The sequence below is a fragment of the Carya illinoinensis genome, chromosome 3 (assembly GCF_018687715.1).
Source record: "Carya illinoinensis cultivar Pawnee chromosome 3, C.illinoinensisPawnee_v1, whole genome shotgun sequence".
NCBI lineage: Eukaryota > Viridiplantae > Streptophyta > Magnoliopsida > Fagales > Juglandaceae > Carya > Carya illinoinensis.
In genome coordinates this window covers 27,751,300-27,811,611 of record NC_056754.1, presented here as the reverse complement: position 1 = coordinate 27,811,611, position 60,312 = coordinate 27,751,300, and the positions used below count along the sequence as shown (strand labels likewise).

The 60,312-nt window shown below is 37.2% G+C and overlaps 2 protein-coding genes across 5 annotated transcripts; one reads left to right on the top strand and one right to left on the bottom strand.

Annotated features, from left to right (window-relative positions):
- Window positions 1-28,347: 28,347 nt before the first annotated feature.
- Window positions 28,348-39,848, top strand: LOC122304012 (RNA polymerase II subunit 5-mediating protein homolog). Of its 4 annotated transcripts, none has more exons than XM_043116028.1 (11): window positions 28,348-28,603; window positions 28,751-28,810; window positions 28,903-29,070; window positions 29,912-29,978; window positions 36,879-37,321; window positions 37,420-37,518; window positions 37,609-37,642; window positions 37,995-38,113; window positions 39,124-39,165; window positions 39,255-39,332; window positions 39,420-39,848. In XM_043116028.1, exons 1-11 carry the CDS (start codon window positions 28,397-28,399, stop codon window positions 39,474-39,476), a joined length of 1,374 nt encoding a protein of 457 aa, XP_042971962.1. In that variant the 5' UTR covers window positions 28,348-28,396; the 3' UTR covers window positions 39,477-39,848. The 4 variants fall into 4 exon arrangements, with proteins under 4 accessions (XP_042971962.1, XP_042971961.1, XP_042971959.1 ...); XM_043116027.1 differs by having other exon boundaries at window positions 28,349-28,603; window positions 37,992-38,113; XM_043116025.1 differs by having other exon boundaries at window positions 28,349-28,603; window positions 37,411-37,518.
- Window positions 39,849-40,966: 1,118 nt separating this feature from the next.
- On the bottom strand, window positions 40,967-52,428 carry LOC122304011 (switch 2). Its single transcript, XM_043116023.1, has 8 exons — window positions 51,930-52,428; window positions 51,258-51,364; window positions 47,700-48,624; window positions 46,552-46,799; window positions 43,502-43,628; window positions 43,151-43,426; window positions 42,787-43,060; window positions 40,967-41,595 (listed from the first exon to the last, which is right to left on the bottom strand). Exons 1-8 carry the CDS (start codon window positions 52,308-52,310, stop codon window positions 41,279-41,281), a joined length of 2,655 nt encoding a protein of 884 aa, XP_042971957.1. The 5' UTR covers window positions 52,311-52,428; the 3' UTR covers window positions 40,967-41,278.
- Window positions 52,429-60,312: the final 7,884 nt, after the last annotated feature.

Below are 60,312 nucleotides of genomic sequence, written 5' to 3'. Positions count from 1 at the left end.
TCTTCATTTCTAATATACAAAAGTCCAAATTTTAGTATATTTCATTTATTTATTTTTATTAATGGAACTATGTGTAAGTGAGTTGAGTTCAACGAGCTGTAGATGGTCAAAATCTTATTCCTTTAACTTTTATTCGAACACAAGCTTCCTTTGAGCTTTTTATTGAGTTGCATTTTATATTCGTGAGCAATTTGTTTAATATTCGAGTTACTTCAAACTTGTTCCGGAGCCACTTTATTTAAATAAAATAGCTTTTTATATTGTATTATATATATATATATTTGAATCATAAGACTTCATTTAAATCAAGATAAAGAAGAAGCGCAATTACAATCTGGTCTAATAACCAATTCAACCAAATCCTAGACTAGCTCTAAGGAATCCTTAGCTAGACAATGAGCAAATTGATTCCACTTCTCCCGATAAACAATACTTTCTATTGACTCAAACTAGAAAGCAACAACTTAGTAGCTGTCAAGATCCTATCCACCATATCCCATCTTTCAACATGATGGTTAATCCCATACACAATCTTTAGTGCATCCCCTTCTAGAATAATAGCACTTAACTCCAAATCCTTAACCATTATAGCCGCATGAAAGGCCCCTTTCGCTTCAGTCAAGAAACGCTCAATAAGACTTGAGATTGATAGTTTCTTAGTAGCCAAAACAGTACCTTCACAGTCTCGAGCCACTAAACCAATATCAACTCTAGCTTGAGATTCATCCAATGCAGCATCCTAATTGATTTTAATAGTTCTTGCTGGAGGAGGGATCCAAACAAAAACATTAGTAGTTGTCACTTGGTCATTCTTCATAGTATTACTTTAAGCAGCCTTGAAATTTGCAAGAGATTGAGATGCCTGCTGCAAAACTAGATTTAGGTGTAGAAAAGTCCTCTCAAATAATATCTTGTTTCTTTTTAACCAAATATTTCTAGCAATAACTGAAAATAGGTCCATTAAGTTCTGCTCACTCTGAGTGCTGGGACCCTCATAAAGCTCTTTAAAACCGACTTCCCTAAGAGAACTTTTCTGAAAAATTGTATACCCTTAACTTAAACATCCATGGCTGAGCTGCAGCTCCATAAAGCATGTGTGGTAGATTCCTCTTCCCTGCAATAAATAGGACAAAGATGAGAATCCACTATCTTTTTCTTGAACAAGTTGAGCATAGTAGGAAGTAATTCGAGACAAACTCTCCAAATAAAAATCTTGGTAGCAAGTGGTACCTGCAACTTCCAACACCCAATCCAATCTTTTTGCCTTTGCACCCCTCTAGATGATTGTCCCTTGGACATTTCCAGAATCTCTTTATGCATATGATATGCACTTTTTACAGTGAATGAACCATCTTTGGTACCCAGCCACATTAGTCTATCCTTTGCACCAAAGGTACTGATGGGAATTCTCTAAACCACAACAGCTACTTCAGGACCAAGCACATTAGTGACCAAATCTCTATCACATTGCTTAGTCTCATCATTTATAAAATTTGCAACTTTAGCATCTTCCTATAAAATGTGTACAGGAGATTGAACCTTATAGCTTGTAGGTTGAGGCAGCCACCTATCCTTCCATATTCTCGTATTTTGACAATTGCCAATACGCCATAAAGAGCCTTTCTCAAGTAGTCCTTTTGTAGCACAAATGCTCCTCTAGATGAAAGAAGGCCTAGCTCCCACCTTGGCTTGAAAAAAGTCAACCACAGGAAAATACTTCAGTTTAAGGACTTAAGCAGCTAGAAAATCAGGGTATTGAATAATCCTCCACCCTTGCTTGCCCAGCAATGCCAAGTTAAAACTTTATAGGTCTAAAATCTCAACCCTCTTGCCTCTTTAGATATCCCCATCTGCCCCCATGACACCCAATGCACATTTTTTTCATTTGGTAAGTGACCCCACCAATAATGATGCATTACTTCATTAATTTTACTCAACAATAATTTAGGTAGTTTAAAGACCTCCATGCAATAAGTAGAAAGAGCTTGTACCACAGCCTTAAGAAGTATTTCCTTCCCTACCTTGGAAAGAAACTTATCCTTCCAGTTGCTCACATTTCCTTTGATTATATGTAGGATACCTTTAAAAGCATCATTTTTTTATCTTTCAATTAGAGTAGGTAGTTCGAGATACTTTTCATAGCAAGAGAAAGATCTATATCTAACAAGACTCAAGATGCAATCCTTAGTTGCTTTCCTTGTATTAGCACTAAAGAAAATAGAAGTTTTGGTCTTGTTAAGCTTATGTCCAGAGGCTTCTTCACAGAGGTTTAGCAAACTATAGATAGATGACCACTCTCTTGCATTTGCTCTACAGAATAGCAAGTTATCATCTGCAAAAAAATAAGTGGTTAATGCTAAGCTTACCCCTGCAAATTGGAAAATCATGAATCAGTTTAACAGTTTCAACATGGTCCAATAAGTTGCTCAAAACCTCAGCCACGAAAATGAGCAAACACTAAGAGGAATTAAGATAGAATATTATTTTATAAACTAAAGTTTATAAAATAATATTTCTCCATCATTATTTAAAATGATAAAGTATCGTTAATTACTCAAAGAGAATAAAATCATTTAAATTAATTTATAATTTTCAACGTAAAGTTAAATATCTTAATATTTTAAAATGTAAAATATTTAATTTAATAATTATCCACAATTATAATATTTTTGGAACTCATCAAAATATTATAATTGTGTTACTTTAAAAACAAGTTTATCTAATAATACTGGAAATATTATATAATATTTCCAGAATATTTAAAATATCATTAAATTTTAAAATATCTATCTTACTTTAAAATTCACTGGATAACTTTTGAAACAAGCCATCGGGATTCAGCACGTAGAACGAGGCTTTGCACGTAAAATGAGACTCATACTTAAAGAATGAAGAAGGGACAGATTATCAAATGAACCACCAAGGACGCCACCACACCACCCTCTCCTCTCTCTATCTCTAATCCCGCATGGTCTCTTCCTCTCCCAGTTCTATTAGGTATTTCATCTTCCTCCCACAAGTAATCATCTCCTCATCTACTTTTCTCTCTCCCTCTCTTAAAATATGTGTGCAGATTAACTTGATCTTGTTCATTAATTTATTATTTGTTATATGGAGAGAAGTTTGGGACCAAGGAACTTAGGGCTTACCATCTGTGAAGATCTTTTTGAGGTTTATTGGGGGTTTCTAGGGTCTGATTTGGGGCTTACCATTCGCACGCACAGTTTTTTCAAAAAAAAAAAAATTAAAAATAGAGGCAACTAACTGTTGGATATTGAAGAAAATCCACACATTTTAGGGTAAACTTTCGTTTTAGTCCATCTATAGTAAAGAATTTTCTGCAGATTTTTGTGTTATTTAGTCCAAAAAAATACAAGTGAAGAATAAATGAAATTAATAAGGAACACCGTCCAAAAGTCTAACCCAATTGGAAATAGTAGGGGAGAGTCAGTAGATATTAGTTTAATGAGTATTACTTCTTTTTGGATAATATTCCTTTCCTAAGATAGAAACCTTCCACTATTTCTATTGACGTAAATAGAATATAGCGAAATATAGATGATGAACAAGCCATCTCAAATTTTCCCTCTTGAATAGAATATAGCATAAAAATTCCCTTTTTTTAATTTTTAAATTGTATTATGTTTTCATGAGGTTTTATGGCTTGGTAAATCTGATAATTAAAGCATCATTTGGGCTTCTATTTTCTGAAATATAATAGACTAGCCCTAGTTCATGCGACTGTTATATGCTCATTTATTATATGGTAGAAGTCATTGAATCTGTCTTCAATTGCATGCATTCCTATGAAAACAGAATTATGTATGTAATGATTGGTTGATATTTGTAGTCCAGATGAATAACATAAGAGGGGGGGTGAATTAAGTTGTATTAAAAAAATAACAATTATAAATCAAATATACAATATAAAATATAAACAAAATATAAAATAGTAATAAATATAAAGAGTAAGGGTAAAAGAGAAGCAAACTCAGTATATTAATGAGATTCGACCCCACTGCCTACGTCTTTGCCTCAAGCTACTCCTTAAAGAGTCCCAAATTCACTATTCAACTTCTTTCGGGTGGAGATAAAAACCTATTATACCTTTTAACAACATCGCTACAAAGGATCCGTGTAGAACCCTCTCTACACTTGCAATCACCTTACACGTGGTGATTCAACTATTCTCTATGTAAAACATTTTCTACACACACAAGAGTTATACACACCCTTTTACTGATACAAGAGCTGATAATAGGTAGGTTATCAGAAAACACTCCTCAATGAGTGAAATAAGAACAATACAACTCAAACTATATCTCTCTCAAAATGAACAAGGATTAAAGCTCAATACTTAGAGAAGAGAAAATGAAAGATTTGAATGAATGTTATATGCTCTGGATGTTGTAAATGTGAAACTCTCAAATGATCTATTTATAGGCATATGAGAGATCATATTCAAATTTAAAAAGATTCACATGTTAAAGACAACATCATTCATTTTTTCAAAAAATTCAAATAAAATGTTCTTCTTTTTCAATTGTCAAAGACAACATCATTCATTTTTCAAAATTTCAAACCTAATCTTTTACTTTTGGCATATGACAAAAAGAGCACACTTTACTTTTCAAAAAATTCAAACCTAATCTTTTTACTTTTTGCATATAACAAAAGGAGCATACTTTACTTTCAAATTTTTCAAATAAAAACATCTATATTTTGCATAAGTAAAAAAAAATATCAATCACTTTTGAAAATATTCAAATAAAACATGCACATGTGAAAGATGACAATCAATCATCTTTAATATTTTTAAAATTCAAATCTTTAATCATGTAATGCACATGTGAAAGATGAAAATTAATCATCTTTCAAAATTTTCAAATTTAATTTTTAAAATATTCATACACATGTGGAAAATTTATTTTAATGATTTATGATAAAATATTAATTTTGAACCTTAATCCTAATTTCAAATTTTTAAGAGATTTATAATATTACTCTATGACTTTAATGTGAACTTGTTTTCTTCTTGCTCATACTTGGTTCCTTGATGTGCTTGACTCTATTATATAGACAACTTAAATTTTAGACTTCTTTATTATTTGAATTCATTTGTTATCATCAAAATCCATGTGTAAATATATAATTACACGAATCTTGAAACTTTGGTTTCAACAATCTCCCCCTTTTTTATGATGACGAATACTTGATAGAATCTGAAACCTGTATTAATACTTAAACTCTCCCTGAGAATGTGCGTTAGTTTTTCAAGCAAAAGTATAAATATAAATCCAAGCATATATAATAAGTTTAGCAATTCAAGCAATATTAATGTTCTCGTCTAACACTTCTCCCCCTTTTGACATCATTAAAAAAGATCAGCAGCAAATAAATAGATTGAAGAAAATGATGTGTTAGTAGAAACTGTAGATAGTTGAAAAAATGGATCCGTCCGTTACCTGACAAGTGTACTGAAGATTTGAAAAAATCGCTTGATGTTGTTGACAAACGAGAGTAAGGGCTCCGAGTTTCTAAAAAAAATGTCTTTTTCATCAATCGGTAAAAAAAAATCACATTACTCTTTGACTTGGATGATAACTCGTCTTGTTTTTTATGCTATCTCTATAAAATCAGTCTTAAAGTTCATCCAATCTGCATCAAATTTTCTTCTCATCTGCATTCTTTCAACATTCTCGCTTTAAGCTTTCAATTCTTTTCTCAATGACTCATTCTTCTAACATTTCTCTAGATCCATCCATGAGGTAGTTTGCACCTCAACCTCATGTCCTTTCTGCAGCTGTCATTAGTGCCATGTTACAACAAAAAAATAATAATTTGGCTAACAAGTCAGATTCTGATGCTATCTACGACTTGGTAAGTCTTGGGACTCGCTACTCTTCCTCTATTGTTGCTTTTTTCCAGCGGCTACAAGTCAGAAACTATGAGATTGAAAAGTTTAAAGATTAAATTGTTATACTTTAACGAATTATTCAAGAGTCTCACACAAGGGAATGAATCATTCGACAGAAAAATAAACAGTTGAAATCTCTATTAGATTCTTCATTCCGCTTGCCAGTTCCCATGAATAAGAATGACATGATATTGTATGAAGATAATGAGCGTCCCAAACATGAGGCTAAGAATCTCAAATTTATGTAAAAGTATTTAAAAAATCTTTCTTTATTTTTATTGACTCTGGTCTATCTTTTAAGAGATATTCATAGCATGCATCATACCTATTTCTCTTCTAATTATACATAATCTATCTTCTGATAAAGGTTTTATGAAAATATCTACTAACTGATCGTATGTGTTCGTGAACGCTAGTACTATATCGCCTTTCTGCACATGATCTCGAAGAAAATGATATCTTATTTCAATATGCTTGGTTTTAGAATGTTGTATTGGATTCTTTGAAAGATTTATAACACTTGTATTATTACATTTGATTGGAATGTGATTATACATGAGTTCAAAATTTTCAAATTGTTGCTTCATGTAAAGAACTTGAGCACAACAACTACCAGCAGCAACATATTTTGCCTCAACAATATAGATAATGCAACAAAATTTTATTTTTTATTCAACCAGGAAACTAATGCATGACCTAAGAAATGACATGCTCCACTAGTACTTTTTCGATCTATTTTACAACTAATATAATCAGTATCTGTGTAGCTGATTAGATCGAAAGATGTGTGTTTAGGGTACCATAACTCTAGGTTAATTATACCACTAAGATATCTAAGAATGTGTTTAACGGTAATTAAATGAGATTCTTTTGGAGATGATTGAAAGCGTGCACATAAGCACACACTAAACATAATATCTCATATATTGGCTGTCAAATATAATAAGCTACCAATCATAGCTCGATATACCTTCAAGTCAACTGGCTTACCAGTTTCATCTTTATCAAATTTAGTTGATAGGCTCATTGGTGTTCCTCATTGGTGTTTCAATTTCCTTAACACTTTCCATCCTAAACTTTTTCAATAATTCCTTAATATATTTTGATTAATTGATGAATATCCCACTTTTTGCTTGCTTAATTTACAATCCAAGAAATAATGTAAGTTATCTCATCATGCTCATTTCAAATTCTTCCTGCATAGTCTTAGCAAAAACTTGACATATATTTTCATTAGTAGCACCTAATATTATATCATTAACATAAATTTGAATCAAAAGAATATCATCATTTTCATATTTAATGAAAAGAGTTGTGTCGATTTTTTTTCTTGAAAAACCTTTTTCAATCAAAAAACCACTGAGTCTTTCGTACCAAATTCTAGGAGCTTGTTTGAGTCCATATAGAGCTTTTGTGAGTTTGAAAATATGATTTGGGGAAATATGATTTTCAAAACCTGGAGGTTGCTCAACATATACATATTCATTTATAAAACCATTTAAGAAAACACTTTTAACATACATTTGAAAAAGTTTGAAATTTTTATAACAAACATATCCAAGTAGCATTCGAATAGTTTCTAATCTTGTGACTGGTGCATATGTCTTATCATAATCGATTCATTCTCCTTGATTGAAATCTTGGGCTACAAGTTGAGTCTTATTTATAGTAATAACTCTGGACTCATCTTTCTTGTTTCTAAAAATCTATTTTGTTCCAATAATAGTAAGATTTTTGGGTCTAGGAATAAGTGTCCAAACATCATTTCTTTCAAATTGATTTAACTCTTCTTACATAGCTAGAATCTAAGATTCATCAAGAAATGCTTCATCAATATTTTTGGGTTCAATCTGAGATAGAAAAGCAGTATGATTGCAAATATTTCTAAGAGATGATCAATTACTTACACCTCATGAAGGTTTTCCTAAAATTTGTTCCACTGGATGATCTTTCATAAATTTCCACTGTTTGATTGCATCTTGTATTAACTTTTGATGATCTTTCCTGATGTTTCCATGTTGAACTTCATCTATTATGTTCTTTTTGTTGAGATTGAGATTTTCTGTGTTATTTATACCTCATGTTTCTTCATCAATAGATTCCTTGAAAAGTAAAGAATTAGATTCATCAAATACTATATGCATAAATTCTTGTACAGTTAAAGTCTTTTTACTGAATACTTTAGAAGCTTTATTATTAGTAGAATACCCAAGAAATATAGCTTCATCAGATTTTACATCAAACTTGCATAAATTATCCATGTCATTCAAAATAAAATATTTGCATCAAAATACATAAAAATAATCAATGTTGGGCTTTTTCTCATTCCAAAACTCATATGCGGTTTTATCTAACTTAAATCTTAGTATAACTCTATTTATAACATAACATGCAGTACTTACCGCATCGGCCCAAAAATAACTAGGCAAATTGTTCTCATTAAGCATTGTTCTTGCCATCTCTTAAAGAGATCTATTTTTCCTCTCTACTACCCCATTTTATTGAGGAGTTCGAGAAGCAGAAAATTATGCACAAAACTATTTTTATCACAAAATATTTCAATATTTTTATTAACAAACTTTTTTCCCCTATCATTTTGGATACTTGAAATAGTATAACCATTTGAATTTTAAATTCTTTTGCATAATTTGGTAAAATCATTACGTGCCTCATTTTTATGAGTAAGAAAGATGATCTAAATATATCTAAAAAAATCATCAACAATAATAAATACATAATATTTTCCTCCTAAACTTGCAACTCTATTTGGTCCGAAAAGATTCATGTGTATTAGTTGCAATGGTCTAGTAGTAAAAATATGTTTCTTGGTTTTAAAAGAAGCAATTGGCACGCATCACAAGTTTTGTCTTTAAGAAAATTTATTTTTTGTAAACCTCTCATAAGATCATTTTTTGAAAGTTTGGAAATAACTTCCACGTTGGCATGACCTAGTCTTCAATGCCAAAAACAATTAGTTTCATTTTGAGCTGAAAAATAAATAGTATCTTGTGAGGTAATTTGTTCAAAATCAATTGTATAAACATTATTACTTTTAAAAGCAATAAAACAAATATTACAATCATGATCATTCAAAATAATGCACTTATCTATTTTGAAAATAACTATAAATTCTTTATCACATAATTGACTTATGCTCAAAAGATTATGTTTTAGACTTTCAATGAGTAGAACATATTCAATTATAAGAGAAGATTCACTACCAATTTTACCTATTCCCACGATCTTCCCTTTCAAGTTGTCTCCAAATGTCACATGTCCTTCTTCTTTAAATCTAAGATCAAAGAACTTAGTCTTGTCTCCCGTCATGTGTCTTGAACATCCATAATCTAAAAACCATTTATTTTTACTTGTGGATGACTTCATGCATACATATAAAAACAATTAAAATAATTTTTTTTGGTACTCAAGTTTTTTGGGTCATTTATTTATTAGTATTAGACGAAACAAGATGGTACCTATATGGTCATAATAGTCATTGTATGTTTTCTTCTAATAGAACAGGCATGATAATTATGACAATTTCTATTACAAAAATTACAAATAACATGTGGCATATACGAAGAACTTGAGTGATTATAATAATATCTTTTTGTAACAAAATTATTTTTATGAAAAGAATTTTGAATATTAGACTTTGATGTAAAAGGGTTATCAAAAAAGTTTTTATAAGGTTTGTATTTTTATTTTGGCATATATCCCAAGTCTTACTTGTCAAAAACACATCCTTAACTATCAAAAAGGTTTTCAAAATTTCTTTTTCCATTCGTAAAGTTTTCAAAAATATTTTCTAAATCAGTTTTTTTCTTTTTCAACTCAAGATTTTCATCTTTCAAAATGATGCTTTCTTTTCTTAAAATATCAATTTCGTTTGTTAAAGAAAAATTTTTCTTTTTCAAAGCAGTATACTTGATATCCAATTTTTTAAGTTCCTCATGTACTTCTTCTAAAATATTTTACAATTTTTCATATGAAAGATCTTCAATATTATAAAGATTTGTTACCTCAATGTCATTTTTAGCCATAAGACAAAAATTTGCTGATTTTCTATTGCTTACTTCACTATCTGACCTACTTGAATCATCATCCCATGTAACTTTCATTGGTTTCTTGCCCTTGTTTCGATCTTTCTTTAGTAGAGGACAATCTGACTTGATATGACTAGACTTATTGCATTTATAACAAATTAAAGTATCATTTTTATCTGAATCTTTCTTGAAAAATTTTTTGAAAGATTTCCTTGGAGGAGTTTTATTTTTATTTTTTTAAGAACTTCTGAATTCTTCTTGTTATCATCGCAACTTTTTCATCTTTGTCATCATTTTTTTTATATTCATCACTTTCACTTTCATGAGGAACAGCTTTAAGTGCTAAGCTCTTTTTTGACTTTTTTTCTTCTTCTCCTCTTTTCAATGTATACTCATGGGTGATAAGTGACCCAATGAGTTCATTTATTTATAACTTCTTGAGGTTTCTAGTTTCAAGAAATGCTGTCACTTTTGATTCCCAGCGTTTTGGTAGAGAGTTGAGAATTTTTCTTACTATTTCTATATTGGAATAAATTTTGGCAAGAGCTGTCAAGCTGTTTATGATGTTAGTAAAACGAGTGTGCATATTAGAAATAGATTCATTATCATTCATCTTAAACATTTCATATTCATGAGTAAGAATATAAATTTTTGATTCCTTGACTTGAGAAATTCCTTCATAAGTAACTTCCAAGTTATCCCAAATTTCTTTTGTCGTAGCGCAAGTCATTATTCTATTAAACGCATTTCCATTAAGAGCATTAAATAATAAATTCATAACAGTTAAATTCAAAATATACAGTCTATCATCTTCGCAATCAAATTCTTCTTCTTCTTCTTTTTTGACCTTTACTCCATCAACCACTTTTGTTGGAATATAAGGTCTATTTACAATACATTTCCAGATTTCTTGACTTTGAGCCTGAAGGAATATTCTCATTCTAACTTTTTAGAATGAGTAATTATCTCTACAAAAGCATGGAGGCCAACTGCTAGATTGACCTTACCAAATCAAGCTGCAATGTTAACCATAAGATCTTAACTCAAAAGATATTTAATCTTATAACAGACCCCTTGCTCTGATACTAATTATTGCCCAGATGACTACACAAAAGGGAGGTGAATTGAGTTGCATTAAAAAAAATAACAATTATTAATCAAATATACAATATAAAATATAAACAAAATACGAATCAACAATAAATATAAAGAGTAAGGATAAAAGAGAAGCAAACTTAGTATGTTAACGAGATTTGGCCCCACTGCCTACGTCCTCGCCTCAAGCTACCCCTTGAAGATCTCCAAATTCACTATTCAACTTCTTTTAGGTGGAGATAGAAACCTATTACACTTTTTAAAAATACCGTTACAGATGATCCGTTTAGAACACCCTCTACACTTGCAATCACCTTACATGTGGTAATTCAACTATTCTCTGTGTAGAACACTTTCTATATGCACAAGGGTTATACACACCCTTTTACTAATACAAGAGCTGATAGTGGGTAGGTTATCAGAAAATACTCCTCAATGAATGAAATAAGAACAATACAGCGCAAACTATATATCTCTCAAAATGAATAAGGATTAAGACTCAATATTTAGAGAAGAGAAAATGAAAGTTTTGAATGAATGTTGTATGCTCTGTATGTTGTAAATATGAAACTCTTAAATGATCTATTTATAGGCATATGAGAGTTCATATTCAAATTTAAAAAGATTCACATGTCAAAGACAACATTATTCATTTTTTCAAAAAATTCAAATAAAAGGTTATTCTTTTTCAATTGTCAAAGATAATATTATTTATTTTTTAAAAATTTCAAACCTAATCTTTTACTTTTGGCATATGACAAAAGGGGCACACTTTACTTTTTAAAATATTCAAATATAATCTTTTTACTTTTTGCATATGACAAAAGGAGCACACTTTACTTTTCAAAATTTTCAAACAAAAACATTTATCCTTTGCATAAGTAAAAATAAGTATCAATCACTTTTAAAAATATTCAAATAAAACATGCACATATAAAAGATGACAATCAATCATCTTTAATATTTTTAAAGTTCACATTTTTAATCATGTAATGCACATGTGAAAGATAACAATCAATCATCTTTTAAAATTTTTAAATTTAATTTTCAAAATATTCATGCACATATGGAAAATGTATTTTAATATTTTATGATAAAATATTAATTTTGAAACCTTAATCCTAATTTTAAATTTTTAAGAGATTTATAACATTACTCTATGATTTTAATGTGAACTTATTCCCTTCTTGCTCATGCTTGGTTCCTTGATGTGCTTGACTCCATTGTATAGACAACTTGAATTTGAAACTCTTTTATTATTTGAATTTATTTTTTATCATCAAAATCTATGTGTAAATATATAATTACACGAAATTTGAAATATTGGGTTCAACAATGTTAAAACATATCTTCGTGTACTCCTAATATGTTGTTTTCATATCTATAGTATTGAGATGAAATTGGATTGTGTGTGCATTGGCTATATGTGAGAATAAAAATAAGATATTATATTTGGAACTTAATATGGACAATTTGGTGCATTGTTTGGTTTGCATTTTTGAATTATTTTATTGGATTGAGTCAAATTCAATGCAGCAACACCAATTGCTAACCCTACTCAAAAAATCCCAACAAACAAACTTTTGAGATAGGCATGTGATAGCTTTAATTTTTTCTAATTAGAGGCAAAGAGAGTTTCTGTCCAACTTTCTCTCATATATAGAGCTATCCTCAATGACTGTGATGACCCGCTTTTACATGTATTTTCACTGAAAGAGTGTTTTTAATTTAATTAATATATATGTTCTTTATTTTAAATTATTTTTTATTTTATTTGATGTAGTGTTTAATTTATTTTAGTCGTTTTATGTTTTTAAAATCTTTTTCGGCGGATCAGTTTTTGGACTCCAGAGGTGAGGATTGGACCTCATTTCTTTTTCCTCATCATTTCTTTTTCCTTTTTTCTTTTTCCCTTTTTCTTTTTTTTTTCTTTTTCCTTTTCTTCTTTTCTTTTTCTTTTCTTCTTCTTTCCTCTCCCCTCCCGCGCGCTGCTTCTCTTCCCTCTCCCCGTTCGGCCGTTGACCCACCTTGACCCACTGCCATCCGGCCGCCGTGGTCGACACCACCCCCACCAAAAAATTTCCATCCGGCCGGTGATCACTTCCACCAAATATCACCACCATCTGAGCCGCCGATCACCACCTAGAGCACATTTAAGTCGCACGGCTTTTTGTCATTTTTGGTGCCGTTACTCCACCTCCGGCCACCACCTCTTCACAGTTTCTTCCCCTACCTCTTGCTGACCTAACCCAATACGTTGCCAGAGCAGCTCCCACGAGCTCAACTCCGTTTAGCCCCTTTTGGCACTTCCACCGCCACCCACGGCCAAAACTCACTTCCTTTAGTTTCATAAACATCTCAAGACCATTTCCTATCAATTTCGTGTCTTAGTTCGTCCCCGTTCGAAAGTGGGTAATTTACTACCCATGGCCACAGTGTAAAATACACTGTTACGTTGCTTTTTCTCTGCCGTATGCAATGCCACGAGCTTTCGAAAAATACCATCTAGCGTTATAAGTATTTTCTAAACTTCATTTTAGATTTAATTATATTTGACTGCTGGTTAATTGATTCCGGACTGAGTCCGAGGAGTTGAGGGTCAGATGAATTGAGGACGGAGTTACTCGGATTGTTGATTTGTGATTGGTTGGTTGTTTTGTGCCTTAAGGTTGCATTTACATGGTGCATGCACATGCATTTTATTTAATTGAGAAAAATCATGTTTTGTTGGTGTAAATGGATTTTCGGGTGCGTGTGTATCACGACCCCAAGCTAAAATGGGGTATTATCTCGGTGGAGCTCCTCTGGTCACTCGGGAGCTTAATATACTGAGTGACGTCCCCTGAGTTGTCGCTGGGCGACAACAGGAGCGGACGGGATGGTAACGCTTTAGTACCGATTCCGTGGCCCTTCGCTGGTAAGGGCTAGAAGATGCTTGGCTACGAACGCGCGGGGCGCAAAACTAGACATCGCTCGTTTAGGTGTCACACGCATGGTCGTTACCTGTGGTATGTCACAGGAGCCAGGGTGGTCATGGTGCATTCGGGTTAATTGGATATTGTTATGAGTTGGTTTTGGGCCAAATGAGACTTTTGGCTTGAGTTGGAAAGTAATATGTTTTTGGGGTCAAATGAGATTTTTGGCGTGCGTGGGAAAATGTGGTTTACGGGTCATGTGCATTTGCATTCTTTTATGCATGTTGTTTGAGTTTTAATATGCTTTTATCTAGTAGTGTTTAAATCTTACTTACCTGTGGCACCATTTTTGATACCGTAGATTTTGATGCAGAGATCGAGGAGGAGGAGGAAGCTGAGCCTGAGGATGCGGCTCTGCCGGAGTTCTGAGTTGAAGTTTATGCCATATTGTTAGATTTAAAACTATATCTGTGGTTTGTAATATTTTATTATGTATGTTTTGAACTGCTTTGTATTAAGCTAAGAAAAAATTTTGGTACTTAATTTATGACTTTTGCTATATGTTGCGTGTTTCTTTTTGCATATTCGTTACTTATACACACACTTGGCACTCGTCGATAGTGTGGTGACCCGTGTTGTCATAATCCGGATGTCTCGATTTTCTCGTGTTCGTATGTAGGGATTTGGGAGTATTACATGTGGTATCAGAGCGGTTTGGCTCTGGGTAAAACCACATGTCCGGTAGATGTAGTACCAGAAAGCTTTTAAAGTTGTGTTTTAAAATCTATTTTAATTAAAGTTGCAATTTGATTTGTTTTATTTGTTTTGAATTTGTTTGAACTTGTTTGCTTGTATTTATTTATTTAGTTATGTTATTGCATGCTGGTTTCTTTTTATTTCTTATTATGTGGTTTGGTTTTGATTTTTGGTTTTATGTTGTTGGTTTTATTTGTTTTCTTAAAAGGGTCAAAGGCTGTGTTGTGGCAGGAAAATGGTGAGACCAAGAAAGTCTATTCAAGAGCTTCGGGACGATACGCCGAGGGATGATGCTATAGTCCAAGTGATGAGGCAGATGACGGAGTTCATGCAGCAAAATTTTAAGCCACAACAGAGAGGGCCTTCGCCACAACAAGAAGGGTCTTGGCCACAATAAAGAGGGCTTTGACCACAACAAGGAGGGTCTTGACCACAACAAGGAGGGCCTTGGCTATACCCACAAGGGCCTAATGGCGTGGTGCAAGCTGGATGCACCTATGAGCACTTTCTGGTGCATAGAACTCCACCCTTCACGGGAGAAGATGATCCACTACGGGCTAGAAAGTGGGTCAGAGATTTGGAAAGAACTTTTGAAGTATGTGGTTGCACTGAAACGCAACAAGTACTCTATACCAACTATCTGTTGTAAGGCACCGCTTTTGAGTGGTGGGATACCAAGAGAATAATGCTGGAGTCAGAATTGGGGTCTTTTGTGTGACGCCCCCAAATTCCGTTTGGGATTGGACGGATATTTGAAGCGTCGAGACATACAACACAAGGTTACCTGCCCCCGTTCATGACATATAAGATGCAATGTTCCTAACATGCATATAACATTATGCAATATTCGCAGCGGATAAATTATTTCTTTAGCAATACTATGCACCAAATTGAAAATATCTCAAATGCTTAAAACATACTTGATATATAAAGACCCATTGAACAACTAAGATCATAACACTAGTCCAAAATGCTTATTATCCAAAAAGTACTAGAGATGCAACTCCATCATACAAGTAGTCATTTACGTTAACTACTATATTAACATTGACGTCGCATCGTCGCTCAGTCAACTGTGTCTAGTTGGTCAGCTCCTGATTCTCTTTCAGGTCCTGTAACAAGATCTACCATTCGGGGGGAATGGTAGTTGGGACTACCACAGTGAGATTTGATTACAAATCTTAGCAAGTTAACAAAAAACTTCCACACAGGCTAATGATGCATGGATGACAGTAAAAGCATAAATGTTTAATCAAATTCATAAGTAATTAAAGCATAACTTGGCGTACAACATAGCATAATTAACATAACTTAAATTGAAACATGAACTGAACTTGACTTGACATGAACTTGATCTGAAACTTGACTTATCATAAACTTGTTCTGAAACTTGACTTAACATAAAAAATACATACTCCACAGTTGTTGTGGCCCCATGTATTCTACGTGTAAATACATACTCCACAGTTGTTGTGGTCCTATGTATTCTACACAAACTTGACTTAACATGAAAAATACATACTCCACAGTTGTTGTGGCCCCATGTATTCTACTTGTAAATACATACTCCACAGTTGTTGTGGCCCCATATATTATACGGAAACTTATTCTTTAACTGCTTAAATACATACTCCATAGTTGTTGTGGCCCCATGGATTCTACGTATCACAATTGCTGTGTCTCACGTAGTGTATGCGTCATAATTGCTGTGACCCCATACATAAGTAATCAAGATGAAACGTGACTGGAATACGAAAGGACTGAAGCCCTGACGTAACATAACGTGACTTGAACATAGCTTGAAATACATGACCAACTTGAGATAGAAACATTTCGTAACATGGCATAACATATAATAGGCAACATATTTAACATGACATACTTGCAACAGTGAATATTACATTACTTGACATACATGTAATAAATGACATACTTAGCATGACGTACTTATAATGTACAGTAATACATAACAGAATATATTATATAACAGATAAAAATTTATGACAGAATAAATTCTGTATAATAGACAACTACATGATAACTTGGCATGGCATTCATATATGATAACACATATACATACACTGTAGTTCCTTTACTTAGCACACATACACAGTAGACTGCTAGTAAGTTAAAAGCTAACTTACCTCGATCTCCGCGTTTCTTATAAAATCTCAAGCGCGATCACGAGAAACTGTAATTAGTGATTTTAAAAGTTAGCACTAAATCACTAATAACTTGAAATATGAAAAATACTAACTTAAAGAGTAAAATTTCCATTTTACTCTCTACATGTAGGAAAATGACCGTTTTACCCATAACTTAAGGATTTTGCATACTAACTCCAAAAGTCGTCAAAATTTACATGCCTCATGTAAATTTTATCCTCAACTCAAATATCAATTTAGAGAAATTTAAAACTAATCACAACTATTAAAACTCCATATGGCCGAAATTCTCATATGCTATTTCCATTGATTTTTGTTTCTAACTTGTTTTGATTAACCTTTTGATCTATGGCTTATAAAGATGTGATCTTCAAACCAAACCATCACATGGTTTAAAAAGATGTCCTAAAACATATATAAGCTTCTAATTCAAGATCACATGGTTAAAAATTAACCAAAATATAAATTTAGCTAAGAACATCCACACTTTGGCTTATTTGAATATCTCTTTACATAAAATTTCATATCTTTGAAACTAACATCAAATATATTCAAAATAATAATATAACATGTATATAAGATGCTTAGGATCTTCCAATAAAATAAATAAAGTCATTGGAATAGGTTTAGACCACCAAAGAGTTAAACTTTCTCAAAACAGAAACTGTTTTTCCTCTTCCAGTTTCTAAGTTTCTAAATCTAAGAAAATCTTTCATCAAAACCTTTAATCATGCAAAAATCCTCAACCAATAGTCATATATACATGTTAACAATACTCCATAAAAATTTCGGACCAATATCTATTCATTAACTTGGTCAAAAACTCCAAACTATAATATATTCTCTAGTTTATCTTCCAGAATGACATTTCTATAGATTACATAATATTTGACTGACCAAATAATCTTCAAATGGGGTAAATAAGATATCCACGTAAACTAGACTAAAAAAGGAACAACTTATATGAAGGAGACTTTATGATAAAACACTTACAAAAGCTTCGAAATGGACGTGCAAAAGAACTCCTAAAAGCTGTCCGAGAGAGAGTGCTTGATATTCTTTTAATAGAAAGTGTAAATGAAGATATTTTCGTGGATGATGGCTGGAGATACTTATGGATGAGATATGGAAGTGATGAGGCTGAAGTGAGAGTTAAGTGTAGGACTCTCTTACCCGAAGTGAGAGTGGAGTGTAGGACTCTCTTACCTAAAATATCTACAAAAATCAACTCAAGATATTTTTACCCAATAATATCCACGAAATTAGTTTAAAATATTTTTATCCAATAATATCCACAAATTTATCTCAAGATATTTTTATCCAATAATATCCACAATTTTGAACAGACGTTTCATCCGAAAATATGAAAAATGTTATTGCGCCATAAGACCTTAAATAACCCTTCGAGTCTAATGGCACAAACTATAATACATTTAGACACTTCTAACTATCTCCAATAATTAAAAACACACTTCTGATACCATAATGAGTAATAATACTAACTATGTAGTTAGACTAAAACCTATATGATTAATGGATTTGTGAAAGCTTATAGAGTCTTCACAAGGTTCCTAAAGTCAATAGAAATTTCATAATTGAATTTCTAGCGGGCTGTTACATTTTGCCTCTGTGACTTGGCAGCGCTTCAAGAAAGAATTTAATGATCGATTCTTTCCCGCTTCTGTAAGGCGGCAAAAAGCAAGAGAGTTTTCAAGCTTGGTCCAAGGAAGCATGACCGTGGAACAGTACGCCCGAAGATTTATAGAGTTTAGGCGATTTGCTCCCCACCTTATCGCCTCGGAAGAGATGCAGGCCGAGCGTTTCTAGGAGGGTCTGCGTCCTGATATACGTAGAATAGTGGTCTACCACCGGATATCCACTTTTTAGGATTTAGTGGATTTAGCCACTCTAGCTGAGCGAGAGAATAATTTGAGTATGAGCTCCCCTCCAGGACATAAGAGGCAGAGTTTTTCTAGTGAAGGAAGTAGTTCCGGTTCGTCTCAGAAATTTGTTCAGCGGACCGGGACCCGACCACAAGCGGTCTCAGGTGTACGTATGGAGGACGGGTGCCAATTTGCGAAATTTGTAATAGAGCTCATGAAGGTGAGTGTCGACTAAGTGGTTGAACCCATTGTTACCAATGTGGCCAAGTGGGACATTTCGCTTGTGAGTGCCTCGTTAGAGTTCAAGGAAGCCGTGGAGGTAGACGTGGTGGAAGAACAACTCAGAGGCAAGCAGTGCAAGCCTGGGTTTATGCTGTTACACCCGTAGATGTTGATGATGAGGCACCAGCGACCCATGATGCTGGAGTAATTACAGGTATGGATCTAATTTAATTTAATTTTGGATTTGATTTTTGGTGTGCTTTGGTTTCTTTTTGTATTTGGATTTCATAGGTTAATGTGTTTGGTTCAGGGAAAGTCCGTTTATATGAATTTTATGCTTGCACTTTGTTTGATTCGGGTGCATCACAGTTGTTTGTATCTTCCACTTTCGCTCGGATGTGTAATTTGGTTACGGTACCTTTGTCAAAGTCATTGGTAGTGGGTCTACTAAATGGTGAAGTAGTATGGTATTCCAAAGTTACTTTGGGTTGCCCATTAAATTTTAATGGAAGGTTTTTGGATGCTAATTTGGTTGTGTTTAAGCTGTTGGGTTTTGATATCATCATTGGGATGGATTGGCTATATCGATATTCTACGAGTATTAATTGCAGAAGTCAGGTAATTAGCTTTCAGCTTCCAGATGGTGATTGTTTGGAATTTGTAGGGAGTAATCTAAAAGAAAAGACGGTAATTATATCGGCAATTCAAGCAAGAAGAGAGATCGCATGGGGAGCGGATGCCTTCTTAGTCCAGATGGTGTCTACGCCATCTGAGAAGAAGTCATTGGTAGATATTCCCGTTGTGGAAAAATTACCTGACATGTTTGTGGATGACTTGCTTGGGTTACCCCCTGTTTGTGAAATGGAGTTTGTTATAGACTTGGAACCTGGAGCGGCCCCAGTACATAAAACTCCTTATCACATGGCACCGGCTGAATTAAAAGAGTTGAAGACTCAGTTGCAAAAACTGATAGATAAGGGGTTTATTCAACCAAGTACTTCGCCGTGGGGTGCGCCAGTGCTATTTGTTAAAAAGAAAGATGGAACCCTCAGAATGTGCATTGATTATCGGAAATTAAATAAGGTGACCATCAAAAATAAATATCCTCTCCCACGGATTGATGATTTATTTGATCAGCTTCAAAGAGCAGCAGTGCTCTCGAAAATTGATTTGAGGTCAGGATACTACTAGTTCAGGATAAGAGACAAGGATGTATCCAAAACTGCTTTCAAGTCGAAATATGGGCATTATGAATTTAAGGTGATGCCGTTTGGGTTAGCCAATGCCCCTACTACTTTTATGGATTTAATGAATCGGGTATTTCGACCTCATTTGGATTCCTTTGTAGTAGTGTTCATTGATGATATTTTAATTTATTCCCGAGATGTTGAAAAGCATGTTTATCATCTTCGTCTAGTTTTTGAGAAATTAAGAGAATACCAGTTGTATGCCAAGCTCAGCAAGTGTGAATTTTGGTTGGAGGAAGTCAGATTTCTTGGGCACGTGATTTCCCGAGACGGAGTGGCTGCTGATCCTAGTAAGGTGGAAGCCATTTTGTCATGGCAGCGTCCGACGACCGTGCGTGAGATCTGGAGTTTCTTGGGACTTGCCGGATATTACTAAAGATTTGTGGAGGGATTTTCTCGCCTATCCAGATCTCTCACAGCTTTGACTAGAAAGAATGCAGAATTTATTTGGTTAGACAAGTGTGAGAGAAGCTTCCAAGAATTGAAGAACAGGTTGACAACTACACCAGTGTTGCGCGCTTCCAGAATCGCATAAGCCATTTGTAGTCTTCAGTGATGTGTCTAAATTTGGATTGGGTTGTGTCCTTATGCAGGAGGGACGGATTGTTGCTTATGCATTCCATCAGCTAAAGGATCATGAGAAAAATTATCCGACACAAGATTTGAAATTGGCTGCAATTGTATTTGCTTTTAAGATCTGGCGGCACTTTTTTTATGGGGAAGCTTGCGAAGTATACACCGATCACAAGAGCTTGAAGCACTTGTTTTCCCAGAAGAATTTGAACATGAGGCAGAGACGATGGCTAGAATTAATCAGTGACTACTAGTGTGAGATCAAGTATCATCCGGAGAAGGCAAATATAGTTGCGGATGCTTTGAGTCGAAAATCGCACTTGGAAGATGAAGCTGAGTCGTCAGAATTGATTTTTTGTTTTGCGGGATGAGAAGACTCTTTATTGAAAGTTCACAGCAAGTGGAGGTATTATCTTTAATTCTTAATATTCGAGTGGCTGATTTTGAAAAATTGAAGACTTTCAAAGGAAGGATCCGAAGCTGTTGGATATCAGAAAAAGAGTCAGAAAATCTCGAGGGCCGTTGCATTACAGTATGGATAAAGATGGAATCTTTCGGTTCCAAGATCGTAGGGTGGTCCCTAAAGATTCAGAATTCAAGGAGCGGATCATGGCAGAAGTTTATGCGGCCCCTTATTCAGTCCATCCTGGTAGTACGAAGATGTACCGGAACTTGAAGAAATATTATTAGTGGGATGGAATGAAGAAGGATATTGCCTTGTATATCGAGAGATGCCACACATGCCGTCAAGTCAAGGCCGAGCATCAAAGACTCGCTGGTATGCTCCAACCCCTTCCTATTCCTGAGTGGAAGTGGGATGACATCACGATGGATTTTATAGTGGGCTTGCCGAGGACTCCTAGTGGGAAGAACTCGGTTTGGATGATTGTTGATCGGTTAACGAAGAGTGCTCATTTTTTGCCTGTTGATAACACTGATTCCTTGGGTAGGTTGACTCGCTTGTATGTGAAAGAGATAGTGCGGTTGCACGGTATACCAAGAGTATTGTGTCGGATTAGGACCCAAAGGTTCACATCTCAGTTTTGAAAAAGTTTGTAGGCAGCATTGGGTACTAAGTTGAAGTTCAGTACTGCATATCACCCGCAGACGGACGGCCAATCAGAGCACACCATTCAGACCCTTGAAGATATATTGCGAGCATGTGTCATGGAATTTCAAGGGAGTTGGGGCTGCTCATAGAATTTGCGTATAATAATAGCTTCCATGCGACCATTCAGATGGCTCCCTATGAAGCTCTTTATGGGAGGAAGTGCAAATTGCCTTTATGTTGGGATGAAGTCAGGGAGAACAAAATAATTGGGCCCGAAATAATTCAGGAGATGCAAAGCCAAGTTTGGATCATCAGGGATAAAATGGCGGCAGCTTAGAGTCGTCAGAAAAGTTACGTTGATACCAGGAGGAGAGAGTTATCTTTTGAAGAAGGTGATTGGATTTATCTCAAAGTCTCTCCCATGAAAGGAGTTAAACGTTTTGGTAAAAAGAGGAAACTGGATCGGAGGTATGTCGGTCATTTTCAGATTTCGGAGAAGGTAGGGTCCGTCGCTCATAGAGTTGCTTTGCTAGAATATTTTGGGGATATTCATGATTTCTTCCATGTATCATCCTTGAAGAAGAGTTTTGGTCAACAAGAGCCGCGCTTTGTCGACCCAAAGCGTATTCAGTTGCAACCGAACCTTACTTATGAGGTTGTTCCATCACAGATCATGGATTGGAAAGAGCAACAGTTGAGATCCAAAACGATACCTCTGGTAAAAGTGGCATGGGGAAATCCGTTAGCTCAAGATTTCTCTTGGAAGATAGTAGCTGACATGAAGGAGCAGTAGCCCTACCTGTTTGAGTAAATGGCGGTACGTTTCTTAAACTTGGTTTCAGTGAAATCTTGTGGCTTGTTTCAAGTTGGTGTTTGATCTTGCAAATTTTGAGGACGAAATTTGTTTTTAAGGGGGGGATGTGATGACCCGTTTTTACGTGTATTTTCACTGAATGAGTGTTTTTAATTTAATTAATATATATGTTCTTTATTTTAAATTATTGTATTTTAAATTGATTTTTTTTTATTTGATGTAATGTTTAATTTATTTTAATCGTTTTATGTTTTTAAAATCGTTTTTGGCGGATCAGTTTTTGAATTCCGGAGGCAAGGATTGAACCTCATTTCTTTTTTCTCATCTTTTCTTTTTCCTTTTTTCTTTTTCCCTTTTTCTTTTTTTTTTTCTTTTTCCTTTTCTTCTTTTCTTCTTTCTTTCTTTTTCTTTTCTTCTTCTTTCCTCTCCCCTCCTGCGCGCTGCTTCTCTTCCCTTTCCCCGTCGCCGTCCGTTGACCCACCCTGACCCACTGCCGTCTGGCCGCTGTGGTAGACACCACCCCCACCAAAAAAATTTCCCTCCAGCTGGTGATCACTCCCACCAAATATCACCACCATCCGATCACCACCTAGAGCACATCTAAGCCGCACGACTTTTTGTCGTTTTCGGCGTCATCACTCCACATCCGGCCACTACCTCTTCACAGCTTCTTCCCCTACCTCTTGCCGACCTAACCCACCTAATTTTGGCCCCGATCCGTTACCGGAGCAGCTCCCACGAGCTCAACTCCGTTCAACCCCTTTTGGCCCTTCCATCGCCGTTTCTACCGCCACCTATGGCCAAAGCTCACTTCCTTTAACTTCATAAACATCTCAAGACCATTCCCTATCAATTTCGTGTCTTGGTTTGTCCCCGTTTGAAAGTGGGTAATTTACTACCCACGGCCACAGTGTAAAATACACTATTACGTTGCTTTTTCTCCTCCGTTTGTAATGCCCCGAGCTTTCAAAAAATACCATATAGCGCTGTAAGTATTTTCCAAACTTCATTTTAGATTTAATTATATTATTTTGCTCTTACAATAATTATTTGACTGCTGGTTGTTGATTCCGGATTGAGTTCGAGGAGTTCGGGGGTAGGATGGATTGAGGACGGAGTTGCTCGGTTTGTTGATTTGTGATTGGTTGGTTGTTTTTTGCCTTGAGGTTTCATTTACATGGTGCATACATGTGCATTTTATTTAATTGAGAAAAATCATGTTTTGTTGGCGTAAATGGATTTTCGGGTGCGTGTGTATCACGACCCCAAGCCGAGATGGGGTATTATCTCGGTGGAGCTCCTCTGGTCACTTAGGAGCGTAATATACTGAGTGACATCCCTGAGTTGTCGCTGGGCAACAACGAGAGCATGCGGGATGGTAACCCTCTCGTACCGACTCCGTGACCCTTCGCTAGCAAGGAATAGATGATACTTGGCTACGAACGCGCGGGGCGTGGAACTGGGCATCGCTCGTTTAGGTGTCACACGCGTGGTCGTTACCCGTGGTGTGTCACAGGAGGAAGGGTGTGCGGATGACCCCTAGGGGAGGTCATGGTGCATTCGAGTTAATTGGATATTGTTATGAGTTGGTTTTGGGCCAAATGAGACTTTTGACGTGAGTTGGAAAGTAATATGTTTTTGGGGGCAAATGGGATTTTTGGCGTGCGTGGGAAAATGTGATTTACGGGTCATGTGCATTTGCATTCTTTTATGCATGTTGTTTGAGTTTTAATATGCTTTTATCTAGTAGTGTTTGGATCTTACTTACCTGCGGCACCATTTTTGGTACCGTAGATTTTGATGGAGAGATCGAGAAGGAGGAGGAGGCTGAGCCCAAGGATGCGGCTCTGCCGGAGTTCTGAGTTGAAGTTTATGCCATGTTGTTGGATTTGAAACCATATCTGTGGTTTGTAATATTTTATTATGTATGTTTTGAACGACTTTCTATTAAGCTAAGAAAAAATTATGGTACTTAGTTTATGACTTTTGCTATCCGCTGCGTGTTTTTTTTTGCACATTCGTTGCTTATACACATACTTGGCACTCGTGGATAGGGTGGTGACCTGTGTTATCATCATCCGGATATCTCGATTTCCCCGTATCCGTATATGGGGATTTAGAGGCGTCACAATGAAGCTCTCTCTCATATATGTATAGAGCTATGTTGATTTATGTCCAAGTTTCTATCCAGCATATGGTATTTGTCAATAGTTACTTGAATTTGACCCTTCCAATCTCAAACAATCACTCCAACCAAAAGGATAGCAAATTTAATTCTTTTCCATAGTCATTTCTTCTTTTCCAAATCTTCCAAATTTATTTTCTCTATTTTTTCATAATTGATTCATTCTAAACCAAATTTAATGTGCATGGAAGTTTCTATTCTTCTTTTTTACACCATTATTTAATATGCAGGTAAATTTGATTAGATTGCTGAAGTTGTGCATCTGACATTGCTGAATAACTTCTTTGATGGAAAATGGAGTAGATATGATTGTTGGATAGAAGATAGTTTGGCAAAAAAATATGGTTTGATGGAAAATTTTGTAGATATGATTATTGAATAGAAGAGAATTTGATAAAAAAAATATAGTTGAATGGTAAATATAGAAATTTGATTTGTAATTAAGACATTTATATAGAATTTTAGATGTGCTTAATTATACATTTATGGTTATTAGCATTAAATCACCATTGAAGATATGATTTTTTTACCAATAATTTAATTAGAATATGATTACTTATTAACATATGATCGGTAGAACGATAAAATTAAATAAATTAAAAATTTTAAAAAAAGAAAATTAATATAATTTTGTTATTATATAATAACTAAATGGATAATTCAATAAGAAATTTTATATGAATGAAATAGCCAAAACTAAATTCACCTCATACTATTTTATTATTATATAATGAATAAATGGGTGATCTAATATGAAGATTTGATGTGAATGGAATAACCAAAGCCAAATTCCTTTCATAGTAGCTAAAACTTGAGTTTGATTTTGGTTATTCCAATAAGAATGCTCTTAGTTAAAGGATATTTTTGATGAATATAAGATGAATTTAACTTTTAGTTATTCCATTAACGTAAGTCTCCACATAAGAATAACTATTTTTTCATTATATAACAATAAAATAATATAAGATGAATTTAACTTTGACTATTCATATTAAATCTCCACATTAGATTATCTATTTATTCATTATATAATAATAAGTAATTAATAATTAAAAAATATTTAATTTCTTTAATTATTAATTTATTTTATTTTATCATATTTTACTATTTTATTTATAAGTAATCATATTATAATTAAATTAGTAATCTGAGTAATATGAGGTAATAAAATAAACATTTGTTCCTTAAATAGTAACAAGCAAATTTGGTTTTACTTTTACATATTCTGTAGTTCAAAGCCAATAAATTTGAGTTTGCATAATCCATTGCAAGCAGTTTTTCATCTCTAATAGCTAAATAAGACTTTATTTTTACATTTGGATAATCTATTAATGATGCTCTTAGAGCACTCTCAATGAAATATGCATATGTAAAAATAGAGTCCTTTTTAACTGTCACAGACCAAAAGTTAGTTGGAATGGATTATATAAAGTCAAAAATTTGGGCTTTTAGTTACAGTATTTGTAAAAGTAAAGTCAAATTTGATATGAACTGTTCAATGACCAAATGTTTAGTTTATTATTTTTTTGGTAACACTCTCTCTCTTTCTTCAACATTTTCTCAAAAAACTTTCAATTTCTTTGGCTTTTACTGTAGCAATTAATGTCAATAAGGGTTATTAGCATTATATTGAATTTATGCTTAGGCATTTATATTGAATTTTCGATCATTTTAATTTGACATTTGTGGTTATTAATATTAAATGACCATTAAAGTATGATTTTTTAACCAATAATTTAATTAGCATATAATTAATAATTAACATATAATTAATATAATGGTTAAATATGATATAAATAAATATATTAAATTAATATTATTTTATTATTATATAAAGAATAAATAAATAATTCAATGTGAGGATTTGTGTGAATGGAATAATCAAAAGTTAAATTTATCTCATATTCACCAAAAGTATCCTTTAATTTTAGCTAATCTATTGAGAATGTTCTTAGAAGCTCAAATCTTAACTTAGTATAACCTTGTTTACAGCTGCTACGATTTTCCAAACTCATACAATTTGTAAATTGGCCTCTAACTTATACTTTGATAATTTATTTATAATTTATGGATAAATGTCACATTCATTATATAAATATCATTTGAATATAAAATATCATATTATATGATACATTGAGAATATGATTACTTGCTTACAAGATATGTGCAATTTTCGTCTTTTGAGCATATTATACAAAATTGTCATTTGAAGCATACTTACAAATGCATGTCATTAAAAATCTTCTAAAGTATAGCATGAAAACTTAATTTTGTCATTACTCTAAAAGCTAAGATGAGGATTTATTCTAGTGAAACTCCTCAGTTCATTCTAGAGTGAGTACAAATAAAGTGGTAACTCATGAGTTGACGAAGAACAGCAAACAAGTTTCAAGTGGGTTTTTTTTTTAAAGAATGTCAGAGTAAAATCAAATTTTATGGCATCTAAAACTGGTAGGTGTATATGTTATGATAGTATGATGATAATGTTATGTTACCACTGCATTAATAACGAGTCTGCTAACAGCGTAATTTTAACATGATAATTTATTATGCGTAATTTATTTTTATACACATTAGTTGTTTAACTTATTAAGATTTTAAGTAAATCTCACTCCTTGTAGACCCATTATCATTTTACTAGAAATGATAGAAGTTATATTAGGATTTGATGAAAACGGACATAATGAACTAGTGGATCTGACTGATTAAAAATTAATTAAATTTTAATTAAAAATTAGATTTTTTTTTTTCTTTTATGTTCATAACTCTAACCCTCCATATCTTAAAATGTATGAATGAGTTGATCTGGTTATGAAAAGTTATCATTTGAAGTGCTTTGTCGTGACTGTTATCGTGCTACACCCTCTATGGTGTAGCAGTGTCCTAAACCAAAATGAATGGTCAAGATTTTAATCTCAACAGAAATTAATAATAATGAAAAAGAAGCTTATTGAAAATATGAAAAATCATAAAAGATCATTAAAAACGATTAGTTTCATTTGCCCACTTTAAGGTAGGGTAGAGGTGTTGGAAGTCTGGAAGATATCGAGTTATATAGTGAATAATATTAAAAAAATAGATAAAAATAATAATAAAATATTAAAAAATAATAAAAAATAAAAAAATAAAAAAATAATAATAAAATAAATTGAGAAATGTACTATCTAACGTCCAAACTCACCGTTATTATTATCAGAAATGATTTGTGCAGTCGGGAAATGCAGTCGGCGTGCAGTCGACTGTAAAAAAAAAATTAATACGAGACTTACATGAAAAAAAAAATTATTTTTATAACTTTTTATAATTCATGTAGGTTCCCCTGAATATAAAATAATTTTTTTATAATTTTTTTTTATTCATTCCATACAGCCGACTGCACGCCGACTGCATTTCCCGACTGTATGTAGCAAAGCCCTATTATTATTATTTTATTTTATTTTTATTTATTTATTTTTATTTTTTAAGTTAAGGTTCAAAAGAGTTCTCTTTGCTCAGAAGAAAAGCTCTCTTTGCGCGGCTCAGCGAAGATGGAAGAGGCAGCGAAAAAGGGGAGGGTGACCCCACTCGCGTCGCTGTTTCCGGTGGAGGAGGCCCAGAAGGCTGTGAGGCGCGTGCATGAAACGCTCTCAGAGAAGGAGTCCGAGCTGGACCGGTTCCGAGGCTTCATCTCCGACAACACCAACCTCATCAACCTCGTCCAAAAGCTCCCCGAAGGCCTCCACCACAATATCATGGCAAAACACCCTCCTCTCTCTCTCTCTCTCTCTCTCTCTCTCTCTCTCTCTCTCACACACACACACACACACACACACACACACACACACAAACTTTTACCTCTCTTGAAACTTACCTTCCTCTCAACTTTTGAAATTTCTTCATAGGTTCCTTTCGGGAAAGCGGCATTTTTCCCAGGCCGTTTGATACACACAAATGAGTTTCTGGTAAAAATAAAAGTTCGAGTATTTTTATATTCAGTTTATTTGATTGAAGAAGAAAACAGATTTTGTGTTACTTAATGATTTGTGTAATTTAGGTTCTTTTAGGAGAAGGTTACCATGTGGAAAGAACATCCAAACAGACCGTGGAGATTCTGAAAAGAAGAGGGAAAGCTTTGCAGTCCCAAGTTGAGTCTCTGAAGGCCACGATGCAGGACCTTAAGGCCGAGGCTTCCTTTTTTGGCATCACGGCTTCTGAAGCAGCGGTTTGTCTCTCTCGCGTTGTGCTATTTAGCAGCATGCTCTTTTATATATCAAATAAAAGAAAAAAAAAATAAACAAACCCATTTAGAAATATTAGAACTCTTTTTATCCAAGAGATTAAACTCAAATAGCCAATCTTCGTTCCCTTTCTTTGATCGCCCCATCCCAAATACTTTGACTTGAATGATGCACTCAATGGGAGACTGAGATATTTCATTGGTAAAGACTAAGCTTTGCACCCGAAAAGGTGATCCATGTTCTCCACACCGGGAACATTTCCCACTGGAACCAAAGTAGCAGAAAAATTATACGGGCACTCTAGCAAGACGTTGAAAACGGCCCATGGTTTTGAGAATAGTTAATCTTTGTTTATGTAATTGATGCATTTGTAGTCTACATGTTCGTGCATGTTGTCTGTGATTATGATATATGACTTAAGAGCAAATAAGTTTTTGATGTGGCAACCCTTTTGCTAGTCAATCGTGCAAGTATATAATTTTGGGCACCTGCTTTTAAGGAACTACATTATCTATCTTACTGTTTCCTTAAAAAACATAGCTTTGTTGATTTTTTTTATGACATTGGCCATTGAATATTTACATAGTAATAATGCCTTGTCTCTGACATCTAATAATGCCTTCTCTCTAAGGTCATAGAGACCCCCCTTTTTTTTAATATAATCTATTTTGTATTAATTTCTGTTATGCTTGCTTCCCCTTGTCCCCCTTTATAGAAAAAATATTTTCTATCATTTCCTTATGTGTTACTTATCATATAATGTATTTGATGGCCCTAAGTACTTAAGAATTGACCTGTTGGTATTGTCATTCATGCCTACAACAGGAGGGCCTTGTAGAGATAAGGGAAGATTACGTGGAGGAAAATTTTACTGAAAGGGAATCTCAATCAGGCAGGTTCTTGCCTCTTGTTGTTATTTATTAGTGGCTTGGTACTGAAACTGTTTAATTTTAAAAAGTATTGGAGGGCTTGATTGCAATTTGGTAATAATATACTTCCTTTTTTTTTTTTTTTTTTCTTTTTCTTTTTCTTTTTCTTTTGTTATTTATGTTTGTTTGCTATCAACCCTTAAGGGTTGTCTCAAGTTGTAAAGGCCTAGGCTCTGAGGGTATGCTCCCCCAAGGTCTAAGGTTTCAATCTTGGGTGCAAACAATTTCTAGGACCATGTCCCATTGGTGAGAAGCCGGTGATTTACCTGATGTGTGATGTAGGAGTATTACATGGCTTTGGTATTTAACCGGGTAATAGACATGTTGGATTTGTATGGTCTCTGGGGTTCCTCATCTCAAAAAAAAAGGGGGGGGGGGGGGGGGGGGAACGATTGTTTGCTGTATGCTTCGAGTTGCAACAGTGGTCACGTCATATATCCATGAAAACACCGATTTAGCATATTCGTAGCAAACAAGACAAAAATAAATGATTGTTATGAACCAGCCCAGAATCATTTTCCCCAAGGTCTCACTATGATTACTCTCAAATTGCCCTTCCTAAAATGCTAGAAGATAAATCCCCCTTCAAGACATCATCCATCTAAGCCCAAACAAATTGAGAACAGCTTGCCATAATGAAGCTATGTTATAATGAAATATGAGATGATCCCCCTAATTGCCATCCCGATTCCTCATACAATGCCATTCTATCACCATGATGTCTCTTTCTAAAATATTCTAGAGGATCTTCCCAACTGGAAATGTCCTAACAGAGAAGGTGCCCCTCAAGGGAACTTTGGTCCAAATGGTTTTCCGTGAAAAAGTACCATTGGCTAGTGCATTTTGAAAAGACTTGACTTGAAACCCCACTCTCTTCGATATGCTCCAAGGACCTTATCTTACACACCCAAACTTGACCAAAGAGAATATAACCTATCATAGAAGGAGGTATAGAAATCAACATCCCAATTCTGAGCCATTTCTCTCATTGAGGAGAGCCATTTGAAATTTATATCTTGTTGGTTGCCAATGCATTATTCTCCCTACCAACGTTGAATAGATTTGGGGAAAGCCCTTTTAAGAGGCTGATCATTACATCATACATCATCCGAAAACTTTGTCTTGGTTTCATTCTCTACCATACATGTGATGCACCTGGAAAACTCTCTCTAGATTCTTCGGATGCTTTTCCATAAACCAACCTTGAAACTCCCATTCATTTTATTTAAGCACTAGTCACTCATTTACTGCTATACTTTATCTCTATCACCACTTTTCATAAGCCACTTCTATCATTGGCTATAGCATCAGAGCCACTTCTCCAATAAAGCTATATTGAAGTCCACACCTTAAGCCAACTCACCGACTGGAATTTCATCTCCTTCCCCTTAGCACTCTGTTAGAACTCCCTTTTAGCTTCTCAATATGGATAGGAAGTGCTACAGGGAGTGGAATAATGACAAAGTAGGTTTGAGGGAGACCTTGATCAAAGTTATGCTGCCGCCCAAGATATATTTGACTTCTTCCCTCTAGCCAATCAATGTTTTAATTTCTCCAAGATATCCTCTCTTATCATCTTTTCCTTAAAATAAGCTTAGCTGGCTGATCTACGTCATCAACAACAAAGACACTCAATATTCCAAGATACTAGCCAGGCTGGAATTGTCATCCACATTACCAACTGTTTGTAACTCGGGTTCAGCCAAGTTAATCTTCACATCTTAGACTACTGCAAAATAAAGAAACAAGCAAGGCAAGTGCTCAAGATTGCTTTACAAAAAATCAGCATGTCATCTGCAAATAAAATATGAGATGAGTAATCCCTCCTTATTCTGCATCCCTATTGGGAGCTGGAATGATGGCCTTCTTCCACTAATGCTGAAATCATCCTATTAAGGGTTTTCATAGTCATGACAAACAGCAAGGGAGACAGTGGATCACCCTTTCGCAATCCATCTGAGCTGTTGAAAAATCCAGTGGAGAGCAATTCACCAAGACTGTGAAGAGCAGACTATCCAACCAAACTACTCCCAAAACCACACCTCCTCGAGACTGAAGAGCAGACAGTGGATCACCCTTTCGCAATCCATCTGAGCTGTTGAAAAATCCAGTGGAGAGCAATTCACCAAGATTGTGAAGAGCAGACTATCCAACCAAACTACTCCCAAAACCACACCTCCTCGAGACTGAAGTTCTCAAGGCATTATTTCTCAATACAGCTTGCTGGTGGATGACAGTTAACCTATGCCTTTTTTTTTTGATAAGTAAGAAGAAATATATTAGAAAAGAAAAGGGCAAGGCCCAAGTACACAGGGGGTATACAAAGTGCCTTGCTACAGGCTAAGAGCTGCAAAGAGCAGCGTAAAGTTCAGAAAAAGAAGTGCCATTCAGTACAATAGAGGATGCCCATAAAACTAAAGTGTGGTAAAAGAAAGCCCTAAAGCCTTCCGGAGATCGCTCCTTATCCTCGAAACAGCGACTATTCCTCTCGGTCCATGTGCACCACATTAGGCAAAGTGGCACCATTTTCCAAATGTCTGCGATCTGCCCCTTGCCCCGGATTCCTCTCCAACAAGCCAAAAGATCAACCACCTTTCTAGGCATTACCTATGCCAAGCCTAGTCTCGTAAAGATGTCATCCCATAATGCCGTGACAGCTTCACAATGAAGAAGTAAATGGTCCGCTGTCTCGCTGTTGTGTTTGCACATAAAGCACCAATCCATTAGGTAAAGGCCACATCTTCTCAGTTTGTCGATAGTCAGTATACTCTCGTGAGATGCTAGCCATACGAAGAAGGCCACTTTTAAAGGTGCCTTAGTCCTCCAAATGCTCTTCCAAGGGAATTCAGTGGAGGGGTGTGCCGAAAGTACCTTGTAAAAGGAACGTACTGAGAAACGTGCATTTCCCGTGGGCGACCAAAGGAGGTGATCTTCTCTATTAGCATGTAGCTTCAATGCTTGTAACGCGCTGTAGAAATCGGCAATGTCTCCCAATTCCCAATCTTGTGCCGCTCGTGTGAATCTTACTGACCAATGCGTGAAGGTAGAAGAGCTGTTGGAGTTATCAGCAACTGTGGCCTCCTTATCAGACGCAATACTGTATAGGGAAGGAAAAGTGATCTTCAAAGCAAACTCGCCACACCAAGTGTCATGCCAAAAACTAACTTGATTGCCCCTTCCCACCACCAATCTGCAATTAGCAAAAAAAGCTTCCCAGCCATTGCGTATGAATTTCCATGACAGAAGCTTCCGATCTGTCCTTTGGAAGCTACTGGGTTCTCTTCCGAGGGCCATTTCTCCTCCGGGAATGAAGATCACTCCTCACCAGCAGTTCGGTTTGCTCCTTCCTTGATGGATTCCTCTGAATTTACCTCTAGGGTTCTTTGTACGCTTGAGGAAGAGGTTGAACTTGGTCTTGAAGTGGGAGAAGAAGGGGAGGCAGATTTAGGGTCAAGCCTTCTGGTACCTTTCACTGATATGGGGATTGAAGGGGATGTTGTGGGGAATGAAGGGGATGATCCAAGCCCACTTTGCTCGTTGCCCCCAGCATTGCCGTGGTCTGACCCACAAACGGATTGGGTGCTGAAGAAGGTAGAGGACATTCGGCATTGCGCGGGGATTTCTTGCGTCGGCTTCGAGGACCAGTTGACAGCATTGTTCACAGCCATTGCAGCAGAGCAGTCTCACCACCTCCGATCCGCTAGCAAAAGGGAAAGGGAATTAAAGAGACTTTCATGTTCCGTAAATTATGATCGAGAAGGTAGCGCTAGCCGGGAAAGAATTACTGATAGGGTAACCTTAGGTGATCCATGAAGCCCAAAATCCTTTCATGGAATGTTCGGGGTTTAAACAACCCGAACAAACGCCTTAGGGTGAAGAACCTAATCCGGGATTGGAAGGTGGACATCATTTGTTTACAGGAGACCAAATTGAAGTACGTAGATAGGAATATTGTTAGAAGTTTATGGAATTGCTCTTATGCGGGATGGACTAGCTTGCCTTCCAAGGGCGCCTCAGGGGGCATTATTGTGATGTGGGATAAGAGAGTTGTTGATTTGGTGGAAGAATCCTTTGGGGAGTTTGTGGTTGCATGTTTCTTTAAATCTTTGGAGGATGGGTTCGCGTGGGGCTTTGCAGGTGTTTATGGCCCGAATAATGATAATAGCAGGAAGCTTCTTTGGGACGAGATCGCTGGCTTGTGTAGTTGGTGGGAGGGTCCTTGGTGCATTGGAGGCGATTTCAACACCACTCGGTTCTCGAGTGAAAGGTCGGGGGACTCTAACTCGGGATCAGCCATGGCTGATTTCTCAGCTTTAATATTCGAACTGGACTTGCTTGATCTACCCCTAGGGGGGGGTGACTATACTTGGTCAAATGGGAGGGCATGGTCTCGCCTGGACAGATTTATGGTCTCTCCGTCTTGGGAGACACATTTCCCCACCCTTTGTCAGAAGCGCCTTCCCAGGCTTTGCTCAGATCACTTTCCACTCATGTTGGATTGTGGAGTTATTCACGAGGGGCGGAGATACTTCAAATTTGAGAATATGTGGCTGAAGGTGGAGGGATTTATGGACAAAATCAGATCTTGGTGGTCCTCCTATCAGATTTCGGGCACCCCCAGTTTTGTTTTAGCCGGAAAACTTAAATTCTTGAAAAATGACCTAAGAACATGGAATTTGGAAACCTTCGGGAATCTAAATAGCCAAAGACACACTCTTTTTCAGGAACTGCAGCTCTTGGAGGACAGAGAAGCATCTGTGGCCCTCACGGCTGAGGAGAAGGAAAGGAAAACGGTGGTGATAGCCGAACTGGAAAAAATCACGCTCTTGGAGGAGATATCCTGGAGACAAAAATCACGAGCCCTTTGGTTGAAAGAAGGGGACAAGTGCACTAAATTCTTTCATAGTGTCGCCAATTCCCATAGACAAACCAACGCCATTGAGGTTTTACATTCCGACGGGAGGATTATCTCCAACAGGGCAACCATCAAGGAACACATCGTGCACTTTTACGACCAGTTGCTTAAAGAGCAACATTCCTGGCGGCCTAAGGTAGATGGGTTAACTTTTGACTCTATTGATGCATCAAGTGCAGCGTGGTTAGAAAGGCAGTTTGAAGAGGAGGAAGTGCTTAAAGTTTTAAAAGGGATGGAAAAAGACAAGGTCCCAGGCCCCGACGGTTTCACTATGGCTTTCTTTCAAGCTAGCTGGGACATTATGAAGGTTTTTTTTGAATTTCACTCTTTCCTGAAATTTAAGAAAAGTCTCAATGCCTCCTTCATCGCCCTTATTCCAAAAAAGGCAAGCTCGGTAGAGGTGCAGGATTTTCGCCCCATTAGCTTGGTGAGTGGGGTTTACAAAATTATTTCCAAAGTGCTAGCCCAACGGATGAGCACCGTTATGGGAAAGATCATATCGAAGTCTCAAAATGCCTTTGTGAAAGGGAGGCAAATTCTCGACTCCGTTCTAATTGCCAACGAATGCTTAGAAAGTTGGGTCAAATCTGGTATTCCGGGTATCCTGTGCAAGCTGGATATGGAGAAAGCTTTTGATCATGTAAACTGGGATTTTTTGATACACATACTTGGCAGGTACGGTTTTGGGGAAATGTGGTGTCAATGGATGAAACATTGTATCTCAACTGTCAGATTCTCCATTTTGGTTAATGGCACTCCCGAAGGCTTCTTCAATAGCTCCCGGGGCCTACGGCAAGGAGACCCTTTATCACCTCTCCTTTTCATCTTAGTAATGGATGTTTTAAGCAAAATGTTACATAGAATGGTGGAGGGTGGTCACATCTCGGGTTTCTCAGTGGGCGGCTCCACCCATGGTAATCTCTGTATTTCTCATCTTCTCTTTGCCAACGACACTCTGATCTTTTGCGAGCCAGACCCTGATCAGATCCGCTCTCTTAGGGCTCTATTGCTCTGTTTCGAAGCCGTCTCCGGACTCAAGGTCAACCTTGCAAAATCTGAAATGGTTCAAGTTGGTGAGGTCGACAATCTAAGTGAGTTGGCTGTTTTTCTGGGCTGCAAGGTCTCATCCTTGCCTATGAAATATCTAGGTCTCCCTTTGGGGGCCTCTCACAAATCCAAGTCCATGTGGGATGGGGTGGTCGAGAAAATTGAAAGTAAACTTGCGGGATGGAAACGACTTTATCTATCCAAAGGCGGCAGAGTCACTCTTATTAAGAGCACTCTATCTAATCTTCCCACATATTTCCTCTCTCTTTTCCCCTTGCCTGCAAGTGTGGCACTTAGATTGGAGAAGACCTTCCGCGATTTCCTATGGGGTAGTTTGGAAGATGTGAAAAAATTCCATTTGATCAAATGGGAGAAAGTATGCACACACATGGAAAATGGTGGATTGGGGCTCCGAAACTTGAGAATTCTCAACAGGGCACTACTTGGTAAATGGCTATGGAGATAACCTATGCCTTTTAAGCTTTGCTTTCTAGGACTCTCTCCCTTCTATCTCTCTCTCTCTCTCTCTCTCTCTCTCTCTCTCTCTCTATATATATATATATATATATATATAATATATATAATTAGTGTATTTTCTGTATACCCTCAGTGTAATTTCATTATGCCTCTCATATTCTTGGTCATTGCAAAAGTATCTATCTATCTTATTAAAAAAATTCCCAGGCCCTCCCAAGATCTTTAATGCCAAAATTTATAAATGTATGGAATATTGTATATGCTCTAGAGGTTTGATTTATCATTGCATTAATATTATTTACATAAGCAAGTGTATAATTGAACTAATCAATAATTTTCATGTTCAGGCCTGCTTGTAGTTTTATATGAATGGGCACTATTGTGAAGCCTATGTGCACTTATGAAGTCAAATCTACTTTTTCAGGTCCACCAAAAGAACATCCTCCTAGTTTTTCTGAAGCAGATAAGGTGAAAGTTGCAGTTGAAGATGAAGAATATTCTTGTATGGTGTCCAGGTTGGATGAACTTGAGAAAGCGGAATATGAAGCTGGATATGGCAATGAGACGCATGAAGATATTGAAAATGTTGCAGTTAGCGACGAAGAATATGCTCGTATGATGTCCAGGTTGGATGAACTTGAGAAAGAAGAACTTGAAGCTGAATTTGTCAACGAGAGGGATGAAGACAATGCAAAACTTGCAGTTAATGATGAAAAATATGCTCATATGATTGCCAGGTTGGATGAAATTGAAAAAGAACCTGAAACTGAATGCGGCAATGAGAGGGATGAAGATGAGAAAATTAAAGCTGATTTTGATCAGTCATCAGATCAGATATCTCTTGATAAAATTAACAGATTCTCAGAGGTAATATTTTGGATTAGTTTGTTAAGATCTTGGCTAGAGAAGTTGAAAAATGATTTCAAACACATTGGATTTTGTCACTGATCAAGTAGGAGTATCAGTCTAGAAAACTGTTGGAACAGACGAAAGATAAAAAGTCAGCCACTGAAGAGACTCTAGACAAGCGTGATACTCAGAAAGATTTGACTGATCGGCTAAATGTAAGATAGCATCTGATACTCGTTCTTGGTGTTATTGTTTGTTTAACTGTTCAAGGTACTGATAGCATATTTCTCCTCAATAATCTGCAGTGCACAGGTTTGACAGTGCAATCTAGACCCAAAGGTTAGTTTATATCATTTCTTTCTTGTTGGTCTTTATCTTTTCTTTCTTAAATAGCAGTTTAGTTTCTAGATCTTTGATACACTACTAGTCACACCTCACTTCTTCTACCCAGTGTCATGTGCCACAGACTGATGGTAATTCCCTCTACCCCTTTTCCTCTGATGGTACTAGAATTTTGATGGGAGGAGCTCCTAACTAGTTGTGAATCCATCAAGTTTAGATTAATCTTGACTGTCATAATGACACTTTACAGTGTTGAATAGGATTGATGAGCTTGCCACTTGGGCTAATTTTTTTATTGACTTGTCATTTCTGCTAAAATTGATTTCTATATATCATGCTTGTTCAGAAGAAATGTCGCATGGTAAAGGTTTGGTACATGGTATAATGAAGTCCACTCCGCTTGAGAAGGCTTTGGTGCTTCCTGAAGTGAAGGAGAATGTTCAAGCAGCATCTTCATTGAGAAGTGAGGTATATCTATGTCCTGATTCCAAGCTGCACAGAACTCTTGCTGCTCTTTGGTGTTGGCATATCTATTACCTTTCCAAACGGCATGCAAGTAGCATTATAATTACATTACTTTGGGCATCTGATGTTGCGCTTAGCTAGAAGCCACTAATGCTTTTTTTGAAAACATGTATATATTTCATTTTTCATTGGTGCTCCTTTGGTAGATGATTATCCTTGTCATTTCTTCTAGAGCTCATTTTTGGAAGGCACGAGTTTCTTAATCTTGATTATTTTTCGAGCATACTCAAGAAGGTTGTGTCTTTTAAACTTTTGATGCTTTTGGTGCAAATGAAATGCATCATTTTATTGTTACTCTACCTATACAGATGTCGTTCGAGAAGAATTGAACTCTCCAATGGCAAGGCAATCATTTTGAGCTTGATTATTAACAACTTAAAAATCTGATTCAATGAGAATCTTTTTGGAATGATGTTACTTCGTATGAATAAACCAAAAAAGCACAGATCATTTAGTAAGACATCTAATAATCCCATATCGTTTTCACTTAAAAAAAGGATTAAAAATGACGTCCATTTTAGCATATGCTAGTTGCTCCAAAGTATAAATGTTGTTAGAAGGATCCACTTGCAATGCTTTTTGATATTTGTTTTGTTTTTTAATTCTCCCCATCTTGCTGTTCTTAAGGGTATTCTAAACTGGAGTTTTAGAAGCATGACTTGGGATTTTTCTTGGTAAATTCCGTAATCTAGGAAAATTGCATTTTCCCCATTTTAAACACCATAAATTAAATTCTGTTGTGGCATCTGTGAAAGCTATGAAAAATGGTGGCTGATTACAGTTATTTCCCATATCATTCAATTAGTGCATCTTAAAAGAATGAATCCATAGCCCTCCCCATTAGTGACAAGTGCTAATATTTTAATATGGTGTACACGTGCATGCATACTCATATGTACAAACTTTAAATAGCTTCAATAGTGCATGGCCTGTAAGCAGCCTTTGTTTTACAGGCTCCTCTCCAAGATTCAAAACCAGGATTTGATAGTCGCAAGGTATGTATCATGTCAATTGGGTGAAATGAACATTAGCTAGTACCTATGGCAACCTCTGCCAATTATTTATAAGCATATAATTTTTACAGGCTTTTACAGGCTCTATTATAGAGCGCGCACACAATATGCAAACAAGTTCAAGTCAACAGGCTGCGACTTCATCACAGGTATACTATGATTCTTAATATGTTTTATGAAGTGGTGTTTAGTAGCCTGTTCATTGATGTCGAACAAAATTGTTTTGACCATTGCAGTCTACCGTTACCCAACCTTCAAAGCCAGTGTCCCGATTCAAGATGCAGAGAAGATAGCTGCTACTATCGTCAGAAATCTGCAGGCACCCTGGCAGATTAGGTGATTTTGGAATCTGATGGAGGTGGGATCAAAACGCCCCCAAGCATGTGCCATGTCCCTCCCATCAGCCTGGTGTAAATGCAGAGGTCGACTAAAAAATCTTAAATTACCAGATTTAGTTTGCAAAAGGCACATGCTCTACTACCTTAGCACTGGTTAAAGAGGGTGTGCCGGTCTGCGTCCATCATAGCATAGACGTGGACTTGCATATCTTTTGTTTCGATCTAAGTTTCAACCAGTTATATAGCATGATTTGCTGCTGCAGCATGTACGAAACTAGACACTTACAATAAATGGGAAAGATGAACGGGGAGAGTCTCCATTTCCAAGCTTTTTTGTTCCAGTTAATATGAAAGTAATCAGTACTATAATTATATTCTAAAATTTTATATTCTATAATCAGCGAGCTTTTTTGAACAACTCAACTTGTTCAAATCTCAAAATAATAATTATATTCTAACATTTTAAATATATAATATTTTCATTCAATTTTTTCTCTTTTTCTAAAATTTTATAAAACATCTTAATTTAAATTATTTCACTGTCATTCATAAGCTATTTCATTACTATTTACATATTCCTCACCTCATCTTAACATCGAAATGAGGCTTAAATATATTATTATTTATAACTATCACTTACAGCTTAGTTTTATATTATAATATATGTATAAGTTAAGCACTATAATTATATGCTTATGTATATGCTTACAATAAAGTTTAAATATAATTAGTAACGTATACTATAACGACATATTATGCAACTAGAACTTATCACGAAGACTACAATTTGAATAATAATATAATAGCAATGGTACATAACAAGAAACATATGGCTTATCCTATTATCCATGTACCAATGTGTGTGTGTATATACACGTTAAATGGTTGAATTGAATATATATATATATATATATATATATAATTATCTATCGTATTTATCTTATTTATTAATTTTTAATGGTTTTAATTTAATTTTTTGATTTAAAAATATTTTAAGTTAATTTATATTATAAGTAAGGTATTCGATGCATCTTTTGTAGTACTCCCCTTTCTCATACTCTTCAATTCAACCTATCTTTACCCCTACTATCTCATACTTTCAATTCGATGCATATTTTGTAGTACTCCCCTTTCTCATACTCTTCAATTCAACCTATCTTTACCCCTACTATCTCATACACAATTTTTTGCATTACCATGTTTCAAATAAAAAACATTTTTCTAAAGTAACTTGTAAAAATATAGTCGTTTTATAAAATTATCCTTATTTTAAAGCATAATTATGTAAAAAGTTACGAAAAGTGTTATATGTATATCATTACTCTTTTGTGTAGTGTAGATGTTTTGTTGTCGAATCTATTCCTATTTTCCAAATGTCCAACTCACTCTACACTTTCCAAAAGCAAAAGCAAAACCATACCGATTCTATCTTTTGCAAGAAGTGATTTTCAAGGACACCAAACTGAAGATCTTCAAATGTTACACAAGTATAATTAGACTCAATGTGCATTCCTTGTAGCAAGATTCACTCACAATAGATGTTTCAAAGCAGGATGACCCATGAATTGCTCCAACATCTACCTTCACAAAAACCTGATAGATGCTTACAGGCATGCAATGCTGTACAAAGGAGAGAGAAATCTGCTAATACATGTTTATGATACAATAATGTACACAACAGGTACACCCATTTTGTTACATGGGGTGAATGAAGGCGGTAAAGAGAGAATCTTTCTGCAGTAGAAGTGCTCCAACCATTAGGTACCCTTCTCCTTTCTCTTTTTGTAGTCTCGAAGCGCTCTTTCCCTCTCTAAAGGAGTTGCAGAAAGCAACCACTTGCTAAATTCAAGGTCTCCCATACCCATGAACTCAGCAACAAGGCTGAATTGCCTCCTCTTCTGGTCATTGATTGACGAAACATTCTCTTTCCCAATAACATCTGGTTTGCTTCTCCTTGTCAGAAGGACGCATGGCTGGCTCAGTCTATCATCCTGAGGAATGCTATTATTTATCTTTCCTCGAATCCCTGCTCTGACATTCACTACGTCTTCATTACGATGAGCATATACAATGCCTACAAGAAGAAAAACCAACAGTTCATTTAATGACTAGGTGGAATAATTCAGTACTACGCCCAAAACAAAAGAAAATTCAAAGGGGAAAATTTTTATCAGCCCCAACCACACAAAATCCTTGTTGATACCAAATCTATAGCTCAGTGTTCATTTGTTCTATAACTCTCTACAAGTTCCAAATCCCACCAAATCTAAGACTAACGTCATCTGAAATCCACCCCCACTTACAGCACGGTCCATCTAAAAGACCAAGATCTTCATTAACTCTTGAGGCCAACAATCCTATTTGTGCAACACAAGGTTCTTTTTGACCTTCCTTTAGCCTAGGAAAAACAATAGCCCAATTGACAATGCAAATACGGGCCCTCCTGCACAACTACTACGACAGTTCTCATCAACGAGTGCAATATGTATGCTTCATAGAGTCAATTAGACAAAACAAAACAAAAAAAGGAGAGATTTTCATTTTGCACCTCAGAACAACCACCATTTTTTCGCAAACTAAGCTACCAAAACCAACAATTTTGATACCACAAACTAACAATTTCCTAATTTGCATCCATCTATCTAATAGGTTATTTTGATGGAACCTCAGAGCCACCAAATGAATTGACTAAAAATCTTCACCATGTACATGTTAAAATTACCTATCCTTAATTTGTAATAAAATTAATAAATAAAAAAGGAAGACCAGGCCACCCACGAAGGGTGGCCCTTGTCAGCCACCCATATCAGCAGCCACCCATATCAGGCAGCCCCTAAGGTGACCCAGGTAGTGGCCTTGAATTGGACAGAGGGTGAAAATTGAAAGAAATTGGTAGTTTGGGATACAAAAACTACCAGGAACTGAGAGCCTATATCTAGTATCATTGAAAATGAGAAACAGGATGTTTTATGAATATTTTCAACCCCTAGGGGTCAGCTCAAGTGGTAAAGGCCTTGGGTTTGGGGGTATGCTCCCCCAGGTCTAAGGTTCAAATCCCTTTGGGTACAAACACTCTCTAGGGTCAATTGGACTGAGGGATTTTCCCCTTGAATTACCTGAGGTGCACTTGCGCTGTTCTTGGACACCCAGTGCCAATAAAAAAAATGAATATCTTCCTCTTCACAAAATGTCAGGACCAGAATAAGAAAACAGGAACAGTAATAGCAGCAGAAAATACGAATTGCAAAGAAAAAGATTTGCATACCCATGTCTTCAAGCACTGGTTTACTTGCTTTATCTGTCACAGAATTATTACACACTCTAGTTTCTGACTGAGATGAATGCGTTATGCCCTCTTCTTCCAATGAAGTAAAATTATTTCCAGGTTCAGTTAATCCGTGTTTCATACTAAGACTATGCCCATGTTGATCTCCTTGCTTTTCATGTAATTCAATGATTTCACTTGTAAAGAGCTTATCGGATATATCACGAAATAAATTACAGATTCCAAAAAGCTCGCCTTGGAATTCCTTGCAATCCTGAAAGGACCTAATGAAGTCAAATGCAAGAAATATACTATAAGAAACAACCACAAGCAAAACCAGCAACAAAAACAGAGGCTTATGTACCTGAACACCTTCAAAATATCGTTTTTCCATTTTTCCAGAAACAGCTATATTTGACAGCTGCTGTTTGTACACCTGACGGGAATAAACGAGTTCCTCAAGGGAACCGGCTGCAAGAAGGCGGAAAACAACAACATGCCGCTTCTGTCCAAATCGAAAGGACCTGTCTTGGGCCTGTAAGTCTTGCGCAGGATTCCAGTTTGGATCAAATATTACCACGCGATTTGCACTGACAAGATTCAATCCAAGCCCACCAGCTCTAGTTGATATAAGGAAAACCTGAAAAATGAATTAGAGCTCACTGGCAATTTCGATCAAAAACTTAATATTCAAATTTTAATTTCAATTTTTTACTTGTTTGCTTGGGCTTGAATTGAAGTCATCAACTAGAGACTGGCGCAAGTTGGTTGGGGTAGAACCATCGAGTCTTGAGAAGCAGTAGCCTTTGCGTATAAGAAATTTTTCCAGAATATCCAGCATCCTGAGAAGAGTAAATCAATTTTAGCAGAGGAAGAGACACATTTAACAAAAGAAGCCATACAAAGAAAACTCACCAAAACTCCCTCAAACTACACCTCATTTTCCAACACACTTCCAAACTATAATTTCTTACAAGTCGCCCCCCAAAACCAACTTTTTCTTATAAGTTGGCCTCTAAACCAGTTTGGAGGGGTTAAATTGAATAATATTACCCTCACTTATAATAAAATAACATAATTATCCTCAGTCAAAGAACTTAAAAGAAAAATGGCAACCCATCATGGGAGCCATGTCTATAGTGGCCAGTGTTGTTAATAGTGCTAGGCATACTTAAGTGCAAACACCGTCTAGAAGCTAGGTGCAAAGTGCAAAGCGCAAGTGGATGATTGAAGTAAAACATCTAAAATAACAAGAAAATCCACAAAATTTAGTCAAACACCCTTGGACTCTAGGGTACATAGGTTTAAGATCCTGGACTTTTTTTACAGTTAACTACGTATGGTATGACTTATGAGTTAATTAGAAAGAGGGCCCTTTGTTAATTTTCTCGTCTATCAACGTTAATTGAAAACACATGGCAGCTTCACATATTGCCATGGGTCAACTTATAAATTGTAAAATAATAATAAATAAAGTTTTTATAATAAAACATATTTTATTTAAATATAACAAACTTAGAAAACCAAAAAACAAAAAACTAGAATGGCCACCATGAGGGTGGCCCCATCCACGTGGCGGGTATGCTTACTTGAACATAACATTTTATATAAATTCTCTTGTGCTTTACTTGATATACACATATATGATATTGATAGCCACTCATTAAAAGAAATATATTTGATAGTCATAATCAAATTAAAGTACATGCTTCAATCAAAATATATCAAATGGGTCATGACCCAAAAAGCTCAAGAATTGTAGGTATTATCTTCTATGCTAAAAGAAGAAATAAAGTACCATTCCATTTAGAGAGCCTTGGACTATTATATCGAGTTCAAATTATATACATCACATACGACATTATGTGGAGCTATAGTATGTAAATGATCTTCAATATCATCTAAATGATATTATATTTGTATCCATCATTTTCTGGGTCTTGAAATGATAATATATATATATATATTTCAAATTATAAAGTGTGCTTTTGCGCTTTAAGTTCACACAAAAAGCCCCCAAAAGCATGCTTAAAGTTTGCTTTTGTAAACCCCTAGGGGTTGGCTCAAGGGGTAAACGCCTTGGGCTTGAGGTTATGCTCCCCCTAGGTCTAAGGTTCAAATCTCATTGGGTGCAAACAATCTGTAGGGGCCATCGGACTGTGAAAATTTTCCCTTGAATTACCCGAGGTGCACTTGTGGGAAACTTCTTACCTTTGGCCTGTGCACCCTTTGGATTAGTTAGGACGCTGTTGCTGGACACCTGGTGCCAATTAAAAAAAAAAAGTGTGCTTTTGTAAATTCTAAGCGAAACGCTTTGGCCTTGGCGCTTCGCAAAATAAGAATCACCATTTAATTATATTTAATTATAACAACCCAAGGAAGACCCAAGCTACATTTAGGCATACTCCAAAAGAACTAAGGGCTTATTTGGACACTAAGAATATTCTGTGAATAGTAGTGAGATGTTTGAATATAATTTTTGTTTTGAAATTTGAAAGAGTTGTATTGTTTTACATTTTATTTGGAAGTTTGAGAAAGTTGTATTGGGTTTTGTGTTTGGATAATGACTAGGTCATGATTAGATGAAAAAGTTAAAGATTTGAAATTGAAAAGTATTTTGTGGTTGAGTGACGTTTGGGAAGAAAATAATGAGAAGTTTCGAAAATATTTGAGAATATCTTGTTACCCAAACAAGGCCTAAATGATACAATTGGAGCCCCTTAAAATCTATATAAAGAGGAAAAATGTCTCCCTCTGAAGCAATGTGGGATTCCACTTACCACCATCCTATACTCATTCCGGATTATTACAATCTTCCCCCTTTAAAACCACCATCCTATACTCATTCCGGATTATTACAATCTTCCCCCCTTAAAACCCTGACTTACTTGTTGGGCCATTCTATCATAAGTGCACAGCTGAAATCTCACACATTTGCATGGAAATGTCTCTAATACTATTTGTGACAACCCAAGAAAAACCCAACTCACATCTCTGCCCATACTCTAAAAGGACTAGTCAATGTTATAATTGAAGCCCCTTGAAATCATTATAAAGGGCTTGAAGGTCTCCTCCAAAACAATGTGGGATATCATTCCCATCTTCGAATGCACAATCTGTGGTATTACATTAACTGTCTATCCCTTTTTCTTCCCCTAATGATCTAAGAGCCTTTAGATACTTGTAGCTTCAATAATAATTTAAGGGTTTCAGACATATTTGGTACAGGCCCTTGCATTCTCTGGAACATAAAGGAAATTAACAGCTTTTAGAGAGAGGTGAAAATCAAAAGGCTACAGCTCAGGTCTCTCTCTCTCTCTCTCTCTCTCTCTCTCCCCAAATTATCATAGAACTAGCACCCAACCTTTTTCTTTCTTCCTAACTTTCTCAGAAAAAAGCTTTCCTTTTTGAGCTATTTTAAATTTGTCCAGAATGCAGAATTTGACTCCCATTGATTAATGTAAAGTTCAGTATATCTCAGTCAATCAATTTTCCATACTTGCAGAATGATTAAACATAAGACCCCTACTGGTTGATTAGTGGAATACATTAGTCGATGAACTAATTTCATCTCAACTCATTCTCATTTGAGAATTCCACTTTCTGGGTCTAGAATGACCAGAAAGAAAAATGAGAAGTCGGATTATGGCATGAATTAGAGACTAGAAAACTATATTGACAGACCTTGACAGAGCAACTAGTATTAATAACCAGGAAAAACTTTTTGCACTGAATGGCCTAGATAGTTCAATTATGGCACATCACCTGACAGAATAACTGAATAAAAGAACTTTATCACCATGTGAAACCCACGATAGCATTAGCTTTTCCAGTGCTCGCATTTTGCCGCAATGTTTGGCATCGCTTAGGCCCATGAAGCTCTCACTGTGGGTTTTCCCTCCTGCCAGATCAATATCAGGGCCAAAGACAGCTGAGGCAAACTCTGAATCTTTCCTTTGTTTATCTGGGTCATCCTTAGAGTTAGGCTTAATCAACTCCAGGTGATTGCTTATCTGCGCCCAAAATGTAACATGGACAAAGGCAAATATCATTTTTATTTTTCTAACATGTAATCTGGGTTTTGATTGACTGCGTAATGGTGTTTCACTTTCTAAATCCATTGCCTCAACATTTCTTATAAAACATTGACTATAAAAATCATTTCTGGAGCTTTCAGTTTTAGAGCTTCCTTTCACAACAGCCTTCATCAACAGATCAATGGAGGTGCATATATGCCTCTTCTGTAAACCAAATATACCAGGATCTGATCATCAGAAAGAGAGAAAAAGGACTACAAGTTTCGAGATAAAATACTTAATTACTTTTAAAGGTTTCAATTACTCTCCTAGAAAATCTTAAAAAAGCCAAATCTTATTTTTTTATTTAATTTTAACTTATTTTGACTTGGTTCATACTTAATATCGCCTAATCCAAGCTAGAAAAAGTTTCTGATGTCCTTGTAACAACATAAACGGAATCCTAATTGTGATAAAATGACCGTTCAACAAGAGTGTGAATTTCAAGCCTTATAAGTTTTCAAATGGTAATTATAAGTATCTTTGAAACTCACAATTTCCATAGTTTATATTTTTATTTTTATTTTTTTTAAAGTTTCATGATATACAGTTTTTCTTTGCCAAGATTCATTTCTTGTTTATTGAAGTTTCATTTCATCCCATTTATCCAGCTAATATGCAAACAAAAACCTTTACTGAAGCTCTGAACCTCTGCATTTATTAAAATTAATTAATAAGCTGCATAGCTTTCCTTAGCCAAGGAAAGTGCCAACAAATGCTTTAGAAAATGTAAACTTGCAATGTACAACATCTCATATAACTCAATACTTATTTTTTTATTCAGTTATCAACGTAATAAAAATAATAAAACTGCAAAAATTTTTTTAGCTCACTAACCTGCTGCAACTTAACAAGGCAAGGAAGGACAAGGCAAAAGGGGCATGAATCACAACCATCAGGATTGTCCCTATGGAGATAAGGCCAAATGATTCCATTTGGTGCAGTCCTTTTGCAACATTCAACTTGGGTAAGAGGGCTTCCACAGCTACATGGAAGGTCCTTATTTATAAGGCATTGGATGTCTGGTAGTTGTAACATTCTTCTATACACCCGCTTTTGCAATTCACTCATGGCACAGAACACGACATTATCTTCCTTCCCCATCATAAGATGCCCAATAGTCTCCTCCTTTGTCCGCCTTAACATATATCTTTCAAGAACTGCTGCAAGATGCTGTTTTCGCTCATCAGCAACCCGCACAAATCTTTTGGAAGCAGTTGATCTCTGACCATGCTTTAGGGGTTCATCATAAAACTCCCGGAAATGTTCTCTTGTTCCCAAGCATCCTGGTGCAACCCAGTCCAAGACATTAAATAATTCCATTATTTTATTCTGCATTACAGTTCCTGTCAGACCAAAACGTTTTGGGGTTTTAATTTCTAAGCATGCTCCATAAAGCTTTGACTTCTCATTCTTAAGACGATGTGCCTCATCAACAATCACAATCTCCCATTTGACTTCAGACAAGATGCTGCCTTGAATTCTGTACGTGTCAAAGCTGGTAATAACAATCTCAACTGCATGTGCTTCTAATTTCTCATAGATCATATCGCGGTTTGCACCATGGTAAATAGAAACACTGAAGGTTGCCCACTTAGAGAATTCAATCTCCCAGTTGTGGATAACAGAAGTGGGGCAGATTATTAGAACTGGGTCCTTTTTGCCTACCTCATTTTCCTCCAGTACTGAGGAAATACCTTCCCCATCTTTACCATACACAGCAGCCAGGAAGGCAATTGTTTGGATAGTTTTGCCAAGTCCCCTGTTCAAATACGATATAGGAGGAACTTGATTATCCCACCAGGAACATTAAAATCGAAATCAGAAGCAGCACAGTCACGTACATGCACATATCTATAAGCACATATATACATACAGACAGGCATGCAAACTCCCTAGAGCCTACCAGATCTAATAATTTTATATTTCAGTGACATCAGGAGGTTCACTACTCAGTGTTGATCCCACTTGAGAGGATCCTGGTAGGGGTCACTTGGATACGGTCCCATCCTCAGCATTTTCTGCATGAAGTGGCCTCTCTCAAGACTCCAAGCCTTCAATTTTCTTTTGATAGTCCGGCACTTTACCGTTGCAAGAAACAATGGCCCCTTGCAACAACATTATAAGCATCAAGCATGACTAGCACTAAGAAAACGGTCAATTTTATAGTTGAGATTGTAGATTCACATTTACCTGCTGAAAATCTTATATGGGCTTTGCTGCAATGACTAACATGTTTTGGTTGTTGAACCCAACTCAACTCAACTCATCTCAAACCAATTATTGATAGGACTCACTACTTTTTCAATTTTCCATAAAAAAGTTAAACTCATCTCAAACTACTTCATACATTTCAACCTAAAAAGAAAGTTAAACCTATCTCTACCTAAAAAAATTAAACCTATTTCAATGGGACCCATAAAATACTACTATTTACAACTCATATCAACATCCAAACTAATGCGTGAGAGTAGATAGGTAATGGTCGCAATGATCTACTCCCACAAATTAGTTCAAATGCAATTATCAAAATGGAATTGGCAGGCATCACATTGTAAGGGCATGTAATTATGGAGAAACACTTCAATAGAATTAAATAGATAATTTCTGGAAAACTAGAGGATGCTTTGGGAATGAGATGAGATGAGATGATAATTTTGTGAATAGTAGTAAGATGGTTTTTGACTAGTAGTGAGATAGTTTGAGTTAAGTATTTTTTGTATTTTGGGAAAAGAAAGAAAAAGTTGAATAAAAAATATAATAAAATTAAAATATTGTTAGAATATAATTTTTTAATATAATTTTTGTTTTGAAATTTGAAAATGTTGAATTGTTTTTTATTTTTTATTTGAAAGATTCGGAAAGTTTTTTGATAAGTAATAATCTTTATTGAATATGAAGAAACTAGGCAATGCCCAAGTACGCAGGAAGTATACAAAGTGAGACACCTAGTTACATTCTAGTGGGCTATAAAGAAAATAGAAACTCATGAACATGCCCGCCCTTTAGAACAATAGCAGAAAACCATTGAAACAAAGAGAATACAAAAAAGTTCCAGATTTCCCCCACTCCACGCTCCTTATCATTAAAACACCTCTCATTCCTTTCCGACCATAGACACCACATTAAGCACAAAGGTATCATCCGCCACACTGCTGCCAGTTGAGTGTTGTTGTGAGATCTATTCCAGCATGCAAGTACCCACCACACTCCTAGGCATAACTCATTTTAGCTGGGCTCTACTAAGGATTCGAGCCCATAACTCCCCAGCCACCTCATAATGTAAAAGCAGGTGATCTATCGATTCCCCACTCTTTTTACACATATAGCACCACTCCATGACAACCATACCTCACTTTCTAAGGTTATCAATTGTTAAAATCTTCCCCTGTGTGGCTGTCCAGATAAAGAAAGCAACCTTAGAAGGTACTAACACCTTCCATATACTCTTCCATGGAAGTAAGTAGGCTGTTGGATTGTCAAGGCCTTATAAAAAGATTTAATAGTAAACTTTTTGCTACCCGTGTGAGTCCAAAACATCCGGTCACCCCCATTGACGCCTAGATTTATTGAATACAAATAGCTGTAAAAATCTACCAGCTCTTCAAGTTCCCAATCCTGAGCATTTTTTGTAAAAGTGATATTCCAAGTTACCGTCCCATTGGCACGACATAGTATTTCTGAAATTGAGGCATGTTGGTTTCCAGCCAAGTTAAAGACTGCTGGAAATGTTACAAAGAGAACTCTCCCCACTCCATGCATCTAACCAAAAGCGGGTTCGTGCTCCATCACCCACCTCAAACTTTAGATGTTTTTCAAAAGCATTCCATCCATTTCTTATGAATTTTCACAGGCTTACTCCATATGACCCCTACCCTCTAAAGAACACCATTCCCCCCACGCACAAGCATACTTGTGATCAATGACCTCCCTCCACAGCGAGTTCCCTTCCATTTGGTATCTCCACGACCACTTCCCTAATAATGCCTTGTTGAACACAAACAAATTTCGCACCCCTAACCCCCCATTCGCAATCGGCCAGGTCAGCCTTTGCCAACTCACAAGGTGAAATTTGAATTCCTCCCCCATGCCCGCCCCCCCCCCCCCCCCCCCCCCAACAGGAAAGCTCTGAAAAATTTCTCTATCTGGTTTGCCACCTTCACCGGTAATTGGAACAGAGAAAGATAGTAGGTGGGGAGATTGGACAGGGTGATTTTAATGAGAGTTAATGCCTTGTAATGATTAGTTTGGAAATATTTGTATTTGGGTGATATTTGGAAAAGAAATGAGATGAGGTGAGAATTATTTCCAAACATCCTTCATTCTCTGAAGTGACTAATCCAGAAATAGATATTCAACTATATGAGAAATTAAAAACATATATAGTGTATTTACATGTCATCTCCAAGAACACCTCCATGGTTTTTCTTGTATAAACTATATAAAAACTTCACCCCCTCTCTTTGATGTTCAAGCAACCTACAGTTGATAGATGCAGGAACCTGAAAAAAAAAGAAAAGAAAAAAAAAGTTACTTCCTCAGAACAGACTTCTAAAAATTCTATAGCTTCATCATGAAATTAATGATCAACATTGTAATGACCAGAAAGAGAACTAATGATCAAAATTAATCTTGTTAGAGAAGCAATTTTCTACTAATGGTGAAATTGAACATTTTACAGAGATGCAAATAACTATTGGTATACTTTTGCAAATAACTATAATGCCTACTCTATATACAATGAGCTCCTATGATTTATTAAACCAAAATCAGTAAGATACTTTGCCCATACCCAACTGAAGTGAAAACTGTGGGCTAGAAGTTTAAAATCCCTCCCCTCTCTGTACTCAATCTAGAAAAAGATCAATAAAATTTCTCAAAATTTTCGACTCTAATCCTACCAAAGAATAATAAAATAACAAGAAATACTAGTTGCGCTAGTCGTACTAAAAATACTTTAAAAGAAAATTGTACACAGGAAGCCCACAAATTTAGCCCACAAATAAGTATTAGCTCATTATATAGACAAATAGGTTCTTAGAGAAAAAAGGGTAAGCATATAATCACCTGCACGACTGGAATTTCACTCTGCGAAGATAAAACCATTGGCTCATAGGGTCCTGTATGGTCAAACTGAAACTGACCCAATTTCGTAGGTCTCCCAAATCCTTCGGGTTCTGGGTCGTCCTCTAATTCTTTTTCTTTTTCTTCTTCATTACCACAGCCGCTATGGCTTTGAGCTTGCTTAAGGGAATTCTGGGGTTGAATTGGAGGCAGAGAGTCAGGATCTTGGAGGCGCAGAAGCTGCTGAGAGAGAGAGGACTTGGGAGGTTTCCTAGCGGTTATGGGGTCAAAGTTGTGGGTTATGGACGACGACGACGACGACGAGGGGGACGACGGTTTATTAGTACAGGCCTTGATGGTTTCTTTGAAGATGTGCAGTGACATTGAAGTTGAGGAATTCTTGGCATCAGTTTCATAGACGTATTTTTGGGATTTGTGATCGTGGGAAGGGTTTTTCGATTGTCTGCAGAAAACTTAAACAAACCAGACGCCCAAAGGCTTTTGTAACTTTTCTGATAAAAAATAAATAATGACTTTTGTTTATCTTATGATTATTTTTTCGTCAAATGAAAGTTTACTACTTAATTTTTATCGATTTGAAAATAATTATCACTGTATTTCATATTTGCAAAAATTAATTCCTAGTTATGAAAAAGAGAAATTATATATGAAAGTCTTACAGCATACACTTTTACCTAATCAACATGTAATTTATAATTTTTCCCATATATCTTATTTTAATGCTTAAATATGTGTATTTGAATATAATGATAAAAATGATAAATTACATATAACTTAAGTTGATGTGGAACAAAACCTAGGTTTTGAAACTCTCCATTCTCTTTAGGAAAAGTTCAGGAAAGCCATTTGAAAGAGATGGAGTTTTAGCTCCTCCCTTCCTCCTCTATCTTTTTTGTTTATGTTTCTGAGCCACAATCTTTTTTCCTTTGACAATAAAAGCCGTTTGGCTGTGTTTATGTTCATTGAAAGGCCATCACTAGCCATTTGTTCTGAGTCATTAAAAAAAGAGACATTCCACATTGGAGGTGGAGGATTTTGGCTTCGAATGGCAAGTGTTTCTGACTATTTGGTTTTGGTCTTTTGAGGGGACAAATTTGAGGGTTTACGGCATGAGTTGGTCATGGAGTTTTGCTCATAGAGATGAAGTTAGCTTATTGGTTGGGGTGCTCTTCTATTGGGTATAGGAACTCTGTTTTATCCATTGAAAACAAAGGATTATTTTGGGGATGCATGTTGAGCTGCATGGAGGGGATTAAGCGTCTTCCGGGGTGGATCTCAGGCGTAGCTCACGGTGGATGTTCTCATGGATGGTGATTGGATTTTCAAGCGATGCAGAGTCAGACGGTGGTTGGAGTTTCTTGGTTGTTTTTTTTCTTCTTTCGTTTGTTTCATTTTGTTAAGATTTGTTCTGGTTATGGATGTCTGTGAATAAGCTCCCGGTGGCTCAGTGCATGGATGTTATACGAATATATGGAGTTGTCTCTGGGTTTTGTCTCTGCTAGTCCAAAATGGTGGTTGTCCTGATTGGAGTATCGGTAATGGGAAAGGTTGAAGGTGAAGGGGCTAGATACCTGGACTGGAAGGTGGGGGATGGTTCGGTAATGGGAGGTGCGCATGGGTAGCAGCATACCAGAGTAGATGGAGAACGTGCATACGACATGCGCATTCGGCATGGGTAGTTAGTGGAGTGCACAATACTTTATTTCTTTTTTTGTCTTTCCGTTAGGGTATGTCAGTGGAGTTTTATTTGTTATACTGTCAGGTTAATGAGAATAATTTGAAATAGGCAATTCCTTTTTTCTTTGGAGAAGTAGGGTAGTGAGTCCCTATCCTTTTTGGAGGATGAAGGTGGAAAATCCCACTCCTCCTTTGGAGGGTGGGGGTGAAATGAGTTGTTTTTCTCACAGACAAGCCAAGATGGACACCTCTGTTTTTATAAAGTCTCACATCTCAGAAGGACTGTGTCATTAGAGAGTTTTTGAAGTTTTTAGATAGTGTTTGGCACAATGAAAGTTGTGGCAGGGGAGCTTATAACAGTTGAGTAGTTGGCTTGATCGGGGTTTGTACCCGGACTTATTGGTCAGAGCTGTAACTTTATTCATTCATTCATGAATTGAAGTCTATTTTTTAAAAAAAAAAGTTGATGTGTGTGGTGTAAGATTTTCATGTAATATATTTTTTTTAAAGATCGCAATTAAATTGACACTTTGTTGCGCACCATGCACTTTACCACCATACATGTGGGTGTTTGCCCACCACAACTCACCACTTCCCGTGTTGGGCATCGGCCAAAGGCACGCTGCTTAGCTTGACACTTCCCATGGTGGGCAACGAACCGGGTTGCTTTTCGTGCTAGCCACTCTTAGCCAAACTCAAGAAACCCACTTCATGGTTGTGATGACCCGCTTTTAAGTGTATTTTCGCTGAAATAATTGTTTTTATTTTAATTAATATATCAGATATTTTATTTTATTTTAACTGCGGTTTTAAAGTCGGTTTTTAATTTATTTTAATTTATTTGAGGTTGTGTTTTATTTCTTTTAGTTGTTTTTGTGGTTTTAATCTTTTTGGCGGTTTGTTTCTTTTCCCGGAATGAGGACTGGACCTCATTTCTTTTCACATCTTTTTTTCTTTTTCTCTTTTTCCTTTTTTTCTTTTTCCCTTCTTTTCTTTTTTCTTCTTTTTCTTTTTTTTCTCTTTCTTTTCTCTCTCCTCTCTCCCCCGACTCGGACCCCCCCCCCGTGCACTCTCTCTCTTCTCTCTCTCTCCCTCACGCCGGCGTCAACCTTCCCCAGCCCCTACCGCCGCCGTCCGGCCACCGTTCGGCCTCCCACCGGTCCCATTCTCTTCCTCTCCTTCCGGTCTACCTTCCCTCCAAAACCCACCCCCAACCGGCCGGCCATTTGGCCGGAAAAAGCCCAACAAGCACCCACGGTTTTCACTCCGATCCGCCGCCGTCGCTCCACCTCCGGCCACCATTTCTTCACCACTTCATCACCGGTCCCTTGCCGTCCTAACCCACCCATTTCCGGCCTCCATCGACCACCGGAGCAGCTCCCACGAGCTTGTTTTCCGATTTGCCATTTTCGGCCATTTCCGGCCATTCCGCCGCCACCCACGGCCGTCCGTCACTTCCTATAGCTTCACAACCACCTCTAGACCATTCCCTATCAATCCCGTGTCCTAGTTTGTCCCCGTTCAAAAGTGGGTTTTTCGGACCCACGGCCACAGTGAATTTTCACTGTGACGTTGCTGTTTTTCCGCCGCTTGCAACGCCGCTTGTTTTCTAAAATTGCCGTATAGCGCTGTAAGTATTTTTCCAAACCCTATTTTCAGATTTTAATATATATTGCTCATTCAATTATTTACTGTTGTTGGTTGTTGATTCCGGACTGAGTCCGAGGAGTTTCGGGGGTCGGATGGATGGAGGACGGAGTTACTTGTTTTATTGATTTATGATTGTTGGTTTATTTTAATATGCATTGTTGTGGCATTACATGGTGCATGCACGTGTGTTGTGGAGTTATGTGAAAAGCCTGTGTATTGGTGTGACTGGTTTTACGGGTGCGTGTGTATCACGAGCCCAAGCCGGGATGGGTTATTATCTCGGTGGAGCTCCTCTGGTCACTCGGGAGCGGAATAAACTGAGTGATGTCCCCTGAGTTATCGAGAGAGATGACGGGAGCGGGACTAGGGGATGCTTGGCTACGAACGTGCCGGGCATGGAACCGGGCATCGCCCTACTCACCGACTCCGTGGCCCTTCGCTGGCGAGGGCTAGAGGATGCTTGGCTACGCACGCGCGGGGCGCGGAACTGGGCATCGCTTGTTAGGTGTCACATGCGTGGTGGTACTCTGCGGTGTGACACTGGAGCCAGGGTGTGCGGATGACTCCTAGGGGAGGTCATGGTGCATACGGTTAAAATTGGATAATGGTTTATGAGGCCAAATGTGACTTTTGGCGTGGGCCAGATGGACTTCTGGTGAGATATTGGGCCGGATGGACTTCCGCGAGATATTGGGCCAAATGTGACTTTTGGCATGTTTTTCGGAAAGGATATGTTTTTGGGTCATATGGGTTTTTGGCGTGTGTGGAAAACTGGTGATTTTGGGCTTTGTGCATTGGGCATGTTTCATGCATCTTGTTTGAGTTATATGTGTTTTTATCTGGTAGTGTTTGGGGTTTTACTTACCTGCGGAACCATTTGTGGTTCCGTAGCTTTTGGTGCAGGAGTTGAGGAGGAGGAGGAAGAGGCTGAGCCCGAGGATGCGGCTCCGCCGGGTTGCTGATGTTATCTTTTTATTTGTTTAAAACTGCATTTGTGTTTTGTAATATTTTATCTATGTATGTCTTAAACAGCTTGTATTACGTTAAGAAAAAATTCTGGTACTTAGTTATGACTTTCTTATCCGCTGCGTGTCTCTCTGTACACAATTGCTGCCTTGCACACACTCGGCACCCGTCGATGGGATGGTGACCCGGGGTGTCACCATCCGGACGTCTCAATTTCCTCGTGTTCGGGCGTGGGGATTTTGGGGGCGTCACAGGTGGTATCAGAGCGGTTTGGCTCTGGGTAAAACCACAAGTCCCGTAGGTAGTACCAGAATGTTTTTAAAGTTGTGTTTTAAAATTATGTTAAGTATAGTTGTTTTATTTGTTTTATTTGTTTATGTTTGTTTGCTTGTTTTATTTAGTTATGTTTTGGCATGCGGGTTTCTTTTGTTTCTTGTTGCGTGATGCTGTTTTGTTTTGTTGGTTTTATGATGGTTTTATTTGTTTTCTTAAAGGAGGGTCAAGAGTGGTATTGGGACAGGAATATGGGGAGACCAGGTAGACCAAGGAAAAATACTCAGGAACCGCAAGACAATACATCCAGGGATGACTCCATAGCCGAAGCAATTCGGCAGATGACGGAGTTCATGCAACAGAATATTAGGCCACAACAGGCAGGGCCTTGGCCACCACAAGGACCTTGGCCACCACAAGGGGGTCCTTGGCCACCATCAGGAGGGCCCTATCCACCGTCAGGAGAGCCTTGTCCGCCACAGGGAGTGTATTGGCCACAACCAGGAGGTCCTTGGCCATATCAGGGAGGACCTTGGATGTATCCAGGAGGGTCCAGTAGCATGGTGCAAGCCGGATGCACCTATGAGCGCTTCCTAGCGCATCGGACCCCACACTTTACTGGAAATGAGGATCCTCTTCAGGCTGGAAAATGGATCAAGGATCTGGAGAAAACCTTTGAGGTGTGTGGATGCACTGAAGCTCAGCAAGTACTCTACGCCAGCTATCTTTTGCAGGGTATCGCTTCTGATTGGTGGGATACCAGGAGGGTGATGCTGGAATCTGAATTGGGATCTTTCGCTGCGGTGACCTGGCAGCGTTTCAAGAAAGAATTCAATGACCGCTTCTTTCCCGCATCGGTAAGGAAGCAAAAGGCAAGAGAATTCTCTAATCTGGTCCAAGGGGGCGCAACAGTGGAACAATACACCCGGAGGTTCATAGAACTTGAGCGGTTTGCTCCTCATTTTGTTGCCACAGAGGAGCTGCGAGCTGAGCGTTTTCAGGAGGGACTACGCCCTGATATACGCCGTTTGGTGGTCAGCCATCGGATATCCACTTTTCAGGAGTTAGTGGATGTGGCCACCCTTATAGAGAGGGAAAATAATCTGAGTTTGGGCTCCCCTTCAAGGCAAAAGAGGCGAAGTTTTTCTGGTGAAGGAAGCAGCTCGGGTTCGCCTCAGAAGTTTGTTCAGCGAACTGGAACCCGATCTCAAGCATCCTCCAGTGTTCGCATGGGAGGACGTATGCCTGTTTGTGGAGTTTGTAATAGAGCTCATGAGGGCGAGTGTCGGACGAGTAGCGGACCCCAGTGTTATCGGTGCGGCCAAGTGGGGCATATTGCTCGGGATTGCCCCGTTAGAGCTCAAGGAAGCCGTGGAGGTAGACACGGTGGAAGAACCAACCCGAGACAAGCAGTGCAAGCCTGGGTTTATGCTGTCACGCCCGGAGAGGTGGACGATGAGGCACCAGCGACCCATGATGCTGGAGTAATCACAGGTATGGATTAATTTAATCTTTTAAGTTGGATTTATTTTTGGTGTATTTGGTTTCTTCGTTGTTTTTTTTTGGATTTCATGGGTTGTGTGTTTGGTTCAGGAAGAGTCCGGTTGTATGAGTTTTATGCTTGTACTTTGTTTGATTCTGGTGCTTCACGATCGTTTGTGTCTTCCACATTTGCTCGGGTGTGTAACTTGGTCACGGAACCGTTGCCGAAGGCTATGGTAGTGGCGCTACCCGACGGCGAGATGGTGTGGTGTTCCAAGGTTGCTTTGGGATGCCCGTTAAATTTTGAGGGAAGGTTTTTGGACGCTGATCTGGTGGTATTCAAGCTGTTGGGTTTCGATATCATCCTCGGGATGGATTGGCTATACCGATATTCTGCGACTATTAATTGCAGAAGTCGGACAATTAGCTTTCAGCTTCCGGATGGTGATTGTCTGGAATTTGCGGGGAGTAGATTAAAAGAAAAGCCGATGATTATATCGGCGATACAGGCAAGAAGAGAGATTGCATGGGGAGCGGATGCATTCTTGGTTCAGATGGTGTCCACGCCGTCTGAGAAGAAGTCCTTGGCAGACATTCCAGTTGTGGAAGAGTTCCCCGATGTGTTTGTGGATGACTTGCCCGGACTACCCCCCCGTGCGAGAGATGGAGTTTGTTATAGACTTGGAACCTGGAGCGGCTCCTGTGCATAAGGCTCCTTACCGCATGGCACCGGCTGAATTGAAAGAGTTGAAGACTCAGTTGCAAGAATTAGTAGAGAAGGGGTTTATTCAGCCTAGTACGTCGCCGTGGGGTGCTCCAGTTTTATTTGTTAAAAAGAAAGATGGAACCCTTCGTATGTGCATTGACTATAGGGAGTTGAACAAGGTGACCATCAAAAATAAATATCCTCTCCCGCGGATAGATGATTTATTTGACCAACTTCAGGGGGCAGCGGTGTTCTCTAAAATTGATCTGAGGTCGGGATACTACCAGCTGAGAATCAGAGAGCAGGATGTGCCGAAAACTGCCTTCAGGTCGAGGTATGGACACTATGAATTTAAGGTGATGCCGTTTGGGCTAGCTAATGCTCCTGCCGCTTTCATGGATTTGATGAATCGGGTGTTCCAACCTTATCTGGATTCCTTCGTGGTAGTATTTATTGATGATATACTGATTTATTCCCGAGATATTGAAGAGCATGTGTATCATCTTAGTCTGGTACTTGAGAAATTGAGAGAGCACCAGTTGTACGCCAAGCTCAACAAGTGTGAGTTCTGGTTGGAAGAAGTTAAATTTCTTGGGCATGTAATTTCCCAGGGTGGGGTGGCAGTTGATCCCAGTAAGGTAGAAGCCATTTTGTCATGGCCACGCCCAACTACAGTACGCGAGATCAGGAGTTTCTTGGGGCTCGCCGGTTACTACCGAAGGTTTGTAGAGGGTTTTGCTCGCTTATCCGGACCTCTCACAGCTTTGACTCGGAAGAATACAGAATTTGTTTGGTCAGAGAAATGTGAGAGAAGCTTCCAGGAATTGAAGAACAGGTTGACGACGACACCAGTGTTAGCACTCCCAGAACCGCATAAGCCGTTTGTAGTCTTCAGTGATGCGTCTAAGTTCGGTTTGGGTTGTGTCCTTATGCAGGAAGGACGGGTTGTAGCCTATGCATCTCGTCAGCTTAAGGACCATGAGAAGAATTATCCGACGCATGATCTAGAGTTGGCTGCGATTGTTTTTGCACTCAAGATCTGGCGGCATTTCTTGTATGGGGAATCTTGTGAGGTATTTACTGATCATAAGAGCTTGAAGCATTTGTTTTCCCAGAAAAATTTGAATATGAGGCAGAGGCGTTGGCTAGAGCTAATCAGTGACTATCAGTGTGAGATCAAGTACCACCCGGGGAAGGCTAACATAGTTGCTGATGCTTTGAGCCGGAAGTCTCATTTGGAGGATGAAGCCGAACCGTCAGAAATGGATTCGTTACTTTATGGGATGAGAAGGCTCCTTATAGAGAGTTCGCAGCAAGTAGAGATTTTGTCTTCAGTTCTGGACATTCGGGTAATAGATTTTGAAGAATTGAAAGCTCTCCAAAGAAAGGATCAGAAGCTGCTGAACATCAGGAAAAGAGTCCGAAAATCTCGAGGGCCGTTGCACTATAGCATGGATAGTGATGGAATACTTCGGTTCCGAGATCGCAGAGTGATCCCAAAGGACTCAGATTTCAAGGAACGGATCATGGCGGAAGCTCATGCGGCCCCGTATTCAGTTCATCCCGGCAGTACAAAGATGTATCGAGACTTGAAGAAAATTTACTGGTGGG

Coding starts and splice junctions, on each gene's coding strand:
- LOC122304012 (XM_043116024.1), top strand. CDS start 28,397: ATGGAAGAGGCAGCGAAAAAGGGGAGGGTGACCCCACTCGCGTCGCTG. Junction 28,811..28,902: donor TACACACAAATGAGTTTCTG/GTAAAAATAAAA, acceptor TGTGTAATTTAG/GTTCTTTTAGGAGAAGGTTA. Junction 37,643..37,991: donor AGTGCAATCTAGACCCAAAG/GTTAGTTTATAT, acceptor ATGCTTGTTCAG/AAGAAATGTCGCATGGTAAA.
- LOC122304011 (XM_043116023.1), bottom strand. CDS start 52,310: ATGTCACTGCACATCTTCAAAGAAACCATCAAGGCCTGTACTAATAAA. Junction 48,625..51,257: donor GGTGTTCTTGGAGATGACAT/GTAAATACACTA, acceptor GTATTTGAACAG/GGGACTTGGCAAAACTATCC. Junction 46,800..47,699: donor GCCTTGTTAAGTTGCAGCAG/GTTAGTGAGCTA, acceptor TTTTGGGCGCAG/ATAAGCAATCACCTGGAGTT.